This window comes from Dasypus novemcinctus, chromosome 3 (genome assembly GCF_030445035.2).
Source record: "Dasypus novemcinctus isolate mDasNov1 chromosome 3, mDasNov1.1.hap2, whole genome shotgun sequence".
In the NCBI taxonomy this organism is placed as follows: domain Eukaryota; kingdom Metazoa; phylum Chordata; class Mammalia; order Cingulata; family Dasypodidae; genus Dasypus; species Dasypus novemcinctus.
In genome coordinates, this window is record NC_080675.1 from 14574439 (window position 1) to 14646527 (window position 72089).

The 72089-nt window shown below is 39.2% G+C and overlaps 1 protein-coding gene across 1 annotated transcript; it reads right to left on the bottom strand.

Annotated features, from left to right (window-relative positions):
• Nucleotides 1–205: 205 nt before the first annotated feature.
• GOLGA5 (golgin A5) lies at nt 206–44854 on the bottom strand. The gene is made up of 13 exons (XM_004475520.4): nt 44586–44854; nt 40968–41544; nt 28317–28544; nt 26709–26928; nt 26145–26268; nt 23235–23438; nt 17670–17840; nt 15156–15284; nt 8382–8480; nt 5983–6208; nt 3389–3494; nt 2013–2076; nt 206–683 (listed from the first exon to the last, which is right to left on the bottom strand). The coding sequence occupies exons 2-13, from the start codon at nt 41512–41514 to the stop codon at nt 603–605; spliced, it is 2199 nt and encodes a 732-aa protein (XP_004475577.2). The 5' UTR covers nt 41515–41544; nt 44586–44854; the 3' UTR covers nt 206–602.
• Between the last annotated feature and the right edge of the window lie 27235 nt (nt 44855–72089).

The window sequence follows — 72089 nt, forward strand, 5'->3', positions numbered from 1 at the left end:
TTACCGACTTCTGACACAACTCACTTAAGTCCACCTGGAAAGGTCTTGCAATAATAGGGACAGAAAACCATTATTTTTTTAAAAAGAAAAATACATAGTAAATTTTATTTATGTATTTATAGAAACCAATCAGGCCTTTTAACATGTAAAAAGTAAATCTATATTAGCAAAGTTTAAAATATGAAAATACAAAAGCAGACTAAACTATCAAAAAGAGAACTTTTTATTTATATTGTTAAATACAATTAGTTTCCCTGATTATGGCCCATAATCAGTGGGACCTAAAATAGAAGATGGGCTGTACAGAGGTGAACTAACCCTGTGTGTGTGTGTGTGTGTGTGTGTGTGCGTGTGTGTGTGTGTACTAGACACAGAAAAAGCAAAGCTGAGTTTGCTAAATTGTTTTAGAAACTCTTACCATGTGAAGGAAATTAGAAGACTTAGCTAACAGAGTACTTGTATAATAACTTAAAAAATTAAAAGCTTATAGTGATCAAATAATCATGTGCATCCTTCTCAGAAATTTTAGACAATTAACCCTTTCGCTGATTCCAACTTTAGAAAACACCAACCAATCGTTGAAACAACTGGGTGCAGGTAGTTCATTTGCCATCTGGTTGGTCATGGTGCATTTCTGGGGTATAAGTCAATAGAACAATCATGACCCAGAGGTGAAGCAAAGCCTAAGAAAGAAAGAGAAAAAAAACGTATGGATTAGCTGATAAAGCAGTCTTTACCAAAGGCCCACTGTGGACTGCCCTGAGCTTGGAGCCAAGTCTCATCTGTCTCTGTACCCTCTGTGGCTAGCACTGTGTATGAGACGTTGCAGGGCCTCAGTACACATTCACTGCATAAATAAGGTAGGAACAAATGAACAAATAAATAAGCCGAGTGCAATAAGAGTAAGAGAGGGTTGCTAAACCCATAGGATTCTCAGTCGAGAGCAGTACAGTCCTAAACTTAAACACATTCATAATATATACATTGACATATAAATAACCCACCTGGTGATTATAATGTAGAATGGAAAGCATGATTAAAATTGCTAGGATTACATGTAATTGGTAGGAAAGGCTTTCTAGAACATATATGGCAGTGTTTTAAAAAAAAGGTTTAGCCATGATTTGGTGGAGAGGAGATGGGGAGACATTCTTGACAGGAATTGTGTCAGGTGTCCAAGGTGAATAAGGGCCCAGAACACAATCTACAATGAAAACTGTCCACTATTTCCCTGCATGGTAGTGCTGAGATGGTATAAGAGTCCATCACTAAGTGCCTCAGCACTGTGCAGGGTGTGACAAATCACATCGCCTACTGACACAGGGCAAGCTATTACTTGTGGTCTAACACCCAGGAAGTAAATTTTACCCATATGTGATTATGTTCTTAATCCTTTCCTATGCCATTCAATTTCTTTTGTTCCCTCATCCCTCCCGCCTTAAAGAATTTTTATTTAAAGGAATAACTCTTCCCTCTAGTGGATCCCAGAGAAATTTATTGTTAAGTATGTTTTTAACTCTTTTCAAGAAAACTGCCAGTCTTAATCCAACCCAATTTCTTTTAGATATACGCACACATACTAGTGAGCATTTTAGGCACACAGGAACCACGAAATGGCATACCAAACTAGTGCAATTGTAATCATTTTATTAGAGCTAAGAAATCTGAAAGAAAATAAAATAACCTTGAGTTCACTTTAGAAAATAAAGCAAGATACATGAAAAATAATTGAGGTAACTTTACAACATCAAGATAAAAATTAAATCATTTCGATAATGTTTTTATCATTAGAGGGACTTAAAAAAGAGAGACAACTATTAAACTGCACTCAAGTTTATATTATTTGTAGAAAAGCTTTGAACAATTTATATTTACAATATGAGTTCTAGCTCTTTAAAAGTGATTGCAAAAAATAAGAATAAAAAATAAATTTTAAAAAGTGATTGCTATCAAAGGCTAAAAAAACAAACTGTGCAGCACTGTTTTTTCAAACAAGTTGCAAGTTTACTTACCATATATATAATTACAAATACCCGTGCTATGGGGTATCTTCGGAGAAAAATTCCCAGACGAATGCTGTGCAAACCAGGGGCGGGGGGTTGAGAGGAGGAAGAGAAGACAGTTACACTCAAAAGAAATCTTGTGGTCATGTCCAGTGATTTTATCACTTTCACTCACTCGAACTATTTATGTGGCCACCATAGATTTAGGATTTTTATAATAGGTTGTTTCAAAATTACTTGAAATAACCATATAGAAATGCCATAGTAGAAAGCAAACACCTTCATCATTATTTGGGGCTATTCCTCTTATTCTATAAGCTACAACTGTAGGAGGTAGCTAGGTTCCTCTCTCTAAATCATTTTCCTTTCAAAAAGTAACCACCTGAGTAGGATATAAAGAGTCTGGATGCAAGTAACTTGCAATAGCCTACAGAAAACCTTCTGCATAGACAAATTGTTCTAAAAGGCACAAATTATATAGATACACAGGTAAAATAAACAATAAGTGTGGAAGGAATATGATATTCAGATCCTATCACTCATGCCTTTATGCAACATTTTCCCCCATCAAGATGGACATACATAGAAGCAAATGCATTTTTCTTCTATGCCCTTCTGCTTTTTTCACTGCCACTAGCACAATGCCTTGCTTAAGTTCTCCAAAAATATTACATATGCTGAATAAATGAAGCGTTGAAATAGATGTGCTTAATAATTTTGAAATAATGATGCTGCTATCCAAATGCCACTGGTCAAGAAATGTAATAAATCATTGTTTATTTCAAACACTATTGCTCTATTATGATTAAAAAATGTTTAAGAAAAGATTACTCTGTTATACAACAATTCATGAAAATTGCATTCAATTATAAACACTAAAAGGAAAAAAGTTTAGTAAGTTATTTTGATATGAACTTTAATCAAGGCTCTACATAAATTGCTAATTGTTTATAAGGCGGAAATCTGATAGTATAATAAATTTATATATAAATATAATATGTAACATATATATTAAAATGAGTACTGTTGATTTATCTAAAGTAGCATCTTTTTATTCTAGTCACATGATCAAGAACGGGAATAAAACACTCAGATACATTTACATGAGACAGAGGCTTTTTCAGTAAAATTAATGAGAGTATTTTAAAAATAGAGTATATTAGAGAAAGAACAGAAATGGTCAGGATTAATCATTTTCAATAAAACATAAGTACTAGCAGACCTCCTGAAACAATTTCTTAATATTAAAATATCTTGAAAGGAATAAGGTAGGTGTCACTTTAAAATATCAGCTTTGCCTGATGGAACTTACAATGACTGAAACTACTGGAAATGTTATAAAAATAGCTGATGGTCCATCACTCATTGTTACTGGCATCCCTTACCTAAATTGGTCAATTGAACTAGCAGCTTTGCGGACTTTTCCATACATTCCTGCCAGATTAGTTTCTGTGTCATTAAAAAGAACAGGAACGTTTCGCAGACGTGTGCCTATTTACACAAAAAAAATCAGCAAATTAATGTACTGATACAGAAACAACCGTCTAACATAATAATAGCTGAACATAATATATTACATATGGGAGAGATTCTCAAGGTCAACTTTCTAAGCATTATAGCCAAAGTAGGAAAAAACATAAAGATTTGTAAATCTGATTATATAAAATGTATAAACTACCATATCTACAAAAATCAAAACCAAATTTAAAAATTAAGAATATTCTTGCCCCAAATTAGCAAAGATTAAAGAAGTTAAAAATACCCATTACTGGCAAGAGTCAATGTAAGTGGGTATTTTCCCCCGTTGCTGGCAAGAGTACAGCTACATTCCTTTTCTGTATAGCAAAGCTGATGACTTCCCAATTGACATATCTAGCCTAGACCTCCCCCAAACTCCCAAATCAACTGCCTATTTCATCTCCATTTGGATGCCCCATAGACATCTCAAAGCTAGCACTCTTAATTTTCTGCTTACACCACCAACCAGCTTCTCTTGCATTCTTCCCATCTCAGTACCTGACAACGCCATCTTCCATCTGCTCAGGCCAAAAGCCTCAACTCCTTTCATTCTATCAAACCCCATATCTAATCTGTCAGCTCACCTTTAAAACAAATTCTGAACCCACCCCACAATCCCCACCACTCTGGTCTGACCCACCGTCTCCTCTCACATTAATTCAGTGGCTCCTCACTGCTCTCCCTGCCTGTTCTTAGCCCTGTGCAGTCTATTCTCCACACGGCAGCCAGAAGCAACTTTTAAAATGCCAATCAGATCACCCCTCTTAAGACCCTTCCATAGCTTCCTACCTCACCTAGAGTAAATGTCGTCAGAGGGGCCTAAGCAGCCTCCCCCAGCAATCTGAATTTACTTCGCACTACTCTCCCTCTCAGTCTACTCCACATGCACTGGCCTCCCGCTATTCCTGCAATATGTGAGGAACACCCCTGCCTCAGGGCCTTAGCACATACTTTTCTCTCTGCCTGAACGCTTTGCTTCAGTCCTCCACAGTTCACTACCTTAGTGCTTCGGGACTTCACTCAATGCCACCTTTTCAGACAGGCCTTCCTGGACCAACCTATTTAAAATACAATCCCATCCCCACACCTGGAACCCTTTCTCTTCTTTCCCTGCTTAATTTTTCTCCTCAGCACTCGTCACCATGTGACATCATTTGTTTATTGCCTGTTGCCCTCCTAAGCTCCCCAACACCAAACCATAAGATCCTTAGGGCAGATATTTTGGTTTATTTTATTTACCACCGTATCTCCAACACCTAGAACAGTATCTGACACAGGGCAGGTACTCAAAAATTAGTTGCTAACTTTTGGCAATAAATACCAAAAGCCTTTAAATATGTATAGCCATTGACCCAGCAATCCTATTTCTTAATCATTTATCCTAAGAAAACAGATGTACACAAAGGGTATTTTCCTGAGCACAGCTTAGGAACACAGCAAGAACTGGCAACAATCTAAATGCCCAACAATATGGAACTGATTAACACAAATGATCATTACTTCAACACGATAGAAGTCTATGAAACAATAAACAAATTATTGTATGAAATATATTATGGAAAGATATTTATATTTTAAAAAGTTAAATGTGAATAAAATAGATACTACAAATATATATAGGAAAAAAGTCTGAAAGGTGATATTCAAAAATGTTAGTTCAGAGTGGCAGATTAAGTGATTAATTTTAATTTCCTTTTTTTGTGTGTATTTTGTATTTCTTTCTACAGTAATCATGTGCTAGTCATGCTATTTAAAAAGATGGGGGAAAGTTTAAGGTCAAAGAACTGATTTACTGAATAACAACTTTGAGACTTTATTAACTTCTATAGCTAAAAACCTTTTTAGTTGAAGCTTACAATCTTTTTGTTTACATATTTTGGGAATCTATAAACTTCTCTATTTAAATTATAGAGAAGGAAAATGCTTATAACAACTATGTATTAGCCTTAATATAGACAAGTATTCATTGGAAGATTATTAAAGCAAATCTTGAAGGCTTCAAGTTTCCTGAAAGTCCCTCTCTACTGAATTATTTGCCTGGTCAGCATCATCTTATCAAGTATCCTATATGTTTCAATATGATTATCAATAATAATAATAACAAGGGATATTAATCCATTATCCAGTTTACTAATGAAATTAATATTAAACAGCATATGACCCAGGTTTCATATCAGGAGAAAATGGGGTCCTTCACTGATGAAATTTCTTATCAAATAAAAATGGTCTTTCGTTACTTTATCAAAATTATTTTGGGGGAGATGATGTGGCTCAGTGGTTGAGAGCCATCTTCCCACATACAAGGTCCCAGGTTCAATCTCTGGCCTGGACCTCCCAAAAAGAAAAAAAGAAAAAAAGAAAAAAGAAATAAATATATATATTATTTTGAATTAGCAAGGCTGGAAATAAAGGCAATGAAATGAATGAAATGTTCCTTGGGGAATCTTTTTATTTTTGTTACCTTCGCCATTGTCAATTCCAGACATATTAATAGAAGATCCATTACTACTACTTCCAGAGGCAGAGTTCATCTGTTGCTCAAGGCGCTCCAGTTGAAAGACCAGAGAGTTCTTTTCTGTGCTGAGACTCTCCAGCATGGTCTGCTTCTGGATAAGAGTTTCTGTTAGCTGATGGAGTCGATTTTCCAATTCGGATTGACTGCTATTGCTTAAAGTTTTATTGGTAAGCTGAAAGACAAAAAAGTTCATAAATTATTATATAAAATGACAGTTATACAACCTAGAAACCACATTAATACATTCCCACAGGAAAACTGTGGGAATAATTTACAGGGTAGGTACGTGTATGGTTCTACCAGTTAAAGATAAAGGCTTCAGTAAACCTGGGTGGCAGGCACATCAGGGTCATTTCCTAAAATTTCTTGTATGTTTCAGATTTCCCAGTTTAAAAAAGATCCTGTGGTGGAGTGGCACTGTGGGCGGGGCAGTTGGTGGCACTGGTAGGAGAAGGCTGAGCTGTCACCGCAAGGAGCCTTTGTTCCAGCTGCTGGGAGAGAAGCCTGGTGCCAACAAAGCAGACAGGGTGCTGAACGTGGACAGTTTCATCACCCACTTGCTGGAGGCTCCTGGCATTCAAGGAAGGCTTTTAACAAGAGTTCACAAAACATACAAAGAAATAGGAAGTGATGGCCCAATGAAAGAAGATTAAAGCATGAGAAACCATCAGTGAGGAGGATCAGACCTGAGACATAACAGAAAAAAGACTTTTAAAAAATGGCTCTAACTATGCTCAAAGAGCTAAAGAAAATATGGATAAATAATTAAAATCAGGAAAATGATAACTAATATCAAGAGAAGATGGAAATTATGAAAAGAAGCCAAATAGAGCTGAAGACCACAGCAATAGAAATTAAAGATTCCCTAGAAGGGTTCAACTGCAAGTTGGAGTGGCAGAATAAAGAACCAGAATTTGAAGATAAGAAGATTGAAAGCATTCAGTCTGAAGAACAGAAAGAAGGAAGAATGAAGAAAAGTGAACAGAGCCTGAAGAATCTGTAGGACACTACTAAGCATACCAATATATGCATTGTGGGGGTTCTAGAAGAAGAAAGAGAGAAAGCTGAAAGAAATTATGACTGAAAACTTCCCAAATTTAACAAAAGACATGAATATATACATCCAAGGCAATCAATGAACTCAACAAGACAAATCCAAATAGACTCATGCCATGGCATATCAAAATCAAATTGTCAAATGCCAAAGATAAAGAGGATTTTGAAAAGCTGCAAGAGAGAAGGAATGTCAGGTGCCAGGAAGGAACAATAAGAGTACATGCTTATTTCTCATCAGAAAACAAGGAAGCAAGATAGCAGGAAGGTGACACATTTAAATTGTTGAGGGAAACGGACTTGGCCCAGTGATTAGGGCGTCTGTCTACCACATGGAGGTCCGCGGTTCAAACCCCGGGCCTCCTTGACCCATGTGGACCTGGCCCATGAGCAGTGCTGATGCGCACAAGGAGTGCCGTGCCACACAGGGGTGTCCCCCGTGTAGGGGAGCCCCACGCACAAGGAGTGTGCCCCGTAAGGAGAGCTGCCCAGCGTGAAAGAAAGTGCAGCCTGCCCAGGAATGGCGCCGCCCATACTTCCCATGCCACTGACGACAACAGAAGCAGACAAAGAAACAAGATGCAGCAAACAGACACAGAGAACAGACAACGGGGGTGGGGGGTATTAAATAAATAAATAAATCTTTAAAAAAAAAAATTGGTGAAAGCAAAAAAACTGCTACCTAAGAATTCCACATCCAGTGAAACTGTGGGAGACATTAAGACATTCCCAGATAAATAAAATCAAAGGGAGGCTGGTTACCACTGGACTGGCCCTACAAGACATGCTAAAGAGAGTTCTGCAGGATGAAAGGAAAGGACAATAGACAACAGATCAAAGATGCCAACAAGGGCAACGGAAAGTAAATATAAATGCCAGTACTATTGTATGTTTAGTTTGTAACTCCATATTTTTTACTTCCTACAGAATCTAAAAGGCAAATGCATAAAAAGTATGTTAAAAAAAAATCTTGCCTTTTTGAAAGACCGCTCAGTTGTTACTGGGGAGATTTACCATTGGATTTTTCTTAAGAAACACAATCATGAAACTGGCAATAGAACGACCATTCCTGAAATCATAACAAATTTAGGAGGAACTCACATGCCCTCGGTTTACTTTGGCTATAAGATACTTCTAAAAGAAGCAAGCCAGAAAACATAGCAAATGCAGACTCAAATGGCATTAGATTAATTCTATACCAGACTGAAAATAAGTGATCACACTACACCAACAATAGAATTTAAGTAGCTTTACAATGACATCTTTTACCAATGTGAATGTTGATTTCATACCTGATTCCTGAGTTTTTGAATTTCTTCTTCTCGGTCTTTAATTCTGCTTTGCAATGTGTTCTTTGTTCGATACAGGTCTTCTTCTATAAAATGATGTTCCTACAAAGCAAGGCAAATAAACAAAAGCTAAAATCAGCATTCCCTATTCCATCCCCAGCACCTGAAACAGTGCCTGGCACATAACAGGCACTCAGTCAATATTTGCTGAGAATATACTGAATGAATAAATGAACAGACCTGAATGGGTCTAATGATGAAGTATGATAAAGTAACACAGGTCCATAAATAACTATTACTGGGATAAGTCATCAGAAAACAAAGAAAAACATTATTTTGCTTTTGCAGCAGTGAAGAAGAACAGGTCATCCCTCCAAAAATCTGAGGTACTCAATACCATGACAACTAACTGGAGAAAATATTTACAATATATATGTCAGAGACTGATAGGCTGAGTAATACAATGTTCATAAAAAGACTTTTAAAAAAAACCAAACCAAAATAGATGAGAAAATAAAAACAGTAATAATTCAGTATGGTAGTAGAATACAAAATAATATATGAAAATCAATAGCTTTCTATGTGTAATAAAAGCAGTAACCAGATAGAATAATGGAAAACCCCAATGTACACAGCAATAAAAAAGGGGAGAAAAACCTTGCAATAAACATACAATATCTATAAAAAGATATTTAAAAATATCTCTAAAGAATACAAGTGATACCTGAACACGTAAAAAGCTATGCCATGTTCTTGGACAGGAAGATATAAAGATGTCAATTCTTCTCAAGTTAATTTATAAATTTGGCATGAGCCTAATGTAAACAAAAAGCTTTAAAAAAAAACAAAAAACTAGATAAAATGATTCTTTATTTCCTATGGAAAACTGCACTAAAAGACGAGCAAGGATAACGCTGAAAAAGCTGAAAAGGGAAAGTAGTCATATAAGATATTAAAACATATAATATTATATAACATATGAAATATTATTATAACCTCAGTAATTAAAAACAATGAGATACTAATGCACAAATGGACAAACTGATCAACGAGAGAATAAAAGTCCAGAAACAGATCTAGATACCTTGAGAATTTTGGACATGATAAATCAATAAAGAAAAGAGAAACTTTTCAAAAAATGGTAATGGGACAACTAGGTAGCCATATGGAAGAAACTAAATTCCTAATAGATCAAAGATCTATAGGCAAAAATGAAACCATGAAATTATTAGAAGAAAACTACATTGGCAAATACTTGTATAATTTCAGAAAGGGGATACTTTTCTAACCATGACTGAAAATCTAGAAGCCTTAACAGTAAAGAATGATAAAAAGCTGAGTACATAAAAAAATCAAACTTCCATAGGTCAAAAAAAGCAAAACCAAAGACCTAAGCAACTAAGAGACAAATGACAAACTGGGAAACATTATTCACAATCCATATCACAGACAAAAAGGCTGATCTCTTTCGTATGTGCTATACTGCAAGATGATTTCTTTTTTTTTTTTGAGGTACCTGGGTTTGGGGACCAAACCCAGGACCTCCCATGTGGGAAGCAGGTGCTCAGTTGCTTGAGCCAAATCTGCTCCCCTATAAACTGATTTTTAAAGATCAATAAATAACAATGAAAAAAGTGAACAAAGGTTGTAAACAATTATCAGAAAAGGAAATACAAATGGCTTTTTTTAAAAGAATTCAAATATATTTTAAGATTTATTTACCCCTCCCCCCAACTTGTTTGCAGTTGCTGTCTGTTCTTTGTGTCCATTTGCTGTGTGCTTTCTGTGTCTGCTCATCTTCTCTTTAGGAGGCACCGGGAACCGAACCTGGGACTTCGATGTGGAAGAGAGCTGCTCAATCACCTGAGCCACCTCAGGCTCCCTGGTTTGTTGTGTCTCTCACTGTCTTTCCTCTTTGTGTCTCTTTGGTTGCATCAGCTTGCTGCACAAGCCTGCAGCACCAGCTCACCTGGCTCCAGGAGGCACAGGAAACTGAACCCAGGACCTCCCTTTTGGTAGGCAGAAGCCCAATCACTTGAGCCACATCTGCTCCCCCCAAATACATTTTTAATGACATCTAATGTTGGCAAGGATGCAGGGACAGGAATTTTTACCATCATATATAAATGGATACACACTCTTCTGAAAGCAAGTTGGCAAAGTATATTACTAAGAGCCTTAAAAAAGATTTATTGCAAAATATAGTAAGAGCTTTAAGATTTATAACCTTTGATCCAGTAAGTTCCTTCCTAGAAATCTTATCTAAGGAAACAAAGATGTTAGTTCCAGGACAATAACAGCAAAAAATTTAGAAAACAATAAATAGAATTGTTAAAAAACAGGGACATAGTAGCATTTGATATGGTTATGAATTCCAAAAATAGATATTGGATTATGTTTGTGATCTAGTCTGTACCTGAGCAAGATTTGAGTTATGATTGGGGCTTTGATTGGGCCACGTCATTAGGGCATTGAGTCCCTGCCCATTGGTGAGTGGGGACTCACAAAAAAAAAGGCATGGCAAAGGACAGAGTTGAGAGTTCTTAATATTGGAGTTTTGATGTTGGAGTTTGATGCTGAAGACTTAAGTTGGTGCCCTGGGAAATATGCACACAGAGGAAAGAGAAGCAAGGCCCAGGAAGAAAGGAACCTTGAACTCAGACAGAAGCAAGACCTTGGAAGGAAGGAACCCAGGAAGCCTGAACCCTGGCAGATGTCAGCAGTCGTCTTGCTCCAACATGTGAAAATAGACTTTGGTGACAAATAACTTAGGCTCTATGGCCTGGCATCTGTAAGCTGCTACCCCAAGTAAATACCCTTTATGAAAACCAACCGATTTCTGGTATTTTGCATCAGCACCCCTTTGGCTGATTAATGCAGACATACCTAAAGAAAATATACCTCATCTCTACTGTGGAATATTATGTGGCCATTAAACTTGTGCATTTGAAAAATATTTGACATTTAATTATTTTAAAAATGAAAATGGGGAAACGGACTTTGGCCCAGTGGTTAGGGCGTCCGTCTACCACATGGGAGGTCCGCGGTTCAAACCCCGGGCCTCCTTGACCCGTGTGGAGCTGGCCATGCGCAGTGCTGATGCGCGCAAGGAGTGCCGTGCCACGCAAGGGTGTCCCCCGCGTGGGGGAGCCCCACGCGCAAGGAGTGCGCCCGTGAGGAAAGCCGCCCAGCGTGAAAAGAAAGAGCAGCCTGCCCAGGAATGGCGCCGCCCACACTTCCCGTGCCGCTGACGACAACAGAAGCGGACAAAGAAACAAGACGCAGCAAATAGACACCAAGAACAGACAACCAGGGGAGGGGGGGAAATTAAATAAATAAATAAATCTTTAAAAAAAAAAAAAAAAAAAAAAAAATGAAAATGGGAGATGCACTTGTTTTTTTAAATTTTTTATATCAGTATAAAAAAGACAAGGAAAAATTTTATCAAATTTTGATAACACCTTGGGTGTTAGGGAGTATGTTTCTGGTGGGGTACAGAAAAAAATCAGTAAATTATTTTATGGTAAGAAAAAAACCACGATTAACTGTAATGAATGCAGGCTATGATCTCTTAATTTTTCCTTATGTGTTACTGCTGAGGTATAATTATTTTAAAGATTTTTAAAATTTATTCATTCCCGCGCCCCCCCCTTGTTTGCGCTTGCTGCCTGCTCTCTCTATCTGTTCATTGTGTGCTGCCTGTGTCTGCTCATCTTCTTTTTAGGAGGTACCGGAAACCGAACCTGGGACCTCCCGTGTGGGAGGGAGGTGCCTAATCACTAGAGCCACCTCTGCTCCTTGCTTGTTGTGTCTCTCCTTGTGTTCCCTCCTTGTGTTTTCTCATTGTGTCATCTTTTTGAGTCAGCTTGCCACTTCAGTCCACTGTGTCAGCTCACTGTCTTGCTCGTCTTCTTTAGGAGGCACCAGGAACTGAACTCAGGACTGCCCATGTGGTAGGCAGGCGACCAACCGCTTGAGCCACACCCAGTTCCTAAAGTATAATTTACATTACATACAATAAAATCCAATTCTAAGTATACAAATAGGTGAGTTTTGACAGTTGTACAATCACTATCACAGGTATGATAGAGAATATTTCCATCACCTGAAAAAGTTTCCTCACGCCTCTCTGGGTGTGTGCTGGTCAGGATTCAATTCCCTGATTCCATTTCTTGGCCCCTAACAACCACTGATCTGCTATCACTAGAGTTTTCCTTTTTCTAGATTTTCATATAAATGTAATCATATAATACGTTGTCTTTCATGTCTGGCTTTTTTCACTTAGTACAATGCTTTTGAGATTTGTCCACATTGTAGCATATGTCAATAGGTCACTCCTTTTTTATTGCTAAATAATAATTCATTGCATGGATATAATGAAATTCACCTGTGATGGACATTTAGGTTCTTTCCAGTTTTGGGCTTTTATAAATAAAGCTATTGCTATTATCCAAGGACAAATCCTGATGTGCTTTCATTATTCTTAGGTTAATAAGTAGGAGTAGGATTGTTAGAATATAATAAGTACGTGTCTAATTAAAAATCAAACTGCCAAACCGTGTTCTAAAACGAATGCACCATTGTGCATCCTCACCAGCAACATATGTGAGAGAGTTCCGGGTCTTCCACATCCTTGCCAACACGTGGTATAGTCAATCTTGCAATTGGAGCGATACTAATGGGTATGTAGTGGTAACTCACTGTGGTTTCCATTTGTATTACTCTACTATTAATGATATCAAGCACCTTTTCATGTGCTTATTTGTATCAGATAATATTTCTGTAGTATCTGTTTTGTTTGATTACTGATAGAGGGGAAAAAAAAACAAAAAAACCTCCAGACTGACTAAATGCACCAAGTGCACTATTTGTGCACAGGGAAGAATGAGTAATTAAAGTTAACTAAATACCCTCAAAAGCAGTATACCTAACTGTGCAAAGTAAGTGAAGGGAGCTTTATGAAGAAGTGCGGGTAGGATGGGAAAAAAATGCTAGAGACTACCTTAGATAGTTTTAGTTCAACCTGCTCATTTCACAGATGAAAACACTGAGATAAGTGAAAAAAGAGAAAAACAAAAAGGTAATTGGGGTAGAAGAATCACAATTTACAATAAGGTTTAATAGCCATTTGCCTGATTTCTTTCAAGCTCAAGGCAAGCACAAATTTTAAGGTTGAAATTACAAAAATTAACAAGGAATATTACAGAACTATTTCATCCCAAGATCAATTATATCTAGAGCATGGGATTACTAAATAAAGAGCCTACAGCTACATTCAACTCCATTTTCCTATACTTAACTCACTCATTTTAAAGAAGGGATGAGGATACAGTAAAACAATTTGCCATAATAAGATGAAAGTTATCTCACTAACCATCAAGAATATCAAGTTTTACCTTTTAATATATGACAGCTGCTTGAATAAATTAAAACCCCAATTCGGAAAGGACAGCTAACCTAAATGATCTAAAACAGCCTGTGATATACCCTGAAGCTTATTATCCCTTGAGTTCTTCTCTTCCTTTTCAGGAAACAGATGTAAGTACTATTTCCATAATACAAACATTTATCTAAAACATTTATCTGAGAAGAGAATCAGTTTCAGAAATGATAAATCCTAATGAAAAAAATCTTTAAAGAATAAAAAACACAGGGCTAGAAATGTTATAAATAGTGCACTGAGAATTATAATAATAATTTTCTCTTCCGAAAAATGAAGAGAATAATGATTTTATTGTGAGGATGAAATAAGATAATGTAAGCTAAGTGCCTATAACAATGTAGTTACTCAGTAAATTACAAATGCTCTTAATTTTAGAAATAGAATCTTAGTATATAAAAATGTGGCTATAAGGATGTTTAACTGTATTAATATGAAAGTAAAATAATTTGGCTTGGGGGACAGACAACTGCTAATAGAAAAATGACATGATTTTAAATATGATTTGTAATAACAGTCTGTAAAGCATTTTATATCAAACAGAAAGAACAGTGTAATATGGCACTAATATTGTTATTTGTATTCATATTAAATAAAATTTTCTATTATTCTTAGAAAGCATAATGATGTTTCAGTGTTTTCTATACATACATACTTGACAAGGAGATATAATAAAATGTGCATAGACAATAATAAAAAGAATTCTGGGCTGACATAAAGGAAGTCAGGTCATCATTTTGTGCCTCTATTTTCCACTTATTAAAAGAAATGGGGGGAAGCGGATGTGGCTCAACTGATAGTGTCCACCTACCATATAGGAAATCCAGGGTTCGAACCCAGGGTTTCCTGGCCCATGTGGTGAGCTGGCCCACGTGCAGTGCTGATGTGCGCAAGGAGTGCCGTAGGGGAGCCCCACTCACTCACAAGGAGTGCACACCACAAGGAGAGCTGCCCTGTGCAAAAAAGTGCAGCCTGCCCAGGAGTGGCACTGCATACACAGAGAGCTGACTCAGCAAGATGACGCAACAGAAAGAGACACAGATTCCCGGTGCTGCTAAGAATGCAAGTGGACAGAGAAGAACAAACAGCAAATGGACACAAGAGAGCAGAAGACAATGGGAGGGGAGGATAAATAAAAATAAATCTTAAAAAAAAAAAGAAATGGGGAGTGTAAGATATATAAGGTGGAGAAAGACAAAATACCTTTTACAGTGCTGTCTACCATTAACATTCTGAGTCCATACTTTAAAAAAAGTCAGTGAGCTGCCCTGGGGGGAGGTCACATATGACCACTAGATGGCAGTCTTCCTTGGTAATCATCAATCTAAAATTCTTACCTGCTTCTGTCGGTCCAGCTCTGCCTCCACTTCTTGTTTAGATGCTTTTTGCTGAGCTATTTGGTCTTGTAGATATTGTAACTGTTCTCTTGCTGATTCTGCTTCACTAACCTGTTGAGCCTCCATATCCTAAAAAGATGAACCTTATATGTGAGAACAATAATTGACTGTTCAGGATCAACATTTACCCAGCAATCGAGAGGTGCTGTAACCTGGGCTCAGGTGGCACTGAAGGCATAAGGGATAAAGATGAATACGACACAGTCTCAGCCTATGTGGAATATAGAAACTGGCATCTTCATTACATAACAGGACAAATGGTGAAAAGATAAACAGGACAAAAAGGAGGATTTATGCCACAGCATATAAACCATTTGGTTTCATGCTGGGTATGAACAGACAGTGGCTCACTGGGAGATTTATGTCTCTAATGAAAAGCTAATAATTTTAGGAGAACAGAACTACAACATCAAAAAAAGACCTAATGATGAAAGTCACTGCATTAATCCCCTGAAATTGTAGGTTATACTTAGCTATTCTGTGTGTACAAATAATAAGTATACAGTAAGAATATAAACCACCATCTTGCCTGAGGTTAGTGTATCATTACCCTCTTTTAAGCTTTATTACTATTATCTGTTTTCACATCTTCCCATATTACTCTTATTTTTCACTTTGGTGTCACTACTTCCACTCATTTAAACTTGATAAGTACCTTTAGGATTTCCTGTGAAATCTTAATTCAGTGGGCAAGAACACAGTTCCAGGGTCTTTATTTCCCCATATGGACTAAACTGAAGTCCATTAATATAGCACCATCTGAGTTTAAAATTGGTATCATAATTTTACTTTTACCTTTTGGTACATTCTATTTATATTCATCTCCACAAATTTTGGCACTTCACATATTATTTGAAAGAACAGACAGATTACTAGCACTCCCAGACAATCAGTGTACTCCTCTAAATTCACATGACTGTGGATTTGGATGAAAATAGCAGTAAGTACAATAATTTTACCTTACCTTTGAGTTTTGGGGGTTAGAAGAAGCATAGATGAATCTTTATCATCAATTTGACTAAATCTGACAAGTTTTTGAGAGGCAGGCTTTATGTAGTGGTTAAGAATACATGTTTTGGGTCAGACAGGCTAGGATGCTAATCCTGGCTCTGCCACTTTACTAGCTTTGTGGCAAGTTACTTTCCAGCTCCATTTTGTATTTCCTCAACTAAAAATGTGAATAGTACCACTTACCTCACAGTGTTATAAGGAATAAATGTGAGGGTATATGTCAAGTGCTTACTGCAGTGCCGGGCACATAATGCTCAGTAAATGAGAGCTATTATTATTATTAACAATTCTTTCATTTATCAGATCTAATACATTTTATTATAGATTTCACAAACTTCTTAAAAAGAGGTAGGAAAATGGGTCAATGTCATCAATGATACTGAGCTAGTTTCACCCAAAAGACATGGGAATGGGTATGAGTAAGTTTAGCATCTACTAAATTTCTAAGTTCATGGGACCAAATTTTTGGAATAAAAAATTACTTATTGAAAAAAAATTCTACTTTAAAAACTAATACTGGCTCTTTACTGTTAGAAATACTGCTAGGTCTTTTATATAGTCTATCCCTTATCCTCAAGAGAGCCTTGTTTACGTGCATTTTACAGATAAGAAAACTAAAACTCAGCACAATGAAGTGCCTTACATCAGGCAACACATCTATTAAATGCCCAAATATGAGATCTAGATCCAGGTCTGTCTGATATTAAAACCTATGTCTGGATGAAATATCCTATATAACTTCCACACTTTGTTTTGCAGTTCACATAGGTCTTACAAATCAACAATTTGCTGAGTATTTAGCATGGATAAATATTCCTTGCAAACCGCCCCCCCTCCCTTTTTTATTAAACAGTAGAAAGCTCAACATCCTGCATTCTATCTTCTCTCATCCACAGAAACCTCTCCTAGGATACTTATGTCAGAAACCATTTTTAAGCTTCAATAAATACCTAAAGCTTTTAGATTAAATACAGTAATTATACATAAACTATAAACTATAAGATTATCCACAAAACAATAAAAGGCCATTCCCTGGGCTTATTTTAGTATCAGAGAACATTCCAGTTTTATAGATGAGCCCAAATATAATTTGTTTTTAACGACTGATATATAAGATCCATATGGATATGAAGGTTTTGTCTGGTTCTGTTATATCTCTGAGCCTAGAAGCCTGACATATATAGCAGGTACTCTGTAAATATTTACCGAATGAATGCATCAGCTGATTACCCATGTTTCTTATTTTCAGTTTTACAGTCAATCAATGGATAAGAACTCTAATACTTTGGATTTACTTCAATACAAGGACTAATATTCCACCAGAAGTTTCATGCATGTTATTTCACTAGTGCTCTTCCTCCAAGGTATAGAATCCCTCACCTCTTAAACTGTTAATAGCTGGGGGTATGGCTGCCTGGAAAGCTGAACCACAATGAATCTTACCTGCAATTCGGATCTCAGCTGATGTATCTGGCCCATCAGCTTCTGTATTTCCTCCCTTTGCATCTCTTTCTCATGCCGAAGTTCTTCTAGCTCCATGCTATTAGCAGTACTGCTATCCAGACCTTCGAAACCAGATCCTTCTTTTAAGCTGTTAATTAATTTTTCTTTTGACTATTATAAAAAAAGAAATATGTTTAAGGAAAGCAGAGAGTAGCTTGCATGCTGAGTATCTTCTATTATGTAGAAACTAGACCACCATGGATACGTTCCATTATTTGCACCATCAAAAGAAGTTCATAGATCGTTAAATCCATAGGGATAAAAATATAGCACAGATTGGTTGCACACTGTATTGGATTTGAGGCCCCAGGAGCACAGTATAGTTGAAAACTTTTTATAAACAAGGTTTTTCTCACGCTTTCTTTTATAAAACTTTTCCCTCCCCTATAACATTCCACCGAACATATATTTATGAAGCCCCTACAATGCAGTCAGCACTGTGCCAAATGTCCCATGCAATAAAGATGATGTCTCTCCCCTCCAGGTAGTATGCTCTGCTTTATAAACTAAAAGGCGAGTCACCAGTATCCACGAGAAGGTCATGAACACAAGCTGAAAGAGAGAGATGGTCAAATTATTTCCACAGTTCTGAGGAAGAGTCCGCACTTGAGGGGAAAAGAAGGCTTTACTTGAAAGACAGTACTCGGGCCAATGTCCGGGATTTTAAAAAGTTGTAGAGGAAGCCCAGGGCAAAGCATAAAAACACAACAGCACAAAGGACCTATAAGAAAGTACTGTGAGATAAAGCTCAGACAGGATTTTAGGACCAATTTGTGGGGCTTCAGATGGCCAGCTAAAATGTTATTTTATTTGGTTGGCTAAAACAAGTTACCAAAATGTAAAGAGGGGCGTGATAAGGCCAGAGATATATTTTAGGAAGGTAAATCTGGCAGCGGTGTAAAGTGGATGTTGGCAAACCGGCCCCTGGGCCATATCCACCATCTAGGCTGTTTGTATTGGCCCAAAAGCTAAGAATAGCTTTTATACTCCTAAACTGTTGTAAAAATCAAAGCAAAATGAACAAAAAACAAAGAAGAATATGTGACAAAGCCTAACATATTTATTATCTGGATATTTAAAGAAAAAGTTTGCCAATTCCTGGCATAAAGGATGAGTTGGAAGAAGAAATTTGATGTGAGAGGACCAGTTTTTAAATTGTTGTAATTCCAGACAAGTACAAAAAGGATCATCAGCTCTTCCACCTTAGAATACAAATTTTTTTTAAAAGATTTATTATTTTTTTATTTCTCTCCCCTTCCCCCCCACCCCGCCCTGCCCCAGTTGTCTGTTCTCTGTGTCCATTTGCTGCGTGTTCTTCTTTTGTCCGCTTCTGTTGTTGTCAGCGGCATGGGAATCTGTGTCTCTTTGTTGTTGCGTCATCTTGCTGCATCAGCTCTCCGTGTGTGCGGCACCATTCCTGGGCAGGCTGCACTTTCTTTCTCGCTGGGCGGCTCTCCTTACCAGGTGCACTCCTTGCACATGGGGCTCCCCTATGCGGGGGACACCCCTGTGTGGCAGGGCACTTCCTGCGCGCATTAGCGCTGCACATGGGCCAGCTGCACATGGGTCAAGGAGGTCCAGGGTTTGGACCGCGGACCTCCCATGTGGTAAACAGACGCCCTATCCACTGGGCCAAATCTGCTTCCCAGAATACAAATTTTTAAAAATCACTCTCCACCATCAAAAATAACATTTCATTTTCCCGGTAGGATTATGGGTGATTTCTATTTTCTTCTTCAAATTTTCTACAATAGCATCATGATTATTATATAACTTTCAGTTTTTAAAAAAAATACAAAAATCTCCCAGCACCACATCGCTGTCTAGCTATGTCCTTTCCTCATGTCCACAGTCAAGTTGTCGCTGACTTGATGTTTTCATCTGCCGTGTCTGCCTGAACGGATCCTTTTGTGAGGCCCCCAAGGACCTTCTAGTTGCCAAATCTAAGTGCTTGGTTCAGGCCTCATCACATTAGAGCACTGAGTTGTACCTGACTCTTCCCTGTGTGGTACCTCCAACCTCTGACCACTCTCCTTTCTTTCTTTAGCAGGCTCTTTTCCTTCGCCCAAGTCCTAGAGACTGAGCTTTAAGGCTGCATTCCTAGACCTCAGCCTTCCTCCCCCTCAGGCTACTTACCACTCTTGGGTAATCTTATCTACACTCCCAATTCACCTGGCTAATGCCCAGACCTCTCTGCTGAGCTTCAGGCCTCTGTTTTCAATTGCCTTCCTGGCAAGTTCACCTCAGCGTCACACCAGTTTTGCAATATCTCCATTAATCTGTCATAACCTCCCTCAACCCTAACCTGTTTTCCCTTTATCATACAAGGGAACATCATTCGTACACATGTAAACCAGGAATCTGGCAATCATCCTGGGTTCCATTTGCCTTTGTCCCCTTCCTCCAATTAAATTCTCCAAATCTCATATATTCTATGTATCTCTTATCTATGCCCAATTGCCATCCACTCGGCACAGCCTTAGAGCAGGCTCTTATTACTTCTTACTGTTATTTCTTATAGTTACCTCTTACCATCTACATGCTTGGAATCTTCCTATCCCACCCCCCATCTTTTCAATTCATTCAACAATTTAAGAACCTACTAGGTGCCAGGCACTATAATGGGGACACAATAAGATAAAGGTCTAATTCCTCTCCAACCCCTTCATTGCTGCTACATTTCTTTCTTTCTTTCTTTTTCATTAGGTATTGGGCCAGGGATTGAACCTGGGACCTCACAAGTGGGAAGCTGGTACTCAAGCACTGAGCCACACGGGGTCCCCTGAGTTGGTTCTTTTGTTTTTGTTTTTGTTTTTAGGAGGCACCAGGAACTGAACCCAGAACCTCCCGTGTGGGAAGCAAGTGCTCAACTGCTTGAGGCCCATCTGCTCCCCATTGCTACATTTCTTATACTCAAATCTGATTCTGCCTCTCATATTCTTTACCCACTCTCATCACCTATAGGAGAAAATCAAAACTCCTTTGCATGTATACAAAGTCCATTATGATCTGGCTTCAGCCTGGCACTTTTACGTCCCACTTTTAATCTCTTAACTGTTTGTTCCAGCAATGTGGAACCACTGCACTCTCCCAAACATGCTGTGATCTCTCAGGCCCCCTTATTCTATCAGGCTGTTACATCTGAAATTTCCTCTCTACCATGAGTTTTCCTACAAATCCTCCAGGTTTCTTTTTATAAAGCACTTTCTCAGTGCAGGGATCTCTGACATCTCCTAGTAGATTTTAAACATTTCTATCACTGTACTGCATCCATCAACAGTTTCTTTATATCCTTCACCACTAAAGTGAACACTCCTTGAAGAAAGAGAGCATGTCCTTTAGGCTTTGTATCCTTGGTACCTCTCATAGAGCCTAGTGAATAGTTAGGTGCTCAATAAATACTTATAACATGAATTAAATTAGTGACATAATTTAAAAAGTTAGAAGATGTTGGAGGAGAAGGATGTATTTCATGGAAGTACAATTTTTAAAAAGCATTCATAACCAACAGGAAATAGGGGCAAAAGGAAAAGGTGGTTTTGAGAATGACACTGAGCTTTCAAGCTGTGTTCCTGGGAAGATGGCAATATTCACCGAATCAGGAAAATAAAGGAGAAGCAGGTTTGGGGACTGACACATCCCGGGTAAAAAGGCAAAGCAGGCAGTTAGAAACTGGTTCAGGAGGTTAGGCCTGGAGACATGCTTGAAGTCAATTACGTGGAGGCAACAGAAGCAGAGTGAGTATATGAGAATGCAAACTAAGACAAGATAGAAGAGCGAAAGAGGGCTTAGGCCAGAAACAAGAGGATTCTTACTCTTTGGAGATTAGGAAGAGCACCCTGTAGACACAAGAAGCCATAAATCAAGAGAGCCAAGGCAATGCAAAAGGCATAGAAGACAAGAGGAACCAAGTTTGGGAAAGTCAACAGTATTTAAATATTCTACCAAAATCAAGGAAGATGGAAACTAAGAACAGAGAATATATATTGAGGCTGAAGCAGGCTAACAAGATAGAGAATTAATAGACGGATCTGGAACCTGGCAAGAGAATTCACATGGACATCAATAACCCCCAAGATGGCTGCTGGAGGAACCCCACCCCCAGGATTCTGCTACCTAGAACAAAGACTCCTTCCTGAGAACAACAAAAAGCCTGGATGTTCCCTAGAAACTTTATCATTGGATCCCCACTAAGAGATTGATGGGTGGGGTAATCAATCCAAACAGCAAACAGCTGAAACGCCCCCCCCACCCTCCGCTTCATTAGCAAAGGGGCGAATAATGAACAGTTAAAAAACCAGCCACAAACTAGAACGTGGACTCTCTCTTGCCCTGCTCTTTTGCCTACAGACCTGTCCTGCCCTCTTTATACCGCTGTCACCATTTTTCCTCTGCCATGTGGCCATGCAAGTAAACCTGGGGACTTATAATCTACAATGGGGAACTGCAGCTTGTAAATCATCCCTCCTCATCCCCTTTCACTCCTTTCCTCTCTACCTGGGATCCCTGCTCCGTAATTTTCTCCCATTTCTCTTCCCTCCCTACCTGAATAAATCACTGGCCTAACTCACTTGGAGTGCTCTTGAAATTCATTTCTGCAGCATAGCCAAGAACCTAGATAAAATCTGGTAACAATGCCATTAAAGACTTTTGAAAATAAAATTTCAGAAGTTGCAGTAGGGAAAGAAACTACATCAAGGAGTAAATGTTAGTGAGTTCTAAAGAAGGAAAGACAGCAAATATACTACAATTCTGATAAGCCTGTTATAGAAAGAAAGGAGAGGGACAGGGGCAATGGTTCAATGGGTCAAAATACCAAGAGGACTGTTTTCTTCTTAGGCAGGAGTTCCTAGATATAGTCTTCATTCTTCCACTAAGTAACCATATACTTCTAAGTAAGTGGAGCAAGATAACAGCCAGAAGAAGGCATCAAAGAGGGAAAGATGGGGATACAGAGGAAGAAGGGGACAGAATTACAGATAAAAGGCTTAAAAGAGGTGGCAGGAGAGGAAATGTTCAGGCAGAAAAAATTATCCTAGAAAAATATAAAGAACATATTTTCCCTCAAACAGGAGGCGAAGGAAAGAGAAGTTAAAAACTACAATAAGGTGACTAGTCTTTTTTTTTTTTAAGTAAAGTAGAAGATAAGATCATCTTAGATTTCAATGAAGGGGAAAAAAGCTAGGTGAAGCCTGCCAGTTGTTCCAAATGCTTCATTAGTGGAACAACAAGGATGACTATAAAACAACTGCTTCATAACAGACAATATTATCATAGTGATCAAGGTGATAGGTTGAGAGCCTGAGGCAGATAGTGGCAGAATGAATTTTTTAAAAAAAGGGTCAGGAACAAGACATTTTATCCTTTTCCATAAAATTTCTTAGAGCAAGGTACCTGAAGTGAACCAATCCAGCCAAACAGGACAAATTATTTCACAGTATCTACACAGTGTCTCTCAGTTAACTGGTACATTTTAATATTCAAAGGTGTACATTTCATGCTTACTTGGAGTATTCTAGTAGCTTTTTGTTTGTAGTCAATTAATTCCTGCTTAGAGGACTCCAAGTTGGATTTATACATCTTGACTTGCTGCTGTAGCTCATCGATTCTCTTCTTCTCATCTGAGTATTTTCTTTCTGCCAGAGTAACCGCTTCTGCCAAATTCTGACGTTCCTCTTCCATTTTATTAAGGCGTGCAGCAAACTCACTCTGAGATAAAAAGTTATAAGTATACTTATATCATTTGCCTTTGAAATATATTTTACAACCATCCATTCAGATATCCTGTAGGATTTATTAGCTTAGCCCAACAACACAATAGTGGAAGAAAAAAATCACTGATTAGGAACTGAGGAAAAGGAAATTTAAAGTTGTGGCTCCCAAACATGGCAATGCATAAAAATCAAATGGAAGTCTGTTAAAAATACAGCGACCCAAAGGCAAGCTTACTGAATCAGAATTTCCAAGACAGGTCTGGGAATCTGTTCTTTTTAAGAAATTTCCAAGGTGATTCTCATTACTTAAGATACTAGGTCTTTTCCGATATTAGCTGGTCAATGAAAATTTCTATAGAAAACTAAAAAGTCTATTAGAAAAGAAATGAAGAATTAAGTAAACAGATCTTTTCTGATATGATGGCTAATATAATCTCCCTTATTTCAAGTTATCTAATAAACTAGTTCAATGTCATTTTATTAGCTTAAGAAACTTTTAAAACATGCTCTAAAAGCATACTCTCAGGAAGAGGATGTGGCTCAAGTGATTGAGCACTGGTTTCCCACATGTTAGGTCCCAGGTTCGATCCCTGGTGACTTCTAAAAACAAAAACAAAAGCAAACAAATGAAACAACCAACTCAGGGGAACCAATGTAGCTCAGTGGCTGAGTAAAGGCTTCCCACTAAGAGGTTCCAGTTTTAATCTCTGGCCCTGATACCTCAAAAAAACAAAACAAAATAGAAAAAACATCATACTGCCACTTATTAGCCTATTTAGAAATAAAAATATATCCTAGAGTTCTGAGAATTTTTTTTTACCTTTAACTCCTGAAAACTCAGAAGGTAGGGGTAGAAGTCAAAAGATTTTATAGTCACATGCCAATAATTAAAGCCCACAGAATTCTGACCAATCAACTCTTGCTTTGGAGAAAAGGAACAAGAGAACTACTCATATATATGCTAATGTCTTTTTTTGTTGAGTTGATCATTTGACTCATTGTTTTAAAGTTAAATGGCATGTGGCCACAAAAGAAGAAAAATCTTCCCCATAGATAGCATCCAATACGCAGCCACTAGCCACACGTGGCTACTGAGCATATGAAATGTATCCAGTAAAAATGTGAAATTGAATTTTAAAATTTATTCATTTTAATTAATTAAACTTAAAAACTAATATTCAATTCTGTTACTGGAAAACTTTTTTTATAAGTTACCGCTTTACTGAGATATAATTCATATATCATAAATTCATCCTTTTAAAGTAAGCGGTTTCAGCGGTTTTTAATTAATTCAGAGTTGTGCAGCCATCACTGCTATCTAATTCCAGAACATTTTCATCATCCCAGAAGGAAACCCCATGCCCATTAGCCGCCATTCTTCATTCCTCCCTCTCCTACTCCCAGGCTGTGGCAACCATTAATTTACTTTCTGTCTCTATGGATCTGCTTATTCTGGACATTTCATATAAACAAAATCATACAGTAAGTATCCTTGTCTGTTTCACCTGCTTTCACTTAGCATAATGTTTCAAGTTTTATTCATGTTATAGCATGTATCAGTACTTAATTTCTTTTTATGTCTGAATAATATTCCATTGTATGGACATACCACATTTGTTTATCCACCCATCAGCTGATGGACATCAGGATTATATCCACTTTTTGATTATTATGAAGAATGCGGCTATGAACACACACGTACAAGAAGTCTTTGTGTAGGCATACGTTTTTGCTTCTTTTTGGCATATATACCTATGACCAGAATTGCTAGATCATATGGTAACTCTATGCTAAACCTTTTTGAGGAGGTGCCTATTATCAGGAACCTTTCGAATACATTTAGAACAACCTGGGTTTGTGAAAATGCAGATAGTATATTTCCAAGGAAAACTGAGTGATTGAATTGAGATGTGCTATAAGTGTAAATCACATATATTTCAAAGAATCAGTATGCAAGAAAGAATTTAAAATACCTCATAACGATTTAATATTAACTGAATGTTGAATGGATAATACTTTGGATATACTGGATTAAATAAAATATATTATTAAAATTGTATAAAAAACAATAACACTGTCGATATTTACTTTTAGGAATGAACTATTTTCACCCATTGAAATGACAGACTTGGACCAGTGGTTTTCAACCTTGACTGCCCATTAGAATCATTTGTGAATCTTACAAAAACAAAACAAAAACAATACCTGGGCCTTATCCCATATCAATGAAATCAGACTGCCTGGGAAAGAAGACTGGGCATCAGAATTATTAAAAGCTCCACATGTGATTCTAAGGTATACACCAGGTTGAGAATCAATGATCTAGATGTAAAAATTCACCTAAGAGTAAAACCCAAATAATATCATGTCCAACTTTCTCTTGAAACTAATGAATCAGATTAAACTGGAGTTATAAAAAGCTTAAATAAAAATAATAAACAAGATGCCCCAAATAAGCATTAATTAAAATACAGTGAAAAGATGCTTATCTCTAAAATATTAACTATTTTAACTGCATCTCAATTCATAAAGTTAAACAAATTTAGCAAGGATCAAGCTAAATTTTCCAAATATCTGGTTTATGTCATAGGAACAGAATTTTCTGAAATGAACTTCTAAAGAAGAAATGTGTTATGAAAAAGCATAAAAACATCCCTTCTTGTCCAAACAACAAAATAATTATGTCTTCCCCCATTCTAACCTGCATTTGTTTATAGCTCTCCTGCTCTCTCTTCAGGGTGGCATCTGCTTCGAGTAGTCTCTCCTGAAGAGTTTGCAGAGCTTGATTCTGTAGGCTACTTCCTTCACTGTGATCCTGCATTATTCTAAAATAAAACACATCACTTGAAATAACTCATTTCCTCAATGTTCAGGTACAAGTGACAAGGCAGAGTTTTAGAGCAATGGCTTGTTAGTCATCACAAAAAAGGTGGTTTGACTGAAATGTTCTTGCAGCAATCATTTTCCTTTGTATTGGGACAAAATCTATATTTTTAGACACACCATGTCTTGTTATATGTTGGGAGACACTACGTTCTTCAATTATTATATTTATATTCAGAATTTACTAACGATGCATCTAAAGTTTCAAACAAATTCATTTTTAATTACACACATTTCTAACACAACCTAAAGATAAAATTTCCCTCTTACAGATTTCCAACAACTAAATTTTTATAAAGATATACTACAATGTTTACCATTACTTACATTAGAAAGAGAAAATCATTCTAGCTCATTTTGTCAATATTAACAAATTAGCTACCGTGATTTTTCACTCTGTAAGGCTTCTAATGCTTCTGTGCGAGTGTTTAGTAGCTGATCAGCTTCTTGTAGTCTCACTTTCAGTACAGCTAGCTGGGAATCCTTGGCAGCAAGTGCTTCAGTCAGGTCATCTACCTGGGCTCGAAGTTCTCGAGTTATTCGATCACTCTTTGAATGGTCAACATTCCACTTTTCAACTCTTGCTCTTGCTTTGTTCAATTCTATGAAAAATAAAATTTTTCTATATAAGCAAAACCAAACATGTCTTTCTTGGGACACACAGGATTCTCCTTTAAGTTTCTTTAATTTCTTACTTATTGCCAAACATTAGGAGCTTACAAATATCTTCAATATTTTTGGCTTCAAAAGGGACACCCATTTTTAAAGGCCAATATTCACATGTATATTAATAGGTAAGCAAAAGGCATAATGCTAACTGCTCTTCTACAATGTTGTTTTTCCTAAAGAATATGTCATAAACCATTGGGGAGCCCAAACTAGTAGATAGCAGAGTTAACATCACTAAAATGTTAAGTGGATTTATGGAGCTCTGCTAGAGACAGGGCAAATCCAAATCAAATGTAGGTAAACCCCTTTCTCCAAGTAAGGTCAAAACAAACAAAAACAAAACTCAAAGATAAACACAAAAAGAATCCATTTCTTCCGATTACTGTTGCAAAAAAAATAAAATTATCCTTTTAACCTAAGAACTCAGAACAGAAAGAGCAATGCAGTGCTCTGATTTGAAATACACTGACTGGCATTTCTACCTTCTCCTATACCAACTGTAATTACAATTTGTCTCCAAAACTTTTTTTTTTTTTAAATATTAAAGCAAACCTCACAAAATCTCAAGAAAAGTTTTCTTACTATATCTAAATTAGTCTGGGTAAAGCGAAGCTTTACTACAGGTAAGTGATTCTGACTGGTATTGCAATTACGTTCCTATTTCACACTTCTCAGCTTCCATCTGCATCTTGTAAAACTTTCCCCACCGTTTCCCACGTCCTTTCTAATTATCCCCAGAAACCCAGGCAAAGACTTCTACTCTGCTTTCTCCACAGCTACACTTCAAGTAACATTTACCCATCTCTTGTCACTACCTAGACCTTGGTCACGGAATATTTTCTTTTGAATTACCCACTTATGAGGAACTCTGAGTTTTTTTCTACTCAGGGTCCCTTTGATGCACAGTTCCAGAAAGCAATATTCAAACTGTATCCTATGCACATTGTATGTCCCCTACAGCAGTCCAATAGTGCGATTCTACCTTCTCATGCCCACTACTCTGTTTAATCCCACCTTGGATTCACCGAACAGCTCTCCTTAGAAGTTCCATGAATCAAACAAGCCAGATAACTAATGTTCTATTTCTCTCAGTTTTTAAATTCTGTGGCTCATAAAAAAGAATGATCAAACAAATCAATGCTCTATGTTTCCATTTGGTGGTAAGATGACTGGTTCCATTCTAAAGCTGGGCCTTACATTACTATGAAAATACCATTTCACACGTTGCATCTAAAATATTTCTAATATTCTGGGTGTAAAGTTATAGTTTATTTTTAAAATGTTAAATTTCTAATCCTGAAGATTTTAAATAAGGTTCTACCTTCTTGAGTTTCCTTGGATCTTTGAAGTAAAGAGGCCATTTCTTGATTTAAAGATTGTACTTCGTTCCTCAGTAGCTGATTCTCCAGTCGAAGATTAGATAGTTCATGTGACATGCCATCATCATTAGATGTGGGGTTGTCATCAGCACAAGCAGCTTTTAATGATGCACTTTCTCGTGAAGAATCCTCTTGGTCTTCAGGACCAGAATGTGAATTAGTAGAGGCTTCTGTAAAAAAGGAGCACATTTTCGTTCCATTGACAAGCTCAGCATGTATGCATTAGTAGCTTACTTGGGTAGAATGCCTTTGGGCTCAAGAAGATGGCTACAGCTAATATATCATTAAAATGAAACAAATTGACAATAGACTTCCCTCTGATGAAATTTTATTCTCATAAATAGAGCCTATATACCTCTAAAGATCCTCAAAGTCAGGATCCACTGAATGAATGATGATTTTTAAAAAGATTAAAACAATACAATTCTGGAAAGGAGAAAACCTAGAGCTAATTTGAGGAGTTGGGTTCAGGAAATGAGCAAGTCTGAGATGTTTTGGGAAAAAAAGGATGGAGACTAAGTACTGAAAATTTAGGGAAGGCAAAAAAGACTGGGAGGCAGGTCTCAAAAAACATAAAAATACTGATATTATACAAAGCACTTTCTCAGACCATAATGGAATGACACTAGAAATCAATAATAGATGAGAAAGGGGAAAAGCTGTCAACGTGTGGAAGATAAATAACACACTCTTAAACATTCAGTGGGTCAAAGAAGAAACTGTATGTGAAATTAGTAAATATATTGAGACAAATGAAAATGAGAACACAACTTATCAGAATTTATGGGATATAGCCAAGGCAGTACTGAGAGGGAAATTTATAATCCTCAACTCCTATATTAAAAAAGAAGAATGGTGAACAGTGCACCTCAATGGCTGAGTGCCTGCTTCACATGCATGAGGTCCTAGGCTCAATCCCTAGGGCCTCCTAAAAAAAAAAAGAAGTAGTAGAACGAGATAAAAACCAAAGATCTAACTGAACTGGAGAAACTAGAAAAAGTAGAGCAAACCGTCCCAAAGCAAGCAGAGGGGAAGAAATAATAAAGATTAGAGCAGAAATAAATGAAATTGAGAACAAAAAAACAATAGAGAAAATCAACAAAACCAAAAGCTGGTTCTTTGAGAAGATCAATAAAATTGATGAACCCATAGCTAGACTAACAAAAAAAGAAAGAAGACGCAAATAAATAAGATCAGAAATGAAAGGGGGAAGTTATGACGAACCACATAGAAATAAAAAGGATCATAAAACGTTATTATGAGAAACTGTATGCCAACAAACTAGACAACATAGATGATATAGTATTCCTAGAAATGCACAAATGACCTAAAGTGATGCAACAAAAACACAAGAACTTAACAAACCAATCACATTTAAAGAGATTGAATCAGTCATCAAAAATCTCCCAAAGAAGAAATGTCCATGAACTGATGGCTTCACAGGTGAATTCTACCAAGCATTTTGAGAAGAATTAACACCAATCCTGTTTAAACTCTTCCAAAACATTGAAAAGGGAAAATTATCCAACACATTTTATGAAGCCAACATCAACCTAATACCAAAGCCCAAATAAAGACACCACAAGAAAAGAAAATTACAGGCCAATACTCTAGTGAACATAAATGCAAAAATTTTAAACAAAATACTTGCAAATACAATCTAACAGTATATCAAAAGACTTACATATCATGAACAAGTGGGATTTACTCCTGGTATGCAAGGCTGGTTCCACATAAGAAAATCAATTAATATAATACACCACATTAACAAACTGAAGGGAAAAAAAGCACGTGATCATCTCAATCACTGTAGAAAAGGCATTCACCAAAATACAGCATCCTTTTTTGACAAAAACACTTCAAGATAGGACTAGATGGAAAATTCCTCAATATGATAAAAGACATATATGAAAAGTCCACAGCCAACATCCTACTCAATGGGGAAGGTTGAAAGCTTTCCCTCTCTGAATGGGAACAAGACAAGGATGCCCACTGCTACCACTGCTGTTCAGCATTGTGCTAGAAGTTCTAGCTAGAGGAATTAGACAAGAAAAAATAAATAAAAGGCATCCAAATAGGAAAAGAAGTAAAATTCTCACTATTTGCGGATATTTAGAAAATTCTGAAATGTGTATGACAAAACTACTTGAACTAATAAACAAGTTCAGAAAAGTTGGCAGGATACAAGATGAACACATAAAAATCAGTAATGTTTCTGTACATTAGTACTGAACAATCTAAGGAGGAAATCAGGGAAAAAATCCATTTATAATAGCAACAAAAAGAGTCAAATACCTAGGAATTAATTTAACCAAAGACGTACAGGACCTATCCTCAGAAAACTACAAAACAATGCTAAAAGAAATCAAAGAAGACCTAAACAAATGGAAAGATGTATTCATGGAGTGGAAAACTAAATATCATGAAGATGTTAATCCTACCCAAACTGATTTAAATTCAATGCAATACCAATCAAACTTCCAACAGCCTACATTACAGAAATAGAAAAGGCAATTACCAAACTTATTTGGAAGGCAAAGTGTACCCAAATGACCAAAAGTATTCTATAAGAAGAGTGATATGGGACATCTTTCACTGACTGACCTTGAAGCATACTACAAAGCTACAGTGGTCAAAACAGCATGGTACTGGCATAAAGACAGACACATTGACCAGTGGAGTAGAATTGAGTGTCCAGAAATAAACACTCACCTCTATGGCCAACTGGTTTTTGACAAACTTACCAAGTCCATGTTAACAGAACAAAAGTCTCTTCAACAAATGGTGCTGGGAGAACTAGATATCCATAACCAAAAGAACAGAAGAGGGCCCCTATCTCACTCCCTATAAAAGAATCATCTCAAAATGGATCAAAGATCTAAACATAAAAGCCAGTATCATAAAACTACTTAAAGAAAACTGTAGGAAACATCTTAAAAATATTATAGTTGGATCTTATGCCCAAAGCACGAGCAACAAAAGAATAAGATAAATGGGACCTCCTCAAAATTATAAAATTTTGCACCTCAAAGGACTTTGTCAAAAGGGTGAAAAGGCAGCCAACCGAATGGGAGAAAATATTTGGGTATCACATATCTGAAAAAATACATGATATATAAAGAGATGCTATAATTCAACAACAAAGACAAAGGATACAATTTAAAAACAGGCAAAAGACTTGAATAGACATTTGTACAAAGAAGAAATACAAACAGCAAAAAAACACATGGAAAATGTTCAACATCCACTCATGATTAGGGAAATGCAAATAAAAGCTACAATGAGGTATCACTTCATACCTATTAGAATAGTCACTATTAAAGACAGAGAACTACAAATGTTGGAGAGGATGTGGAGAGATAAGAACACTTATTCACTGTTAGTGGGAATGCAGAATGGTAAAGCCACCGTGGAGGACTGTCTGGCAGTTGAATACAGATTTGCCACATGACCCAGCAATACCATTACTAGGTATTTACCCAGAAGAACTGAGAACAGTGACAAAAACAGGCATCTGCACAGTGATGTTCATAGCGGTGTTATTCACGATTGTCAACAGATGGAAACAACCCAGGTGTCCAACAACCAATGAATAGATAAACTATGGTGTATACACTTGATGGAATATTATGCAGCTGTAAAAAGAAATGAAATCATAAAGCATATGACAACATGGATAAACCTGGAGGACATTATGTTGAGTGAAGCAAGCCAGCCACAAAAGGACAAATACTGTATGATTACATTATCATGAACTAAATATACAGTGTAAACTCATGGAGTTAATAACTAGAATATGGGTCAAAAGAAGAGGGTTAACTTATGTAGAACTGGTAAAAGGTTATGTGTTAATCTTTGGAAATGAATAGAAAAGGTGAAAACACAACATACTGTTTATAACTAGCAGTGCTATTATATGGGTATGACAGTGGTTGAAAGGGAAAGATTGAGGTCCTGCTAAAAGGAAAGCTTAGGGAAGCAGCTGTGGCTCAGTCAGTTGGGCTCCTGTCTACCATATGGGAGGCTCTGGGTCCCATATAGGGCCTCCTTGTGAAGGCAAAGCTGGCTCGTGCCCCACGAAGAGATGACGGCCCACGTGCCGTGGAGAGCTGACAGCCCATGCGCCGCAGAGAGCTGGCGCAGCAAGATGACACAACAAGAGGGAGACAAGTACAGAAAAAAATGCGTGGTGAATGGACACAGAGAAGAGACGGGAAAGAATGGAACAAGCCGCAAGGGGAGGGAGTAAATAAATAAATGTTTTTTTTTTTTAGAAAAAGGAGAGCTTAAAAAAATGTAACATGGGACTGACTGTACAGCACAGTAAAACCTCATGTGAAATATGAATATGGGTAACATATTGTATATATGACTGTTTTTCTTTGAAACTGAACAAATGTTATATATGTTAATGTTATGAGATGTTGTCAGGCAAAAAACCAAAATGAAACATTATGCTAAGTGAAAGAAACCAGATACATATTGTATGAGACCATTCAAATAAAATGTAAATATGAATCAATTTATAAAGATGGAACTAGATTAATGGTAATGTAGAGCTGGGGAAGGATAGAGATTGAGAGGTGACTCCTAAGGGGTATGGAATTTTTCTTTTTGGAGTAATGAAATTGTTCTAAAGTTTTTTGTGGTGATGAATGCACAACACTGTGATTATACTAAAAGTCACTGATTGTACACGTTAGATAGATTGTGGGCATGTGAATCCATCTCAATAAAACTGCTTTAAAAAAAAAAAAGATTGTGGGATTCAAGGTAAGGAGAGGAAGAACAGGTCAGAGTATTTGTTATATTCCAAACTGGTATTCAAAATGCCTTAACCAAAGAGCTATAGACATCACTAACTCAGGTTCACCTTGTTTTTAATTTCTTACTAACAGTGATGAAAATATAGACTTTTGATCTACTTTTTAAAAAGTTAAGTATGTACTTAAAACCTGAGCAATTTCTAAATGATAAACAATAATTATATGGACAAAAAGACAAGCATACACTTCTCAAGGGAAGATATACAAATGTTCAATAAGCTCATGAAAAAAGTCATTAACATCTTTAGACATTAGGGAAAGGCAAATTAAAGGCACAAAGGGAACCAACACACGCTGCTAAAAATGGTTAAAACTGGAATATATCATCAAATGTAGGCAAGGACATGGAGCAACTAGAATTCTCACACATTGCTGGAGGGAGTATAAAATGGTACAGCCACTGTGGAAATAGGTTTCATAGTTTCTTAAGCAGTCAAACATGCACCTACCTACCTTTTGACCCAGTAATTCCACTCCTAGTGTTTACTCAAGAGAAATGAAAATATTTTTCCATTTAAAAACAAAAACTAGTACAAGAATGTTTCCAGCAGCTTTATTCACAGTACCCCAAAACTGGAAACAACCAAATAATTTGTAAAAGAGAATGGAATAATTGTGGTATACCCATACAATGGAATACTACACAATAAAAAAAAAACTACTGATATATATAATAACATGGATGAATATCACTAACATGTTGAACAAAAGAAGTCGGACATCAAAGTGTCCATACTGTATGATCCTATTTATATGAAGTTTCAGAATAGGTAAAAATCTAAAATGAAAACAAAAAGTCAGAAAAGAGGTTGCTTATAAGGATGGAGTGGGAAGATAAATTGGGAAAGGATATGAGGAAGTTGCTGGGGTAATGGAAATGTTCTACGTCATGATAGAGGTATAGGTTACATAGGTGTAGCTATCTGCCCAGCTAAGATTTGTGTATTTTGATATACATAAATTTAACCTAAAAGAAAAATAAAGTGTTAAAAAATGTGAAGTGGGGTGGGATGGGAAGTGATTAGACATAGACATGATACAAGAAAAGGAATGTTGATCCATATTGAAGCTGGATCATGGGTACAGAGGGTTCATTATACTTTTCTGTTTACTTGGTATAGGCTCAAAATATTCCATAAAAAACATGTTTTGTTTTATTTTTAAAATGACTGCAAGCAAGCAAAATTCAGTAAGGAAAAAGATTTGAAAGTATAGTTAAAAAATGTAATGCAAGGATCTACCTAGAACAGAGCATCCAACAAATTCAGAGTATACATCCTTCTCAAAGATATATGCAATATTTATAAAAATTGACTTACTGGGACATAAAAACAATCTCAAATTTCAAAGAACTGATATCACACAGACCATGTTATCAGACCTCAGTACAACTAAGCTAGAAATTTAGTAAAAGAAAACTAGAAAAATCCCATGTTTGGAATTAAGAAATATCTCTAACTCATGGTTAAATGAAGAAATAATTAAAATTAGTCAGTATTCAGCACTTAATGATACTTAAAAAATATATAGTTTATTCAGCAAATAAATGCAGGAAAAAAGGGGTAGTAGGGAAACCCTACAGAATAAAAGAATCTTAAGAGCTGTCTCAACTAAATGCAACATGTGAACTTTGTTTGGATCTTCATTCTAATAGACAAATGTTAAAAAAAAAAAAAAAGTGAGACAAACAGAAAACTCTAAACACTGACTAGATATTAGATATTGATATTAATTTTCAGGCAATAATGGCATTACGAATGTTTGTTTTTAAAACGTTTACCTTTTAGAGAAACAAAATGAAATATTTACACAGAAAATTATGTATCTGTGATTTGCTTTAAAATAATTCTGTGGAGGGTGGAGATAACAGAGAGGATGGAAATAGGAATGGGACAGTAGAGATGAAATAATAATTACCATAAGCTGTTGATTATTGTAGCTGGGTAATAAGTAATACAGAGTTAGCACTCTTTACTTTTGGTATGTTTGAGATTTCCATAATAAAGACTTTAAAAAGAAATAAAGTAGGGAAGCAGATGTGACTCAGGAGACTGGGCTTCCACCTACTACATGGGAGGTTGCTGGTTCGGATTCCAGTGCCTCCCAAAGAAGACCATGAGCTGGTGTGATGGGCAGGCGTGGAGAGCTAACACAACAAGAGAGGCAGGGAGAAAAAACATAATGAGAGACACAACAAAGCAGGGAGCAGAAGTGATTTAAGTGATTTCAGTAAGTGAAAAACAATAAGGAGGTGGGGAGAAATGAAGAAATAAAGTACATATCTACAAACTTGTGGGATATATCTAAAAAGTATTTAGAAGAAATGAATAGCCTTAAATATTTATATTAAAGAAGGAAAAAATTAATGAGTTAAGCATCTATCTTAAGAGGCTAAAGAAAACAGCAAAATAAATTCAAAGAAAGTAAGAAAGCAGAGTAACAACTAAGTCTAGAAATTAATAAAATAAAAGAGAAATATACAACAGAGAGAATTAACATAACAAAATACGGTTCTTCGAAGGGAGACATATTATAAACATTATACCAATAAATTCTAAAATGTACATGTCCAAACCCACCAAATTATATACTTCAAATATGTATGATTTATTATATATGTTATGATTCATTAAAAGCTGTTTTTAAAAAACAGGCATTCAACACAGTACCAGGCATGTGAAAAAGGCTAACTATATGCCAGATATTGATATTCTTCAAAGAGAATGCATGATCAAGCTTTGGTTTCTGTAGGGTTCATGTGAGTGATTAGGTTAATGTCTCTGTTAAGAGCATCATACCTGTGACATATTCATTTTTTACTTGAAACTAAATATAAGAAATATAATTCCTCCAAAATGTATTGGAGGCCCGTGCAGAAGTGCTGGCCCATGCGGCAAGCTGGTCTGAGTGGAGATCTGGTGCAGCAAGATGATGCAACAAAAAGAGACACAGAGGAGAAACAATAAGAGACTCAGCAGACCAGGGAGCTGAGGTGGTGCAAGAGATTGAACACCTCTCTCCCACTCTGGAAGGTCCCTGATCGGTCCCCAGTGCACCCAAAGAGAAGACAAGGAGACACAGAAGAACACACAGCAAATGGACAGAGAGAGCAGACAATGGTGGAGGGAGGAGAAATAAATAAATCTTAAAAAAAAAACCTAACAAGAATACATGAAAAAAATTATGAAATATGATTATAAAAAAGAATTCATGTGATTTTAAAAGCAATTATGAAATTTCACTTATGAAATAAAGGCAAAAAATTGTAAAAAGAATGTTAGGAAACTGAGATCAAGTCTGGCTTTACAATCAGGAAGCAGATGTGGCTCAAATGATAAGGCCTCTGACTACCATATGGGAGGACCCAGGTTCGATCCCTGGGGCCTCCTGGTGAAAAATAAGAGAAATCGTGCCTGCACAGTGAGCCAGTGCCCACGTGGCAAGCCAAGTGCCCGCGTGGTGAGCCAAGTGCCCATGCAGTAAGCCAAGTGCCCATGCGAGTGTCCACATGGTGAACCAAATGCCCATGTGGTGAGCCACGTACCCACATGAGTGCCCGTGTGGTGAGCCAGTGCCCATGTGGTGAGCCAATGCCCACATGGTCTGAGCCAGTGCCCGCGCAAGTGAGTCACGCAGCAAGATGAAGCGTGGCAGAGACCATGAACTGAGGTGGCACAATTGACAGGGAACCTCTCTCCATATCAGAGGTCCCCAGGATTGAATCCCACTGAATCCTAGAGGAGAAAGATGAGAAGACAAAAAGAAATAGATACAAAAGATCACACAGCAGATGGACACAGACAGCAGAAACAGCAGGGCAGCAGAGAGAGAGGGGAAGAGGAAAAAAAAAAAAGAATGAGGGAAGCATAGGTGGCTCAAGTGACTGATCCCCGCCTACCACATGCGAGGTCCCAGGTTTAGTTCCCAGTGCCTCCTGAAGATGATCAAGACAGCAAGCCAACACAATGGGCAGGCAGCAAGCTGACGCAACAAGATGACACAAGAAGACACAAAGAGGAAAGACAATGAGAGATAAAACAAAGCAGGGAACTGAGGTAGCTCAAGCGACTGAGTGCTTCTCTCCCACGTGGGAGGTCCCAGGTTGAGTTCCCAAGGCCTCCTAAAGAGAAGACAGCAAATGGACACAGAGCAGACAGCAAGTGCAAACAATAAGGGGGTGGGGATATATAAATAAAATAAATCTTTGAAAAAAAGAATCAATTGAATTGATATAGCAGATTAATACATTAAAGAAAAAATCATTTTATCATCTCAATAGGTTCAGGAAAAAGCATTGCTAAAGTTCGCTATGATAAAAACTCACACTAGATATATATGGTGACTTCCTTTAACTGATAAAAAGGAAAACCTAATGCGAAAATCATACTTAACAGTGAAAACAGTCAAAGCATTCCCTTCAAATAAGGAACAAGACACAAAAGTGGTCTTTGGGTCCTAGCCAATTCTATAAGGCAAGAAAAAGATTTTTAGAAAAATAAAGAGGTTGAGAAGAAACCAAACTATTCACAAATGATATGATATTGTTGTTGAAAATCAAAATATACAAAAAATTATGAAAAGAGCTCTCTAAATTGCTCATATATACATATACATATGTGTGTACACATGTACACATAAAGCAAATATGCCAGCAAAAAAAAAGGAAAAAAATTCTTAAAGGATACCATTTATAGCTACAAAAATAAAAACTACCTAGGAATAAATCTAACAAAAATTATACAAAAAAATTATATATGTAAGCCCTTCATGGAGAAAAACAAAATCTTAATGAAAGACTTTTAAAAAATGAATAGAAACTCTACCATGTTAATGGATTAAAAAATTCAATATTGTAATATGTTGACTCTCACCAAACTGATACAGAAGCACTGGACTCCCAATAAATAGACCAAAGGAATTTTTATGAAACCTAACAAGCAAATTTAAAAAGGCATATGGAAATGCAAAAGTCCAAGAAAAGCCAAAATATTCTTAAAGAATGACAAGGTGGGCAAAGTTGTCCTATTAGACATGAAGACATATTATAAAGCTGGATTAATTAAGACAGAAGGATAGGCAAATAAACCAGAAACAATGTATGGATGAATATTTTATATATGACAGAGGTGGTATTGCAGATTGGTGGAGAAAAAACAGTCCTTTCAATAATTGATGCTAGAACTGATTTTCATATGGGAAAAAATGGAAATGAACATCTACCTCATCCCCATCCATAAAAATCAATTTCACATAAATGCCTAAGTATTAGAGACAAAATACAAAACTTTTAGAAGACAATATAGGAAAATATTTTTAAGTCCTCAGGGTAGGGAAAGATTTTGTAAGACAAAAAACAAAACAAAACAAAACACAAAACAAACAATAGTATAAAAGAAGTCTACATTAAGAACTTTTGTTCACTGAGACATCATATAAAAAGAAAAAAAAATAAGGTACAAACTAGAGGAGGCTGAGAAGGAATTAGCACCTAGAATATAAAGAATTCCTCTGAATCAATAAAGACAAATGATCCATAGAAAATACTGATAGACTCTAACACTTTGCAGAAGATGAAACCTGAATAGTGAAATATGCAAAAAAATGCTCAATCTCATTAGTAAAAAGTTTGAAATGAAAAACTAAAATCACAATGACAAATTACTTCACACAATTAGCAAAACACTAACAAGTCATATTGAACTTGTCAAATACTGGCAAGGATGTGGAACAAAAGGAATTCTCATCCACAACTGGTGGGAGTATAAATTGGCACCACTCCCCGGCAGAGTGGAATTGAACAATGCACATCTTACATTTCAGTGATTCTATTTCTAATATCTTCTCTATAACAGTGCTTCTCAACCCGGGGCGATGTTCCCCCGTAGGGAACATGTGGCAATATGGGAGATGCTTTTTTTGGTCACAAAATTACTAGTCTCCCACAACAAAGAATTACCTGGCCTAAAATGTCAGTTGTGCCCAAGTTGAGAAACTGCCCTAGAAAAACAAAACTTTTACAACTCCCCTGTATTATAACTGGTTCCAACTCATTTCCCTGTCTCTAGGTGCCCTCTGGGCCATTCTTTACAATTAAATGCCAGGTATTTTCCTTAAAAGTAGAAAAATAATGTGTCACTTCTTGGCCTAAAAGACTTCTACTAACAACACTATGGCAGTCACTTTCAACTTTTATTGGTCTAACACCAACCTGGGTAACAAAAACATTCAGATGCTTTGGCTCCATCCCCAGAAAATCTGATTAAGGAAGCGTGGGGAGGCACGCAATAATTCATGTTGATTAATCACACAAGTGATCCTAATGCAGGTTGTCCAGGGACTTAAGAAACAAGATTTATAAGTAGGATGGGTTTGAACAAATCAACAATGGCACACAAGGGCCTTCATATTAATAAAAGGCCCCAACTTTCTTTGCTAGTCTTACTTTCTCCATCCCTACCCCTCTCACACTCACTGCTCCCAGAACTTTCTCACCAGCTTTTCCAAATCTACTATCCTTTTTAAAAAATCTACATGGAAGGCTGTCTCCAACCCTTTTCCTTTCTTTTTACCTGGCAAACTATTCATCCTTTAAGACCCAGATCTAATTACAGACCCTCTGTGAATTTTAACCTGAATACTTCAATTAGTTACTTCTTCTTCTGTGCTTCCACACTAAGACCATACCTTAATTACTGCATTTATGATACTATATCTAATTCAATTGCTTACATGTCTATCTTCCCCACTAGACCCTAACCCATTAATTTCTGTGTCCTGGCACAGGTTCTCAACAAATGTTTGCATAATTAGTCAAAAATGATTGAGTGGAATGGGTGTAGCTCAGTTAGTTGAGTGTCTGCTTTGCATGTATGAGGTCCCAGGTTCAACCCCTGGTACCTCCTAAAAAGAAAAAAAAAAGATAGTTGAAAAGAAATTTAGAAGTGTGTATATATAATTAATCAACTACTAGTACATGCTCTTGTTTCAAAAGATCAAAACCTCTGCCTCAATGCCATCTTTTTATCTGGAAGATACAAGATAGATTTTATTCACCAGCAAGCCAAGACAGTGAAGAAGTTAACAATACTTAAGAACAAACTTCTATGAATAATCAACTCCACTAAAAATCTCTACAAAAACTATTATGTTTATTGCTATTTTTAATGTTTTGTAGGTACCTGAATTAGTCACATTACTACATTAACCTCATCTTGCACACGAGAAGATGCACTTGCAGAGTAACTCACAGCAAATTAAAAAACTGAAAACCAGAATGCAAAGCTCCTATTTCACTTCTAGTCAGTGCATTCAACTCAGCTTGGATCAAAGTGTTTTTTTACTTTCATTTAACAAACTGGATCTAAAGCTGCTTACTCTTGGGAGGGGTGCAAAAAATTACACAAAAACACAACCAGAATATATGTCAAGTACAGCCTCCTGTCATTACTATACTTCCAATGACAAAAGGCATTGAGATATCCCCAAGTCCAAAATTGTATGATCACATTTCCTTGAAAATTTCTTAGAAGCCAGGCTGGGTAAAGGTAGCCTACAGACAACATTTAAAGGTCACTACTATGACTGCATATTGACTAATGGTATTCAGTGCTGCCTTCCCTGTTCACAACTTACATTTGTAGAGAGACTGCCCTTACACCAGTAGGGACAGGTCCCATGACTGAGATGAGAAACACTACCAGGGCACTTTTACGCTATGATGATATCCAATTTGTTAATTCTACGTGGAACAGGGGACTAATTAACTACCATGGCTTTGGCTCCCAGAAGAATTTTCTTCAACGGTTTTGATGGTGGTTACACTGGTATTCACAGAACTGACACTTGATGTCCGAGACCTCTGAAAGGCAGGTGTCCTGCCCCTTTCTTTCTTGATCTCCACTCTCCCAGCAGGCTCCTTCTGTGAACTATTAAGAAAATCAAACAGCAGCTCATCATCAGGTTCTGACTTTTTTCTTCGAACAAACTGGGATGAAGGCTTAGGACCGGATGCATTTTCAACAGGATGGGAGGCCTCTGCTGATGTCCTAGATCCTACTTTCACATTGGCAGTGCCAGCTAAGATGGTAGCTTTTTGATTTCTAATGTTGTCAGCTGCTGAGGAAATGTAGGTAGCTTTAGATCCGGTCTGATAAGACAAATCTGTACTTTGCTGTTGAAGTTCAGGATAGTCAGTGTTTTTGTTATATATGAGGTTGCTGGTGTTTTCCTTTCTACTAAGAGCTGTTGCAGCCCCTTGATCAACTCGGTTTAAAAGATCTTCTGCCTTTCCAGCAAGATCAGCAAACCAAGACATGATGGTAGCAGAATAATCCTACTGGTGAGCCTGCAAAAAGGATATAGAAGATAATCAGTGAGACCTAGCAGCAAAGCATAGTAGTTAAGAACCAGGCTCTGGAGTCATAGTCCTGGGTTGAAATCTTAACCTTGTCTCTTTACTACCTAGGTAACCTTGACCAAATAACTTAACTGCAGCTAAGAAACCTTATCTAGAATAGGGGGGAAATACAAGTACTTATCTTAGAGGGTTCTTTTAAGATACAACCTTATCTTAAAGCCCACAGCAAAACACCAGGGAAACAGTCAACATTCACATGCTGCTATAATCATCATCACTGCTAGCATTCCTGTTATTACCAGTCCAACAAAGAGCAAAACTTAATGCAGCAAAAGTGCCTGAGTATCAAGTAATATGGCAGAATTCTAATAGAACCAAATTTTTAAAAAATTCTCTAAGATGATAAAACTTGAAAAAACTTCTTGGACTAATAGAAAAGCTACCTTAGTGTTAAAGGCAGAACTATTACAGAAAATTTCAGCATGCATACACGTAATTTGTCTAAAGTACAACTTCCATAATTCAAATACTCAGTACCCACTAAATGTACATTAAGCTAAGTTCAGAATAAAAAGATATAAAAAATCACATAGCCATTTGGAAGACATATTTGAGTATTTATCATGCGCCACAATAAATCAAAATAATGATGAAGTAATTAGTCCTCATGATATAGGAGAGCATGTACTCAATGTGTACACTCTCCCTTTTGTCTGGAATGCACTATCATGGTTAACTCTTCCTTACTCTTGGTCTTCTCTGGAATGTCATCTAATTGAAGATGTATTTTCTTTCCAATAAAAATTGGGTCCTATCATTATCTGTTCACACCCTATTCTTTCCATCAAAGACTTCAAGGTTTTTGTTTGTTTTTGAGGTACTGGGGGCCAGGGATTGAACACAGTACCTTGTTTGCAGGAAGTCGGAGCTCGACTACTGAGTCACATTGGCTCGCCTGGGTTGGTTTTTTTGTTTTACTTGTTTTTTTTTTTTTCAGGAGGCATGGGGACCTGGACTTCATGTTTTATAATTAGGCAGTTTTGTTTCGTATAATTTTTTTTAATTAGAGAAGTTGTAGGTTTACAGGAAAATCATGAAGAAAACAGTTCCCATTTAGTGCCCCCCATCATTAACACTTTGCATTATGTGGTCCCTTTGTAACAACTGATGAAAAAAATGTTATTATATTATTTTTAAAAATAATTATACTATTATTAACTATAGTTCATTAAGATTCACTGCGTTTAGAGGCCTATGGTGTTAGATTTTTTTCATTTTTATTCTAGCAACATACAAACAATCTAAGTTTCCCTTTTAACCACATTCAAATATATAATTCAGTGGTGTTAAGAGAATGATATTTTTTTTAAGATTTATTATTTATTTTCCCTCTCCCCACCTTGTTGTGTGTGCTAGCTGTCAGCTCTCTGTGTGTCTGTTCACTGTATGTGCTGTCTGCCCTTTTTTTTTTTTTTTAGGAGGCACTAGGAAAGAACCCGGGTCCACCCATGTGGGAGGGAGGCACCCAATCACTATAGCCACTTCCACTCCCTGCTTGTTGAGTCTCTCATTGGTTTACTCGTGTCTCCTTGTTGTGTCATCTTGTTGCATCATCTTGTTGGGTCAGTTTGCCATGCCAGCCCACTATGGCAGCTCACTGTCTTGCTCATCATCTTTAGAAGGCACTGGGAACTGAACCTGGGACCTCCCATGTGATAGGCAGGCACCCAACTACTTGAGCCATATCTACTTCCCTTGTGTTTATTATTTTTTTTTAACTTTGTCTCTCTCTATTGGGAAAGGGGAGGGGTAGTGTCCCAACAAAGGCCATGTCTGTTTTGCTTACCCATGAATTCCTGGCATCTAGCACACAGTAGGCACTCATAAATACTGCTAGATGGTATTAATTCTTAAGCGCCAGATGGTGTACAAACAATATCTCATGTAATTTCCACAACCATCCTATGTGGTAAGCAGCAATAACCTTCATATCTTTCTTTTACAAATGAGAAAAAGGTTTAGAAAGGTCCCAGAGTTTAGGTGGCGGCACTGATACGCAAATCTAAGTCAATCTAAGCCCCCCACATCTACCTTTTAACCCTTGCCTCCCAATATCTAGTCTTTGGATATTTAAGTAACCTCAAGAAGAAACTCACTTTTAGAATCTGTTTCTTACAAAATGGAACTATTTCACTAAGTTTATGCGAACTCAAAGTGGAGATGAAATGCTTTATAACATATAAAATTAGATACAGATGTAAAGTATTATCATCCCCAAGTAAACAGGAGAGGTGACAGAGGCAAAATAACTCTTAATAAAGCAATCAAAATAAACTTAGTAATTCCTCATAGATTGCCTCCTATACTAAAGTTAATAATAGGACCCTAAAACAAAAGCATGTACCTTAATGCTGATTCCCAATTAAACAAACATTAATAATTAATGCAGCAGGTCCTGGACACCTGCCCCATTGACAAACACAAGGTACAAACCCGAGAGGACTTCAGGGTACAAAACTCTCAAGTAATTCTCTGGAACTGCCCCAGGACATGGCCCATCGCCCACGCGAAGGGGGAGAAACAGGGCGAGAGAGCGCACTGGGTATGTGTGGAGTGGGGGCCTGCTTCGAAGGCTAGGTATCCGCACAGAGAAAGGGAGACCCGGAGTCAGTCGGTCAGGCCCGGAAAGCCGGTCCCAAGGAGTATGTCAGTTAGTCAGCGGGTCCCAAGTAGACAAGAAGAGGCCTCAGTCCGCTCCCCACCCACTTTGTTCGAACCCAGGAGAGGGAAAAGTGACCAAACCAGGCTGCCGGGGAAGGCAGGGAAGAGAAGAAAGGCGGAGGCGCTAAGCCACATCGGCAGAAGCCCAAGGGGACTTCCTGCTCCTTTCCTCAGCCGGGGGGGAAAGGCGAAGATCGAGCGCGGCCCGGAGGAAGGCGACGGGACCAGGGTCCCCGCGGGGGCGGCTGAGGCCATTAACGCCCCCAAACGGCTCCATCCTGTCCACTGGGCCCTCGCCGCCGCCTCACCTGAGGACTTCGAAGCGGCTACACGGCGGCCTCCGCGCCCTCTAGGGCCGCCCCCCATCAGCAGCCAGCCCTAACCCGGCTCAGGTTAGGCTTCCCTGGCCCGGCAGACTCTTCCGGGAGACGTGGAAAGGTGGCAAGGACCCCAAAACAGAGTGGCTTCTGAGATGCCTGTGCGGCGGACAGTGGAGAGCAGCCACCTGCAGGCAGCAGCGCCGACGACTGCGGGGGCCTCGCGCCCGGCCACGCCCTCCTTCCGCCCGCCGTGGGGTGGGAGGGCGGGGCCTGTTTGCGTGTGACGTACCTCGACTCCCACAGAAATGGCCTGCACGCGGCCCGCAGAGACGTGGAGGCCACGCCTTGCCAGGGGCGAGGCTTCTGCGTCCTCGCGAGCGAGAGAGGCGGTACCCTACCTGGAAGGAAGGTGAGGAAAAGTGAAAAAAGGGGGAGAAAAGGAACAAAATAAAATAATATAAAAAACAGAAGGGAAAAAAAGCAAGAAGGAAGGTGAGGATTCGGATTGGGCAGAGGGTGAGACCGCGGTGGTCTACTGGCCCTCACCTCATCCTGGTTTTTCGCTGAGGACCTGGAAATACAGAAAGCAAGATCCAGGTTTTCATGGAGCTTATTTTCTCGTGTCAGGTATTAAACAATAAGCCAGTGGATGAACAAGATAATTTCAGCGTTACCAGCTGTAAAAAAAATAAAATAAGAGAATTGTCCGGAGGTGGGAAAAGGAAGTGGAGAAGGGGAAATACTTTAAATCGGGTGGTCAGGGAAAGTCTCTCTGAGAAGGTAATATTTGACCTGATAACGAAAGGATGAAAAAGGCTGTAAAGGGCTTTCCAGGCAGCAGTTTTGTAATTATGTTATGAAGACAATTCATTGAATATTTAAAATTAGTCTAAAATCCACATTCATTTATTCAACAAATACTCTGCACCTACTGTCTACACAGGATTGGGTTAACTTGGACCTAATGACAAGCCTACAACATAAACCCAAGGATCCCATTTTCAGGTGGAAAAGACTAAGCCTTAACTAGGTTAAGTAACTTATCCAAGATAATGCTACCCAAATAAGAAGTCCACATTATTCCAAAACCTGTGCTTTTAGACTCAAAGTTTTATTGCCTCCAAATTAAGCTGTTTAAATATTGGGAATAATTACAATCCCTTCTTTTTGTCCTCTCAAGTCAGCATCAGTCCAGTCCAGCAAAGAGAAAAACTTTCAGCAGCAGCAGGAGGTAATAATAATAATAGCATCTAACATTTATTGAGCCCTTATTAAGTGCAAGATACTGTGTTAAACAGTAGAGATGTTTCACCTTAATTAGTTATCTCACAAGCCCTAAGGAGGTATTGTTATTATCCTGTGTTTGGTAGTATTGTTGTTCCCAACTATTTACTTCCTGTTAAGGAACTCCCTACTTGTTGCCACCTAAGTACAATGCATCCTGTAGGAGGAGTATCCTTTCCAGCCTGGCTGATGTCAGGCTTGATCATGTGACTAACTTTGAAAGTGAGCAGAAGTGCCTTTCACCACATCTGAGAAGAATCATTAAGAGCCATTGTATAATTCCACCAGCTCTCTTGGTCTTTTCCATTTGTCATGAGAAATTTCCCTCAGCCAGAGTCTGGAAAGCAGAAGAGATGTAGAGGAGAGACAAGTTAACTCTAGTCTACTAGTCTAGTCTAGTCTAGTTAACTCTAGTCTAGTCTAGTAGACTAACAAAAAATAGATCTTTGCTATTAGGAACCGCTGAGAATTGGGATTGCTTCTTACACAGCCTTACCTAATAAAATCTAAAATATATCCCATTTTACAGATGAAGATACTGAGACTCAGAGATATTTAGTTACTTGTCTGTGGCTACACAAGAAATAAGTAGCACATCTGGGATTCAAACCTAGGTCAGTGGGATCCTAAAACCATGTTCTTGACCTTTGAAGGAGTGAGGGTAAAAAAAGCTGAGGCAAAGCCAAATTTCCCATGTCAAAAAAAAAAAAAAAAAAAAAAGCAAACAAATGAAAAAATCAACTCAGGAGCTGATGTGGAAAAAAAAATTTTTTTTGGCAATGGGCAGTCCTCAAAATGAGTGCCCTAGAATAAAAATTTCACTGGAGTGACTGAGTAGCAAATTTGTGCTGCCAGAGGAATGAATCAGCAGACTTGAAGACAGACCAATAGAATTTGTCCAATCAACAGAAAGAATAGAGAATGAAGAATGAACATTAGCCTCAGACCATCAAGCATACCAATATATATGTAATGGGAGTTCTGGGAAGGGGAGAGCAAGGAAAAAATATTGACGGAAAAGATAGCCCAAGTCTCCCAAATTTGATGAAAAAAATGAATCTACACTTCCCAGAAGTTCAGTGATCACCAAATAGGATGAACACAAAGAGATCCACTCTGGACATATCACAGTTGAAATGTTGAAAGACAAAGAGAAAATCTTTAAAACTTCATAATAAAATTACTTGTCACATTCAGGGGAACAAGATTAATAGCATCGGAACTAATGGAGGACAAAAGGCAGTGGGATGACATATTTAAAGTGAAGGAAAGAAAACTTGCCAACCCAAGCATTCTATATGCAGCAAAATTATGCTTCACAAGTATAAGTGAGCAGAGCTGGTGTAGCTCAGTGGTTGAATGCCTTCTTTGCACGTACAAGGTTCCAGCTTCAATTCCCAATGCCTCCTAAAAAAAAATTGTAGGTGAGATGCATTCCCAGAAAAACAAAGAATGAGAGAATTTATGACTAATAAACCTGCCTTATAAGAAAAACTAAAGGAAATCTTTCAACCTGAACAGTCATGATACCAGAGGGAAACATGAATCCATACAACGAAATTATACAGAGCTGAGTATTAAAACACTTGGACAAGTCCATTTTAGTACCTAGAAGAGGCTGAAAGTTTTGAAGTCAGGCAAGGTATTGTCAAGAAAATTGTTTTTTTCAGAGTGAAAAATGGAAGTTAGCATAAAATGTAGTTGAGAATGAAACCATTTCCTGTCAGGATTCCAGTGAGTCGAGGCTTCCTAATAAACTGATTACTATCTCAGAATGTTTGCATCTCCTGCAGTGAATCATAAACTCTCTGTGAGGAAAGACTCCCTTTCTGTATCTTCCACTTGACTGGTAGGTATCACAACTGTTACACTCTTCCATCCTCTACTTCTCCATCTTAGGATTTACCCAATTGTAATTATGTGAGGAGGGTAGGGATGGTATGTGTCTTGTCTGTGGCTGAATAATCAGGGCCTGGGAAAGCACATGGGACAAGCAGATACTCTTATATATTGTATAATGAATAATAATTTTAGTGACTTGAAATAACATGGTAAAGAGGCAGAAATTATATATCCTGTTAATTAGCTTTGAATGATTTAATCTCTCATCCTTGATTTTAATATCTGAAAAAAAGAAAATTAGGAATCACAAGTTTGAAATCTCAATTATTTGCTTTTTTTCACCCCACAGCACAATATATAATTAATTTTAAAAAAATTTCTCTCCCCTTCCTCTCCCCTCCACCCTGCTCCAGTTGTCTATTCTCTGTGTCCATTTGCTACATGTTCTTTGTCCGCTTCTGTTGTCAGTGGCATGGGAATCTGTGTTTCTTTTTTGTTGTGTCCTCTTGCCGCATCAGCTCACTGTGTGTACGGTGCCATTCTTGGGGAGGCTGAACTTTCTTTCGCGCTGGGCAGCTCTACTTACGGGGTGCACTCCTTGCACGTGGGGCTCCTCTATGCGGGGGACACCCCTGCTTGGCACGGCACTCCTTGCACGCATCAGCACTGCATGTGGGCCAGCTCCACACAGGTCAAGGAGGCCCAGGGTTTGAACCACGGACCTCTCATGTGGTAGATGGACATCCTATCCATTGGGCCAAGTCTGCCTCCCAATAATTAATTTTTAAAAAACATGAAAACAGGGAAGCAGATGTAGCTCAAGTAATTGGGCTCCCTTACCATATAGGAGGTCAAGGGTTCAATACCCAGGGACTCCTAGTGAAGGCAAGCTGGCCCACACGAAGTGCTGGCCTTCATGGAGTGCTGGCCCATGCAGAGAGCTGGTGCAGCAAGATGACGCAACAAAAAGATAGAGGAGAGAGGAGAAGAGATGCAGCTGACCATGGGAGCTGAGGTGGCGCAAGAGAATGATCGCCTCTCTGCCATTCCAGGAGGTACCGGGATTGGTTCCTGGAGCCACCTCATGTGAATACAAGCAGACAGAACACACAGCGAATGGACACAGAGAGCAGACAATGGAGGGAGGGGGGAGAAATAAATAACAACAACCCATGAAAACACACTTACAATGTGTTGACAAGGGTGTGGGGAAATAGGCAATTTTATACATTATTGGTAGAAACGTAAATCACTACAACTCTATGTAGGGCAATGTAGAAATGTATATAAAATTTAAAATGCACAAACCTCTTGCTCAAGTCAATTGAATATCCATATGGAAAAAAAATGAATCTTAACCCCTACTTTATACCTTTTCATATGTAAAAATCAATTCCAGATAGATTATAGACCAAATGTGGAAGGTAAAATAATAAACCTAAAAGAAAATAAAGGAAATGAGGTAGACAAAAATGCCTTATACAAGACACACAGAAAAATACTACGAAAGAAAACTAATAACTTGACTTTATTAAAATCAAGAATTTTTGTTCATAAAAAAATTAAGAGAGTGAAAAGGCAAGCCAAATGTTGGAGAAGATATTTATAATATATCTGATAAAGGACTTGATCCAGAATATATAAAACACTCCTAAATATGAATAAAAAGGCAGTTACCTGCGGGAAGTGGATGTGGCTCAAGCAATTGAACTCCTGCCTACCACACGGGAGGTCCCAGTTTCAGTTCCCAGTGCCTCCTAAAGAAGAAGAGCAAGACAGCGAGCTGACTCTATGGGCAGGTACAACAAGCTGACACAACAACATGACACAACGAGACACAAGGAGAAAAACATGAGACCCAACAAAGCAGAGAGTGGAGGTGGCTCAATCGATTAGGCTCATCCCTCCCACATGGGAGGTCCTGTGTTTGGTTCCCTGTGCCTCCTAAACAGAGGACCAGCATACAACAAACAGACACAGCAAATATAAACAACAAGGGGTTGGGGAGAAATAAAAATAAATCTTTTTTTAAAAAAGGCAATTACCCAATAAAAATGGACAAATATATTAAATAGGCACGTCACAAGAGAAAATAGCCAAGTGACTAAAAGCACGTGAAAACTATTCAGCATCATTAATCATTAGAAAAGTGCAAATTAAATTCATATTAAAATACCTTTGCACACCCACCAGAATAGCTAAAATGTAAAAAGATAGAATGCCAAGTACAGCTAAGATGTGGAGTGACTAGAAAGCTTAGACATTTCTGTCAGGACTGTAAGTGATAGAAACACTTAGGAAACCTCTGGCTATATGCACTAAAGCTAAACCTAGGCCTACTGTGTGAGTTAAGTATAGGTCTACCTATGAGTCAGCAATTCCACTCCTGCATATGTACCCGGGAGAAATGAATGCATGTGTTTACCAAAAGATAAGTACAAGGATGTTCAAAGCAGCTGTGAAAGCTTTAGACCAACTTAGACCTACAAAGTTAGAGAAAACAATCCCCCAAGACCACATGGACTTCTGATACCACCTGTGAGGGTAAGAGAACAGTTCCCATGAATGCCCTCACTTCTGACTCCCATTGCAAATTTGAGAGGTTCCTAAAACGACTGTCAGTTTTGATAATTCACTAGAACCCACCGGAGTAACTGAAGATTATTATACTCACAGGGAAAGGATACAGATTAAAATTTGCCAAGGGAAGAAGTGCAGAGGGCAGGATTGGGGGAAGTACCAAGCATGGAGGGAGGTTACAATGTCCTCTTTCCATGAAGTCAGGATGCATTGCTTTTCCGACATTGGTGTGATACAACATACATGGAATATTGCCAGCCAGGGAAACTCACCTGAGCCTTGGTGCTCGGAGTTTTTATTGGTGCAACGCCATGTCGGCATTATCGATTGATTGCCCACGTGGTTCGTCTCAGTCTTTGGGTCGACTGATACTGTGTGACCCAAAGCCCCAACCTTAAGTCATATGGTTCCAGTTACCCAAGGCCCCCAGGCAAACAAAGACTTCTATCAGGCATGAGGATTACCTTCCAGAAGCCAAGGAGAAAGGCCAAATCTCTCTTTGGATAAGGTTAATTCTTCACCACACACAGCTTTATCCACAAGAGCCACAAACTGGAAACAACCCAGATGTCAATAAACTGGTAAATGGGTAAACAAATTGTAGATGACCATACGATGGAACACCTGACACCAACAAAAAACAAAATGCAACTACATGCAAAAATATGGATGTATTTCACAGACATAAATTGAGTTAAAAGAATCCAGCCTGAAAAGAGTACATAATCCATGGGAAGTAACTGTAGCTCAAGTGGTTGAGCACCTACTTCCCATGTACAGGGTCCCAAGTTGATTCCTGGTACCTCTAAAAAATAAAAGAAGAGTACATAATCCATTTATATGAAGTGGTAAAGATGGAGGTTTATGGATTGCTGGTAATGTTCTATATCTTGACTTTAGAGCTAACTATAGGAATGAATATGTAAGTAAAGATTCATCAGACTATATTTAACATTTGTGTACTTTATTGCTTATTTGCATAAACTTAAACAATTAAAAAATAGGCATTCTCTTTAAAAAGGCAATTGCACTTTAGGAAACTGTCCTAAAGATCTACTCACATGTGCAAAATGACATATACAAAGTTATTGATTACAGTATTGCTTATAATAGCAAAATATTGTTTAAAAAATGTTAAGCATTTGTTGATATTGGACTGATTTTTAAAATCTTGGTACATTCATCCAGTGGAATACAATGCAGCTGTTTAAAGAAAACCAGAAGCTCTTATGTAGGATGTGGAAGGAGTTCCATGGTCTTAAGAATAGGTGGTGCTGCAGGGACAGTTACCGGACATTGTATGTCCTCCCATGGCCCACTGGGTGGAATGTGGGAGAGTGTGGGCTATGATGTGGACCATTGGCCATGAGGTGCAGCAGTGCTCAGAGATGTATTCACCAAACGCAATGAATGTCTCATGATGATGGAGGAGATTGTTGTTATGGGGGGAGGAGTGGGGTGAGGGGGGTGGGGGGTATATGGGGACCTCATATTTTTTTAATGTAATATTAAAAAAAAATAAAGACAAAAGTTAAAAAAAAAAAAAAGAATATATGTTTAAAAAAAAGAATATATGTTTAAAAAAAAGAAAGAGGGAACCCCAGGCCTCCTTGACCCATGTGGAGCTGGCCCACATGCAGTGCTGATGAACGCAAGAAGTGCCGTGCCACACAGGGGTGTCCCCCGCGTAGGGGAGCCCCACCACGCAAGGAGTGTGCCCTGTACGGAGAGCCGCCCAACGCGAAAGAAAGTGCAGCCTGCCCAGGAATGGCGCCACACACACGGAGAGCTGACACAACAAGATGACGCAACAAAAAAACACAGATTCCCATGCTGCTGACAATGACAGAAGGGGACAAAAGGAAGAACACGCAGCAAATGGACACAGAGAACAGACAACTGGGGCGGGGGGGGAGGGGAGAGAAATAAATAAAATAAATATAAAAAAAAATAAAATTTAAAGAAAGAAAAGAAATGGTGTATATAGTACACTGTCATTTGTGTAAAGATGCCTTTTTGGGTAGAGACCATCTCTGGAAGGACGCCATGTTTGCCTCCTGAGAGGAGAACTTGGCTGGGCCACAAGGGTAAGAGCAAGGTGTATTTTTCAGTGCATCTTCCCTTGTATCCATTGACCTCTGTATCATGAGAACTATTATCTTTTCAAAAGTAAACAGCATTAATTTTTGTTTACTTTGAACACTTAGAAGGTTGAATGCGCTCCCCATGTCTTCACAGCCCTGCCTCACTGATTCGCCTTAAGCCACTCATTTCGTTACCTGCCCAGCCCCTGTAGGCACCCCCCTAGGGAATTTGCTACCCTTCTTAGCAAATTCTGGTGTTCCTTCAGCTTCTCTATTCTACTTCCTTGCTGAGCAGGTCTGGGGAATGAAATTGTGAACCTCCTTGTGCATTTTTATCTTCCAGCAGCAGGGGGCACTCAGTACTTAAACACACACAAAAAAGCCAACCCCAAATGTGGGGAGTGGCAAGCAAAATGAGTTTTGCTGTATCCTTTGATTTATACAGCACAAGAGTGTAATATTTCCATGAACTGATCCTGGATGGCCCAAGGGAATTTCATATCCCGTATCTGTCCTCCAGATGCAAGAGGACAATTATGTTTTCCATGTCATCTGGGCTGCTAAAGCTGCTCCCAGAGATTTGTCCCTCCGACACTGAATCCCTGATGAAACTTCCTGGACCCTAGCCACCCCTATCTTTAGCCTGTCCGTACCTCTGCTGAGAGGCCTTGCCATCCTGCATGTGACCCCTGGTCAGCATCGGGGCTGAATGGAGGAGAGGCTCCATGTTGTCCTGGAATCAGCCACAAACATCCTGATGTTGGTGCCTTGCTGTGTCGTCCTGGGCAGCTCCTTTTCCCACTTGGGGCCTCAGTTTCTTCATCTATAAAATGGGTGGCTAGTGGTTTTTAAGGGGTATGTGAGCTATTATTTGTTATGCCATAGAATTCATTCTTTAAAGGAACTTGTATGTCTATGCGCCAAATGTAAGATAAATTAGAGCAGTCCTTGTTGAAGAGTCTGTGTGAAGGGGGTGGGGAGTCCCACCCAACTTTCCCCATCCCCCACCAAGAGGCTCCTGAGATGTCTTTGAAGAACCCTAAAGAATTTAAGAAGGCCCTTGGGAGCAGGGGTAGTTCAGTGGTCGAGTGCCGGCTTCCCATTTCCCTGGTCCTGGATTCAATCCCTGGTGCCTCCTTTAAAAATTAAAATAAAATTTTAAAAAAGCCTTTGCACTCTATTGGGTGACTTTTAAGAGTCCCTTCCAGCTCTGAGATGCTAGAATTCTGCTGCAGGCCAGTCCAGCTCAGGTGTAGGGAAGGGACCCATGTCTTATCTTCTTTGTGATATATTCCTCTTTGCAGAATTACGTGTGTGTGTGTTTTTTTTTACAGATTTATTTATTTTTATTTCCTGTCCCTCCCCAGTTGTCTGCTCTCTGTGTCCATTCACTGTGTGTTCTTTTGTGTCCACTTGTATTCTTGTCACTGGCACCAGGAATCTGTGTCTCTTTTGGTTGTGTCATCTTGCTGTGTGACCTCTCTGTGTGTGCGGCGCCACTCCTGGGCAGGCTGCAATTTTTTCGCACGGGGTGGCTCTCCTTATGGGGCTCACTCCTTGCGGGGGACACGTCTTCATGGCACAGCACTCCTTGAGCACATCAGCACTGCACGTGGGCCAGGTTGCCACATGGGTCAGGAGGTCCTAGGGATCGAACCCTGGACCTCCCAAATCCATGTGGTAGGCAGACGTTCTATCAATTGAGCCAAATCCGCTTCCCCAGAATTATGTTTTTAAATGCATAAAACAATATACATAGAATTACAGAGGAAACTAATGTTAAAATAACAATTATCAAAATACTTTTTTCAAAAACCATTTTGGGTATTCCTTTTTATTTATTATTGTTATGTTTAAGAGATACCGGGATGAATCCAATACCTCATACATGGGAAGCAGGTACTCAACTGCTGAGCTACATCCACTCCCCCAAAAAATATTTTTAAAATTTGTGGTTTAGTGATCTATGTGTTTAACTCATTAAATGGCAAAATTTAGCAGTGTCTAATACCCACTGTGATTTTAAAATAATGATGTGTGTGAATGGTATTTTGAGATTCTACAACGATTGTGATGTGAAAATATATTGCTAATCATGCTGTGGTTTCATGCCTACATTTATAATTTAATGAAAGTAAATATAATTTACAAGTTTATGGATTCCATAATTTGTATCAACAGACCACTTGGGGCTTCCTGAAGCCTAAGTTAACATCTCCTGCATTCTAACTAGGTGTGATGGAGAAAACTTCTAGTGAAATTTTTAGTGAAATATTCTCATCCAGTTATCATACAATTTTAAAGCAATTTTTATTGTTTTTAAAAAATTTGCTACAAAACCATGGCAAGTTCACTTTAAGACATTTAGAAAATAAAGATAAAAATAATCAACCTAGCCAGAAGTGGAAACAATCCAAATAGCTGTCAACTGACAAATGGATAAACAAAATGTGTTTTAGAAATACAATGAAATACTATTCAGCAATAAAAAGAATGAAATACTGTTACATGCTACAAGTGGATGAACTTCAAAAATGTTATTCTAAATGAAAGAAGCCAGACACAAAAGAACATATTTTGAGTAATTCCACTCACATGAAATGTCCAGAATAGGTAACTCTATAGAGACAGAAAGATTAGTGGTTGTCTGAGGCTGTGGGTGAGAATTACAAGTGGGCCTGAGAAATCTTGTGAGTCTGCAAAAATGTTCTCAAGTTTGCACAACTAGATAAGTTTCCTGAAAGGCATTGAATTGTATGCTTAAAATGAGTGCATTTTTTGTTACATAAAATAGACCTCAGTAGGTCCCAGGTTTGGTTCCCAGTGCCTCCTTAAGAAGACAAACAATGAGCAGACAATGAGCAGACATTGGGCAAAAATGAGTAGACAACCAAAAAAAATTAGCAGACAAGCAATACAGCGCCAATAAGAAGCTGAGAGCAAAAACAAAAAGCAAGTAGGGAGTGAATGTGGCCCAAGCAGTTGGGCCCCTCCCTCCCTAATGGGAGGTCCCAGGTTCAGTTTCTGGTGCCTCCTAAAGAAGAAACAAAACAGACTGTGAGCAGACAATGAGCAAAAAAACCCAAGCAAACAGATGAGGAAGGCATATCAGGAAAAAAAGAAGTAGACCTCAATAAATTTGTTTTTAAAATCAGCCTGGAAAACAAGCTATGGAAAGGATTGTGGGAAGATGGCAACAGACTAACCGGCAGAGCTGAATGCTCTCACAAAAACAAAGGAGAAAGAGCCAAAAGCTGTCTGAGGGACTTGCTTTGAGCTTCAGCAAATGAGGACAGTGCTATACAACTCCCAGGAGGGTGAGGACAGAAAGACGAATAACCCCAAAAAACAAACCTCCCAGTGACCAGGAAGGGCTCCTCTCCCCAACCCCCAAGATGTAAATATCATGGCTCACTGCAGCCAACTGAGAGAGGAAAAGACATCTTCCTCCGTGTCAGCTATTTCAGAGGAAAAGGAGGGGAGATCAGGGGGCTTTTCTTCAGTGAACTCAGCTAGCATAACCTGCTTTGAATCTCTGATCTGGAGATGGAACACAGGAAAGCCAAGATTGAAACACCTCCGTGAAGAGGTGCACTGACTAGCATCATGTGCTGGCTGATCTGGAAATTGCATGGATAAAAACTTCTCTGCCCTGTCCGTATCCAATCCCTGGGAGAAAATCTGCATCCCACTAGTGAGTCTCTGGCCTAATTTTGAAAACTCAAGCTGGGCAATCTTAAAGAATGAGAATAAGTTGAACCAAATATCAAAGATCTGTGAAAAAATATAGGCAAGAGAGAGAAATTAACCATCAGAGTAAATTCACCAACATATTCAGATGCCTAGACATCAGCAAAAAATTACAGCCCCTACTAGAAAACAGGAAGAGATGGCCCAGTCAAAAGAACAAACCAAATATCCTGAAGCGATACAGGATTTAATATAATTAATGATAATCATATAACTCTCCTAAATCTCTTCAAAGAATTTGAAGAAAATATGACTTAAAGAAATAAAGGATATTAAGTATCTTTAGTGGGAGAGCATAAAGAACAATTTGAAAGATTTCAAAGAAAATTAACAGACCTTACAGGAATGAAAGACAGGATGGATGAGATTAAAAATACATTAGAGGCACATAAGAGAAGATTTGAAATGCTTGAAGACTGAATTAGTGATTTCGAGGACAGAACATCTGAACTGGAAAAGACTGGAGAACGGAAAGAGAAGAGAATGGAAAAAAATGGAACAGAGTCTCAGGGAATTGAATGACAATGTGAAACACACAAACATTTGCATTATTGGTGTCCCAGAAGGAGAAGAGAATGGAAAGGGGGCAGAAACAATATTTGAGGAAATAATGATTGAAAACTTCCCAACCCTTATGAAGGACATAAATAACAATACCCAAGAAGGACAATGCACCCAAAACAATAAATCCAAATAGACCTACCCCAAGACATCTATTATTCAGAATGACAAATGTCAGAGATAAAGAGAAGATTCTAAAGTATGGAGAAAAGAAAAGCATCACATACAAGGGAAAATCAATAAGATTAAGTGCAGACCTCTCATCAGAAACACTGGAGGAGAGAAGAAAGTGGTATGATGTATATAACATCCTGAAAGAGAAAAACTGCCAGCCAAGAATTCTGTATCGGCCAAGCTGTCCTTCAGAAATGAGGGTGAGTTCAAAGTCTTGAACAACAAGCAAAAACTCATAGAACATGTTACCAAAAGACCAGATTTGCAAAAGATACTAACAGGGGTGCTGCAGCCTGAAAGGGAAAAACAAGGGCGAGAGATTTGTAGAAGAGTTTAGAAATGAAGACCATTAGGAAGGGTAGAGTAAAGGATAAGAAGACAATAGGATGATATGATGACAGAGAGCCAAAGGACAAAATGGGTGAAGTAAGTAATGCCTTTACAGTAATAACACTGAATATTAATGGATTGAACTCCTCAATCAGAAGACATAGACTGATAGAAGGGGTTAAAAAAATACGAGCCATCTAAATGTTGTCTGCAAGACACCTATCTCAGACATAAGGACTCAAACAGGTTAAAAGTGAAATGTTGGAAAAAGGTATTCCATGCAAATAGTAACCAAAAAAGAGCTGGAGCAGACCAGACAAATGTAAAATAACAACATTATAGTATATGAACAATAATTACTCAGTGCAGCTGGCAAAGTGTTCCTGTGATCAGTATTCTGTAATTTTTTTTCATACAAAATAAACATTTGCTTTTAATTGAGGATTGGAGAAGAGATATTTTTGGAGAATTCATTTTTCTTAAACCCTTATTCATGCCTTTTAATTAAAATAATTATCTGGATCAATAATGATTTAGCATGACTACTGTTGAACAAGATTTTGAGTTTTTCTGCCTCATAAAATTATGACTTGGCAAATTTTTATCTGATGTAATTCATTCCAATAAGATGTAAAGAATTTCTAAATAGGAATTTGATTATCTAGAAAGAATTATGGCCTAAATGGAAATTAACTAAACCAATAATTTATTTTATTCTTAGAGATTATGATGTCCAATAGTTAGAGCTATAATATGAAAATTAGAATTATGTTATAATTAATTTCAATTATATTTGAGTTACTGTTTACATGTATAAAGATTTGTTGCTATGCTATCTATTTTTTGTAAGTGATTATCTTAAATCTAACCTGACCTTGCACTCTTTTTTAAAATTTGTAATTTCTTTCAATCTATTTTTCTATGTATTTTACAATTTTAGAATAAAGGACTTTTTAACAGCTAAAAAAAAATGCCATTGATTATACACTTTTGATAGATCAAATGGTATGTGAATATATCTCAGTAAAACTGCTTAATAAACAAATAAATAATTGTGCAAGAATAGCCAGAAATAGCAGCTATGTACAGCAGAGGAAACAAAGAGATTGAGAGGTGAGGAATTTCCTTGTGTGTTTTTTTGTTTATTATTATATTTGAAATAATGAAAATGCTTTAATAATGACTGAAGTGATGATCACACAACTTTGTGATTATACCAAATACCATTGATTGTATGCTTTGGATAAATTGTATGCTTTATTAATATGTATCAGTAAAATTGATTTGTTTTAAAAAAAATCAACCAGTAATAGAGTTTCTTTCTTTGGCATCTGAATTCCCTGGCATGCTAGAACTGTGGCCACAGGCAAGATAAGTTTGAAGATCTGGGTTGAAGTGTTTCTCCGCACTGGGATTTTAAAAGGGAAATCTAAAGATGAACTTAATTGAAATGCAACTCTTTGAGGGAGATCCTTTTTTTTTCCCCTAGCAGAAACAGTCTCCTGCCCTTGCTTATCTTAGAACTAAACCAGTGTCATCCACAGGCCTTACTCCAATCAATCCAGTTTTGCAGAGGAGAAAGTGATAAAGGAAGCCAAAAAAAAAAGAAAAGAAAAAAAGAAAGAAAGCAGCTGAAAACAGATTCTCTCCTGGCGGGAGCTTGGGAGGTGGGGATCAACCTCTAAATTCAACACCTCCCCACCCCCTCCTTCTCAACCTTGCTGCACAAGAAGAATTTCAAAATGAATGCCTGACAAACAATCTTTTCTCCGTACTTAATAGCATCCCTTCTACTGGGTCCCCTACCTCACAAGGGATGGCGCCCTCTGGTGATACTGAGGGTAGGTGGCTTGCTAGAAACTGCAGTTCTAGATACTGTGTTCCAGCTGTAGTGTCAGGGATAGGATTTCAAGCCAGTCAGCCTGACACGAGAGGCATGTTCTTGGGCACATCCTAGATTGCTTTGAGGAGGTGAAAATGACCTTCAGGAATCAAGTGAGAGAGAGGATGGGGCAGGAAGTACACAGGAGAACCAGGTCTATAATTGGAGGTCTAATCCTGTCACTGCCATGGTGTCTCAGCTCTCGAGAGCAGGGCAGAGATGCCGCTGGCCCCCGGAAAGGGTGCAGACCATAGCTGGGGAAGGGCTCTCTCCAGACTCCTGCGTCCCCCTGCTGTTGGCACTCGTAGTTAAGCCTACAGGGTGAAGCACGACTACCCCTCCTCCCCCAGCTCCCAAGTGGACATACGTGATTCCTGAAAGCCAAAGCATATTCTGAGACTCACAAGCAGTGGGAGGGAAACTGATGATTCAGGCTTAAGTCAGGTACCCAGCCAGGTCCAGGTGGCTGTGACTGCATCCAGGTGGAGGTCACACAGCACAACCTCAGTCTGCGCCTGGACACCAAGTGTACCCTGAAGATGTCCCAATTCTTACCTCCAGCTCAGAGTTCTCCTCTTGGATTGCCTGCATGACCTCATTTGGGTGTCTCAAAGGACCGCAAACTGAAGTCCAAAGTAGAGCTGTTTATTTACCCCATTGCCCAATCTATACCCACATCCCCAACCCCCATCCTCCAGATCTCAGGAAATGGCATCTTCACCTACCTAACTCCTGAAGTAAAAAACCTAGCAGTCTGGGGAGCGGGTGTAGCTCAGTGGTTGAGTGCCTGCTTCCCAGGTATGAGGTCTGGGGTTCAATCCCTGTTACCTCCTAAAAAAACATAAACAAAACCAAAAAAACCTTAGTAGTCATCCTTTTTAGCCTCTTTGTCTCACCCCACCCTTATTGTCATTCCTTGTTGATTCCACCCCAAATTCATCTTAAATCCATGCACTCTCTCCATCTTTGCTTCCACGGCCCCAGCCCAAACCCTGTCATCATTCCCTGGACCACTTTGCCAGCCTCCTAGCTGGTCTCCTGCTTTCACACTTGTCCCTCTTTTCCATTCTACACCTGGCCGCCAGAGGGATCCAAATTACAAAGCAATCTAGGTAACTGTCCTGCTGAACACCTTCCTAAGGCCCCCACTGTGTGCCAAACTAAACCAGCCTCCCTCCCCAGGCCCACAAAGGCCTGCTGGGTCTGGCACTGGCCTCCCTCTGAAGCTCCACCTTGAAACACTCTCCCTCTTATGCTCACAGTCCAGTCAACCTGCCAGAACGATGCGTTTGCTGTTACTGCGGCCTGGAACTTTCCTTTCCACCCTCACACCCACCACTTCTTTTGAATGGTGCCTTCTCATCCCCAGGTCTTGGTACAAGGCCCACTGGCCACCCCGAGTAAAGCGGGTCCCTCACCCTCTCGTTCACCACAGAGTGCCTCATTCATTCTTTTATAATATTTATCTCTTATCCCAATTTGATGTATATATATTTTATTGGTTTGTTTATTTAGTGTCTGTATCCCCTCAGACACTAAATAACCACACCTGAATAGACCACACCTGGCCTTTTCACTATTTTGTACCTAGCCCCTTTTCCACTATTTTGTTCCCTAGGACAGGGCCTGCTACATGGTAGGGGCTTAAATATTTGTTAAATGAATTAATAAAGTGGGGTCTAGGTCCCTGAGATGGACAGACACTCTGAAATAGTCTACCGGTAGTGCAAATCTTCCAGCAGGATGTGTGGCACCCACAGGCACTCAGTTAGTGGAGGTATGACCTTTATGTCCCTCAGATGTCCCCCCTGCATGTCCTTCTGCTCCTTCTCCACCCAAAGCCTCCCACGAACTGTTGGGGAGTGAATCCTGTCCCCCACAAAAGGCACGTTCAGATCTCAACCTCTGGTCCTGTGGGCGTGAACCCATTTGTAAAGAGGACCTTTGACGGTGTTATTAGTTAGGACGTGCCCAACTGAATGAGGGTGGGCCTTCATAGAATACAGCTGAGGTCCTTATAGTAATGGAAATTGGACGTGGAAAGGAAGCCATAGGGAGCAGCCAGAAGCTGGAAGTCAGCAGAACCTGGAAGAGAAAGGAGACATGGCTCCCTGCAGGTAGGTCTCTCCACCATCCTGAGGACATGGCTTCCTTTCACACTGACCCATGACCTTCCTTTCATTCATTCATGCATTCAACTTTTGTTGAGTTGCCTAGTTCATGCCAGGCCCAGTGCTGGCATTAAGGATACAAATAAAATATCTGCTCTCAAAGAGCTCCAAGTCTGTGGTTGGAGCAGACAGGCAAACTAACACTTATAAACAAGGTAAGTCCTGCAAGAGAGGCCTGTGTAATGAATGAACTGGTGGATTAATGAATGAGTAAACCTGGCTGATTGACTCCATCCAGTAGCCCCAGCTGGGTGGTGTGACCAGTTTAATGTACACCTTATCCCTTGGGAATAGCAGAGACAGCACTCAGACCTGAATTCACAAGCTCGTGCTGCTCCCTTCTAAGGATACCTGAGGGTCTCCTAAGGCTTGGGGTTGGGGAAAATGGGATCCTTAAGTAGTTTCTCCCTTCTGTGAACAGTTGGGAGTTTTTCTCTTGATCAGTACAGCCTTCTTTTCTTTTTAAAACTAGCTCTTGGAAAATTCATTAATTCATTGAGTCAAGTATTTATTGAGCATCTACTATGTGCCAGCATAACTCTAGGTGCTGGGATATAGCAGTCAACAAGACAGGCCAAGGTCCCTGTACTCATGGACCTAACATTCTAGTAGCAGGGAGACAGATAAAATAAGTCAATTTCTTGGCTCCTCCTCTGGAGGAATATGAAGTTGGGAAGGAGAGGGGTGGTGTTTTGAATGAGGTCACAACTTTCCAAAGGGTGGTCAGGAAGCCCTGATAAGAAGGTGACATTTCTGTAAAAGCCCGAAGGAGGTGAAGGAGAATTCCTGGAAGAGGGAAGAGTAAATGCAGAGGCTCTGAGGCAGGGTCAGCGGGGGCCGGGATGGCAGAAGAGAGGGTGATGGTTTGGTGGTGAGGGGTGAGCTTGGAGGGGCAGTCAGGGGTCAGGTAATATAGGTTCCTGAAGGCCACACTAAGGTTTCTACATTTTATTTGAAAACCATCAGGAAGCCATCAGAGGGTTTTCCGCTCTTCCATTCTCCCAGGGTCCCTCTGGCTGATGTTTTGAGAATCACTGAAGAGGCCCCAGGACAGGAGCAGGGACAGTGGTTAGTGGCCACTGTGGTAGCCTGGCCAGACAGGGGGCAGGTGACTGCGCCAGTGTGGTAGCTGTGGAGGTGGTGAATCCAAAATAGCATTCACCTACAGATTGAAAGTAGGGTGTGAGAAAAAGAAGCATCAGGGATGAAAACTCCAAGGTTTTTTGCCGGAGATAGACAGTGTGTTCTTGGGCAGGGAAGGCTGTGGGAAAGCAGCTTTGAAGGGAGAAGGGGGCCTCATACTCAATGTGACAACCGAACAGAGGGCCCAATCTGGCCATTGGGTAGGTGAGTCTGGAGCTGGGGGGCAAGTCCTGGCTGGAGAGAGAAGCTTGGGGTCGTGAGTAATGGTGGTACTTAAAGGCACGTGGTTGGATGAGCCACCCAGGGAGAGGTCCAGGGCTGAGCCGGGGCCTCTGCTGGGCAGAAGTCAGGGAGACGGGGAGCCAGGGGTGGTGGGAAATCAGGGAGGGCACCTTCCTGGAAGCCACAAGAGCACAGTATTCCAAGGAAGAGGAAGAGACAGGGCACATCAAATTCTCCAAGAGGTCAAGCAGAAGATTGGGAAGTGGTCAGTACAGCTAGCAGTGTGGAGGTCACCAGTGATACAGGGGGAAACCTTAAATGAGGTAAGTTCAAGAGAGAATGACCTAAACCCACATGAAGGCCCATCCTAGGCCTCAGTCCTTGTAGGAGAATCTCATCTCTCCACCCAGTACCAAAGCAAGACACATTTTCTTGCTCTTTGTCGGCGTTATTCATTAACTTCAGGGCTTGCCTACCTCCTGGAATCTGGCTTGGACCTTGGCTTCAGCAGAGTTCCCTTAATTTTTTGCTTCTTGCTAGCTCATCCATGCATTTTAAATGATGATGTTGTCAGAGTATACTTTTTTTCCAATCTGGTGTATAGTGATAACTCATTTTGGCTTTTTATATGTAAATATTTATTTTACATGTGCACCTAAAATATACATGCATGTATCAATATATGTATGTATAAACATGAGTATACATAAATATATTTGAATATGTAAATATATTTTATCTAGTATTTTTAGATGTTTTGTTGTAGGAAGGGTATAGGACACTAAACCCACAATTTTTTTAAAAACAAACTTTTTATTACTTTTATGTTACTTAACCTGCTTTTTTGTTTTTTACTATTAATTATTATAATCGATGGTTGTATCAGTCAGTCAAAGGGGTGCTGATGCAAAGTACCTGAAATCTGTGGACTTTTTAAAGGGTATTTATTTAGGGTAGAGGCTTACAAGGCCCTAAAGAGTCCAACTGAAGGTTACTTCCTCACCAAAGTCTGTTTACATGTGTTAAAACAAGATGGAGAGCGATGTCTGCCTGGACTCTCCTTCCTTCTTTGTCTTAAGGCTCTGTGGGCCCAGGTCCTTCTTATCTCAGCTGTTGGCTGGCTCAGGGCTCATCTCTCTTCCTGGGGCTTTAACTGTTTGAGACTTCTCCTTTCTGTCTCATGGCAGGACTGAAATGACCAAGTTCTCTCCTATTCCGTAACTTCTTCTGTGTGTCTTCTTGAGTGAGTGTCTGTTTCTATCGGCCCATCAAGAGGGCAGGGACTCAACCCTGAGCCATACCCTACTGACGTGGTCAAATCAAAGCCCTAATCTTGATTTAATCAAGTAAACATAAAACCTTTGAATTTAATGCAATCAAAGGGTATCATGTCCAGAGAAACAGACCAGTTTGCAAACATTATCAATATCTTTTTTGAAATTCATAAATATATCAAACTGCTACAAAAGGTTTGTATATTACATCATATTAGGGTTCACTGTTTGTGTTGTACAATCCTATGTTGTTGAGTTTTTAAAAAAATTTTTATTCTAGTAATGTATACAACCTAAGATTTCCCCTTTTGAATGTAGAATGGTGCAGCCACTGTGGAAGTTTGTTTGGCAGTTCCTAAGGAAGTTGAATATAGACTTGCTTTGAGACCCAGCAATACCATTACTAGGTATATACCCAGAAGAACTGAGAGCAGTGACAAGAACAGACATGTTCACAGTGGCATTATTCACAATTGCCAAATGTTGGAAACAACCCAGGTATCCATCAACTGATAAATGGATAATTGTTTATCCATTCCATAAACATGATGGAATAGTATGCAGCTGTGAGAAGAAATGATGTTGTGAAGCACATTACAATGTGGATGAACCTGGAGGACATTATGTTGAGCAAAGCAAGCAAGACAAAAGGACAAATACTTTATGATTGCGCTATTGTGAACTAAATATATTGTGTAAACTCATGGAGTTAATAATTAGAATATAGGTTGCCAGAAAATAGAAGGAGGGTAGAGAATGAAAAACTGAGGGTTAATCTATGCAGAATTGGTAAAAAAAAAAAAGTTGTTTGTAAATCTCTGGAAATGAATAGAAATGGTTAAAGCACATCAGGGTATTTGTAACTAGCAGTGCTATTATATGGGTATGACAGTGGTTGAAAGAAAAAGTCTAAGGTCATGAAAATTACTAGAAGGAAAACTAAAAACTGTTAAATAGGACTGTGTAAGATAGTAAAACCTTATAACACACGCATTTGGATGATATTACATATGTAAGACTGTTTTTACAAAATATAAATACAAATATACTAGAGAGAAAGAAAAAGAATAGTAACTATTTACAGTAGGGAAGCATAGAGAGATTGAGAGGTGATGAGGTTTGTTTGCTTATTATTATTGGAATAGTGAAAGTGCTCTAAGAATGATTGAAGTGATAAATGCACAAATACATAATTATACCAAATGCCATTGATTTTACACTTTGGATGGATTTATGCTTTATTAATATGTATCAGTAAAATTGATTTATTTAAAAAATTTCCCCTTTTATCCACATTCAAATATATGATTCAGTGCTTTTGATTATATCCACAATGTTGTGAAAGGTAACACCTGTGGAGGAAAATCCAAGACACATGGATGTGTGGTTAAGTGCCTAATCCCCAAGAGAAAGCCATGCCCCACTTTCTGGGTCCATAAATCCAATGTTGCCCAAGGATTTGGGTTCTCCTTAGCATTCGTTGTATCACAACCATATTCTCCCCTGAAGGTGCTGAGCCCAGTGAGTTTGAGGACGTGGCTGAGGCCATGGAAGTGGTAATTGGGTGGGGACAGCAGGCAGGCAGGTGGAGGTGGGGAACGTGTGGGTGGGCTGGGCTGGAGGGGCTGGAGGGTTAGAAGGACTGAAGGGAATGAAGTGGAAGGTGGAGAGAGGGATGCTTGAAATTGAGCTTATGGAGGGCTTGTGGTTCCTGGTGATGACACAGTCCACTCTAGGATATGACACAGGAACAGGGGGCTCAGAGTCTTGGAAGGACTTGCTATGGGTATACTGCATCCACCAAGAATCGTGACAGGCATGGTGCTGGAGAGAGTGACAATGAGCCAGGGACCAAACTCTTCAGGCACAAGGAGCCTGGTGTTAGGATCAGGAAAGACAAGAGAAGTGGTGGTTAGTGAGGTCTGAGACTCAAAGCTGGATGATTTTAGGGAAAAGGCAGAAGGCAAAGGCCCTGAAACGAAGCAGTAGAGTAGGGCTCTGCCCTTGGGTGAAATCCCAGGGCACACCCAGCCCGGCTTCTGGCTCCCTGAGCCTTCCCCCACCCTGGTTGGAGCAATGAGTGAGAAAGTACTCAGGGAACCAAAAATTCCAGACACTCCAAGGAGCCACTGAACAGGCCTCCAGCAGGTAAGGAGTATTTTGTTCACCTTAGAAGGATCATTCACTCGGGCTCACCACTCTGATGACCCAATCTAAATGAGTTCACCCTAGCATTCGCCACTCCCTTATTCTACTTTATTTTTCTTCATAGCACACATCATCACCTGATACTTAAATATGTCTGTCTTGGGAAGCAGATGTGGCTCAAGCAATTGGGCTCCCATCTACCTTATGGAAGGTCCAGGATTCAATGCCCAGGGCCTCCTGGTGAAGGCCCATGTGGCGAGCTGGCCCACACAGAGTGCTGGCCTGCGCGGAGTGCTGCCCTGCACAGAGTACTGCCCCATGCAGGAGTGCTGCCCTACACAGGAGTGCTGGCCCACGCAGAGAGCCGGTGCAGCAAGATGACACAACAAAAAGAGACACAGAAGAGAGATAATAAGAATGACAGCAGGTCAGGTTGTTGAGGTGGCACAAGAGAATGATCACCTCTCTCCCACTCCGGAAGGTCCCAGGATCGATTCCCAGAGCTGCCTAATGAGCACACAAGCAGACACAGAACACACAGCAAATGGACACAGAGAGTGGACAATGGAGGGAGAGGGGAGAAATAAATAAATCTTTTAAAAAAACTTTAAAAAATAAAATAAACATATCTGTCTGAACACTAAAAGTGTTCATTTTGAGATTAAAAAGCATGTAGAGCAGTGCCTGGAACTGTTCAGTAAACATGTTTTTAATATGAATGAACCTAATCCTGAGGAAAACTATCTGGGTGAGATCCTGAGGTCAAATTATTTTACAAAAATACTGAGACAAAAAATACAAAAAGATGTCTGTATGAAGTTAGACATTGCAGCACTGTTTCTAATAGGAAAAGATGGAAACCGTCACACGCTGCTCCATCCACACCACAGAGGACCAGGCACCCCGCCAGGTTTCTCCACCAAAAAGTTACCCATTTTTATAGAAAATAACAAGTGTTGGTGAGGATGTGGAGCAATTGGAACCCTCATACATTGCTGGTGGGAGTGTAAATGGTGCAGCCACTTTGGAAAACAGTCCTGAGGTTCCTCACAAAAAGTTAAAAAGAGACTTACCATGTGACCCAGCAAACCTACTCCTAGGTGTGTACCCAAGAGAACCTGTCCATGAATGCTCATAGCAGCATTATTCAAAAAGCAAGCAGGTGGAAACAACCCAAACGTCCAGGTGATGAATGGCTAGACTAATTGTGTTCTATCCATACTATGGAATATCATTCAGCCATTAAGCAGGAACGCAACACCAATACGCTGCGATATGGATGAAACTTGAAAACATGCTAAGTGAAGAAAGCCAGACCCAAAGCCACATATTGCTTGACTCCATTACATGAACTACCTGGAACAGACAAATCCAGAGACACAGGAAATAGAGAAGTGGTGGCAGGGTGATCATTGCTGAGTCTGGTTGATCAGTACATGGAGGTGCGTTACCCAGGGTTGCCTAGTTTAGTAAATGTTCGTGATTTCCCATAATAAAAAGTTAAAACAAAGAAAGACAATGTGATATAAGGTACGAGCTCTCCTATTCAGCCAGCAACTGCTGTTCCCAGGCCCAAGTCCACCTTTTTCACTAGGCTTCAGTTTGACATAACTTTGCCTAGTTAGTCAGAAGTGACTGAAAGCTAACAGTTATTTTTACAAAAAAAAAAAAAAACCAAAATTTTGTTGTAAAAAAAAAAGTTGAAGAAATATATGTATGAAATAACTTTCATTTAAAAGTTTTAAGTCTGTTAAATAATACAATTTTATAGATACATAAACACATTAAAAGTATAAAATTCACAGGAATAATAAACATTAATTTATGGAAGTAGTTACTTCTGGAGGGAGGAAGAGGGACACATGGGCCTTCAATTAAGTTTTTGTGGGTCAGAAGTGTCAGACTGTTGGCCCAGCACTCACTGTGTCAAACAGTCATTCAGAAAGAGAGAGACACCAGCTACCTCCTCCAAGGGAGGGGTCTTAGTGCATGGAGAGTAGCAAGAGCCTAACAAGGCCTGTCACCAGGAAAAAGGGCACCCCCAGGCATGTGGCTGTCCATGAGCCCTGAGCTGGTGTGAGGTGTTGACGAAAGTACGCGGGTGCTGACAGTGGGCCCTCTCTCTCTTTTTCTCTTTCTGCTGTATGAGAATTATGTTTTTTTTTAAGATTTATTTTTATTTATTTTTCTCCCCTTCCCCTCCCCCATTGTCTGCTCTGTGTCCATTCACTGTGTGTTCTTCTATGTCCACTTGTATTCTTGTCAGCGGCACTGGGAATCTCTGTCTCTTTTTGTTGCATCATCTTCTGCATCAGCTCTCCGTGTGTGCGGCGTTCACTCTTGGGCCATTTTTTTCCGTGCAGGGTGGCTCTCCTTGCGGGGTGCACTCCTTGCATGTGGGGCACCCCTGTGGGGGGGCACTCCTGCGTGGCATGGCACTCCCTGCACGCAGCAGCGCTGTGTGTGGGCCAGCTCACCATACGGGCCAGGAGGCCCTGAGTATTGAAACACTGGACCTCCTATATGATAGGCGGACATTCCATCAGTTGAGCCACATCCACTTCCCAGAATGACATTCTGATAATGCAGCTGCAGGGTGGGAGCTGCTAGCTGCCCTCTGAGAGCTTGCTTGTGCTCTCTTGTCTGTGCAGGTTAGCAGGCTGCAGGCCATGTGTCTGGATCTCCTTCCAGGTGGTGTTTGTGGAAATCACTGGGCTTTCTGCCCCTCCTCCTTTAAGTCCCTATTAATCCTGCCTCACTAGGGTCCCAACTCCCACACACCTTGCAGGTGCTGAGGCCTCCAGCACTGGCGTCCATGGAGAGGTGGTAGTCACCCAGAGAAGGGGCGGAGTAAGGCCAGCCTTGCCAGCTCTTGACCTGCTGGCCAGCCCTGGGGGCTGTTCCGACCTAAACACACCCATTTTGTGCCAGAGTAGGACACTGCTCCCTCCCCACCAGGAACCTGGAGGTTGGGGGTGGGGGCAGATGGGGAGGTGGGCTGATGTCATAAAATGTGCTGACTTTAATCAACTGTCACCAGTGAATGTTTATATATGCTCAGGACAATGGGGAATGGGCTGGAGCCCACTATATGCCAGTGATGTAGGCTATGGGAGGGGGACTGTGCAACTCTTCTTAGATAACCTAAGCTATGTGTATCTAACAGTGGAACAGCAGCCCTGCCCTTCATAACCATGGCAATGACTCCAGTCCTGGAAAAACAATTAAGCAATGTAAGCTCTATAAACTTTATTCAAGAAAGATGCAAACCAACTATGTTAAAATCTTACCTGGAATGTATAGGGTTCATGTTAAAAGCTTACTTGGAATCTATAAGGTTCATGTTAAAAGCTTACCCAGAATGAGGGGAATATGTGTTAATTCAAACTTATTGAGCACTGAAACAAAGAACCATTTAACTCTTCCTCTGTATAAAAGGAACTCAAAAATCTTATTTGGGGCTTGGGTTTTTTGGACAGAGAGCTCCTGAGCCTGGCCAGTCGTAAATAAATTCTTCCTTTTCCTTCCCAAAATTATAACTGAGTCTTGGCCTTTCCATATGCAATAATCAAACCTCTCTTGAGATCTATGACATTTGGGAGCTCGTCTGGAGTTGCAAATGAAGGCCAGAAAAGGTAGCATTTCACTACCCCTTCTGGATCTCCAAGGAAGCCGGGAGGACTCAGGTGAACCCCAAATCTGGGTGCCCCTGGACTCTGTTTAGTCCAGAAAAAGATGTGGCCTTTGCTGGAATCCTCCTGGCAAAAATCAGAGGCAATGGAAGTCTAAAAATTTCTGAGAAAAAAAACTTCAAATACAGAAAAAGGTAAGAATCCCCCAGGGGAGCGTAGTGTCAGGAAAACCTAACTTTAAAATTAGAAGGGGAGCCTGATCACCTTCTGAGTAGACCCCAATACCTCCAGAAATTTGGGGGACAGCCATCTTCTCAAGGTCTGAAAGGAAAGAAAAAAAAAAGGAAAAAAGCCTGGTGTTTGGGCTTAGCTAACTGAATGTTAGCATCTGGTTCTGGTCTTACCTCCATTAAAGAAGTGAAGGATTTGATTATAATAAAAAGGATATTAATAAATTTGAGTCCTAACACATCCTAAAAATTGGTCTGAATTTGGAAAATCTTGGTTACAGAAAAATACATCAGCTTTGTAGTGAGGCTTGATCTGAATGTAAGGTTAAACAGTGAGAAAGGGTTAGCCAGTCTTTTGTTTTGTTGCTGAATTGCAGATGAATTCGCTTTGTAAACAGCAAGGGTAAGCAGAGAATTCTGTTTAAATTTTAGTGTTGAAAGTTCTCTCTTTCTAAGATTTGAAATGGTTGCAGGGGCAGCCGTGCCTGAAAAATAGAAATTGTGAGTCAGATTGATAGGCTTTGTTCTTCTGTCTGTGTCTGTTCAGTGCTGGTGTTAAATTGTGTAATTATGTAAAGTGGCAAACTTTGGTTATACTGGAACCCTCCCTTGCCATTGGCAAAGGAGTGAAATGATTGTAGTTTATAAAGTGAAACCGAGGAGTCTGAATGTGTGCACATACTCTGCTCTCTTGCTTCTAGGTCTGCCCCATTTGTGGGGCTCGGGGATCATCTGTGTCTGCACCAAGTACCCAAGTTTATTGGAGCTGGCCCCAGTCAGGATGACTGGTGGAACCAGTAGCTTAAATTATGGCCCTGCCAGGGTAGAAGTCCCCCTGGAAGGCGCCAAGCCTGGGAAAGCTTCAAGCCATTTTTTAACAGCCATTACCTTCTTCCCCTCCTTCCTTTAGGGGATGCATAGCAGGAGCAGAGAGCTGGGGAGGGGGGCTTGCCCCTCCCAATGGGTCCACACCTTCAATTCGTAGGCTGACTAATCGCGCCCTGCTGCCTGGAAGGGGGAGGTGAGGGGGCACCAAACAGGACTAGGATAAATGCTATAAAAATTCCTTCCCCAGATCATTACAGCCAAAATTCATTTGTATAATTGACTTCTGCCCAGGTTCTGCCTTTCTGAATCTCTCTGAAAATCTATGTAGAATGCTTTGAAATATTTTAAAGCTGTAGAGCTGGTAAAGTACCTTTGTGTAGAAAAGGAGGCTATTGCCTGGAACAATAAAACCTCATGTGCCATCAATTAAGGCCAAAGAATTCCTTGAAATGCTAAAGGTATAAAATTCTTCTGTTTTAATCGGTGCTTAACTCTGTTCAACTTTAAAATCTGTGTTTAACTTTTGTCAATTTGCTTGTGCCTAGGAAATCATGGTAACAATTAACTTAAAAATGAATCTTTATTATTTATTTATTTATTTATTTATTTATTTATTTCTCTCCCCTTTTCCCCCCTGCCTCAGTTGTCTGCTCTCTGTGTCTGTTTGCTACGTGTTCTTTTTCTGCTTCTGTTGTTGTCAGCAGCTCGGGAATCTGTGCTTCTTTTTGGTGCGTCATCTTGCTGTGTCAGCTCTTGTGTGTGCGGCACCATTCCTGGGCAGGCTGAACTTCCCTTTACGCTGGGTAGCTCTCCTTACGGGGGCACTCCTTGCGCGTGGGGCTCACCTGTGCAGGGATACCCCTGTGTGGCACGGCACTCCTTGCGCACATCAGCACTGCACATGGGCCAGCTCCACACGGGTCAAGGAGGTCCGGGGTTTGAACCGCGGACCTCCCATGTGGTAGACGGACGCCCTAACCACTGGGCCAAGTCCACTTCCCAAAAATGAATCTTTAAATGACAATATTGTCTTACTAGTAAATTAAATGCATAATTTGCAAATAAAATTTATTCAGTTACTAGGAAAAAAACAGGAAAACTTCACCAAGTTGTTACTAATAAGGTTCTTATAACTTAATTAATGAAGGTTCCAATTCATCTTAAAGTAAAAACAAACTAGAAACTGTAACTAAGAATTAAAATCACTGTATAAGTTCCTTTCTATATGTATATATTTATAAATAAAACTATTTTAGCAGAGTAAATATAGTCAACAACTCTTTTAATCTAAGGGCCACCAAACTAACTTAGGGGCAACCTCTCACAGTCTTCACCCCATATCAGGTAAAGAATGTGC

Excerpts from the sequence above, each read along its gene's own strand:
- GOLGA5 (XM_004475520.4), bottom strand. The coding sequence starts at position 41,514 with ATGTCTTGGTTTGCTGATCTTGCTGGAAAGGCAGAAGATCTTTTAAAC. Across the intron at positions 17,841-23,234 it reads AAGCTACTAGAATACTCCAA|TCAAAAGAAAAATTAATTAA; the intron begins GTAAGCATGAAA and ends TTTTTATAATAG. Across the intron at positions 2,077-3,388 it reads AGTTCAATTGACCAATTTAG|CATTCGTCTGGGAATTTTTC; the intron begins GTAAGGGATGCC and ends TGGTTTGCACAG.